The sequence below is a fragment of the Nothoprocta perdicaria genome, unplaced genomic scaffold, assembly GCF_003342845.1.
Source record: "Nothoprocta perdicaria isolate Ctin4 unplaced genomic scaffold, notPer1 scaffold_4, whole genome shotgun sequence".
Classification (NCBI taxonomy): Eukaryota; Metazoa; Chordata; class Aves; order Tinamiformes; family Tinamidae; genus Nothoprocta; species Nothoprocta perdicaria.
The window spans coordinates 979,631-1,051,719 of NW_020455643.1; the positions used below are offsets into that span (position 1 = coordinate 979,631).

The 72,089-nt window shown below is 43.6% G+C and overlaps 1 protein-coding gene across 1 annotated transcript; it reads right to left on the bottom strand.

Annotated features, from left to right (window-relative positions):
- Positions 1 to 13,005: 13,005 nt before the first annotated feature.
- PLCH1 (phospholipase C eta 1) lies at positions 13,006 to 60,281 on the bottom strand. Its single transcript, XM_026045338.1, has 23 exons — positions 59,883 to 60,281; positions 51,020 to 51,166; positions 50,462 to 50,705; positions 48,168 to 48,297; positions 45,887 to 46,057; positions 38,610 to 38,703; positions 36,163 to 36,366; positions 35,571 to 35,691; positions 34,499 to 34,670; positions 32,914 to 33,021; positions 30,714 to 30,875; positions 28,561 to 28,632; positions 26,387 to 26,481; positions 25,537 to 25,637; positions 24,456 to 24,635; positions 24,258 to 24,365; positions 23,174 to 23,298; positions 22,690 to 22,774; positions 21,812 to 21,958; positions 21,331 to 21,410; positions 19,271 to 19,330; positions 18,445 to 18,805; positions 13,006 to 15,698 (listed from the first exon to the last, which is right to left on the bottom strand). Exons 1-23 carry the CDS (start codon positions 59,923 to 59,925, stop codon positions 13,633 to 13,635), a joined length of 5,076 nt encoding a protein of 1,691 aa, XP_025901123.1. The 5' UTR covers positions 59,926 to 60,281; the 3' UTR covers positions 13,006 to 13,632.
- Between the last annotated feature and the right edge of the window lie 11,808 nt (positions 60,282 to 72,089).

A 72,089-nucleotide genomic window follows, 5' to 3' on the forward strand; every position in this document is an offset into this window, starting at 1 on the left:
CAGCTTGCCCCGTGCAGTGTATTTTTAGTCCATCTATTTTTATTTACCTTCCACAGCACACTCATTGCTGCCCGGAGCTCCTTCATTGCCCAGGGCCTAGGAGGGCCACAGTGTGTGGTTCATTGCACAAAAATCACATCAAAGCAGCCCAAAACCACACCTGAACTGAAGGGTAACTTTCTGAAGAGCACCCAGGAAACGTAAACCAGGGGCAGCTTCTTTCTCAGCTCACTTATCCTGACACTATGGGCACTCTGAAACACTGCCCCTCCAAATGCATTCACTCAAATCTAGCATGAGATAATATCAGCAAATTCCTGGTATTGTACTCATCCCTTATTTAAAAGGCTTAAGATATTATATGCTCTTCTCTCTGCATAATTCTGTTCAAGTTATATAACGTATGTGGATTTGCTTTGACCTGATTCCAGACAACAATATCTTATTCAGCCAGGGCTATACAATTGCAGCTTGGCGGAAAACAGGTCAGGATTTAATAATTTTCTAACATGCTGAAACTTGCAAGCTGGTATAAATATTTCAGTATTTTTGAAAACACTCCACTAGAAATGCTGCCATTCGCAGCTGCAGAGGGTGATGCAGTGCAGAAAGCATCGCTGTGTCTCGCCAGACAGGGCACAGTGCTGGGGGCTCCTGTCACTGTCACTCACACCACCACTGGAGACATCCTGGCCGGGGACCGACGGGTTTGGATAAGGCTTCATCATCTGCTCACACATCTATGCAGCTTCCTCAGATGGATGTTTGCCTTGATGAGCCAAGCACATAAAGAAGAGCAGCAAGTTGCTCTTCTGTCAGCGCAACTCTGACACTTGGGACTGTCTGTAGCTTTGGAACACGACAGTCCCCAAGATGACAGCGTGTGATAACGGCTGGTTGCTAATGCAGACGAGGAGCCGTCCCACCGCTCGGGCAGGAACAGGGCTCAGGCCACCGGGGGTCCTCACGGGTGGCACCAGGGTGTCCTCATGGGTGGCACCAGGGTCTCAAACGCCACGTGCTTCACCCATCTGGCAGCAGTGCTGCAGAGAACGCTCACGGCTCCTTACCCGGGGCAAGTCCAAGGACCTGGCACAGGGTGGGCAGTGTTGCATCTCCCCCGCTCTCCACTGCATAAACCATTGGAAAGTACATTTCCATCCTGAAGAAAGCAAGAACAAGGCTGCTTAGAGGAGGGGCTGTGCGGGATAGTGTGTTGCAAGGTGTTTCATGGGAAGGCAGCAGATGCAGCTCAGCTGGACACGGAGGAGGACAAGGGGAGAAGCGAGGGATCCCCACGACGCCTCGCGAGCAGCAGCAGCCACTCGCTGTCTGACGAACACTGCAGTGCCAGCACCTCCAGGCAGCACAGGGAAGTCGCGAGCAGCGCTGACAACGGCATTCCCAGCTGCAGGTGCCCTCAGAAAGCAGCTCTGCAGGGAGAAGGCGCAGGGCCAGCAGTGCCCCACAGCTCTGTTCAGGGTTGTCCATCACACCCCGAAGGCTGCAGAGGGGCCGCGGGGCCGGTCAGCCTGCCACTCCTTAACAGCGCTGCATGAGCTGCTCTGGCTTCCTAAGAAACCCCTTCTCTACAATAAAACACTTATATAGGAAGTGGGGCCTGAGCCTGTCAAATCACGTTTTACAGCCTTAGCACTCTTTACTAGCACTATTTATTCTATACACATCTGCATCATCCTCAATTCAATATTCTGTACAATACAGAGGAAAAAGCACATTTCTCCCCTCCCTATTTTAAGGCAACTCTTCCTATAGAGAATTACAGATATACATCACCTTTTATTGCCTGATAAGTGAAAACTCATTGCATCACGCATGAATGAATGGTGTTTCAGGGAATTATTAAGGTATATAAGACTATAATCTAAGAAAGATAAGGCGAGACTACACAGCCCATTGGGTGAAATTCTGAACTCAAGAGCCATGCATTCTCAGCACAGCCAGTGCCTCGTCCAGGTTTCACAGCCTTCATCCTTCTAAAGCTCCCACCTTCAAGCAGGGCTTAGCACATTGCAACCCCCTCACTGCTATGTGGCACATAAACCTAGGACTATACATGACCTAGGCTTTTCTTATCCAACAGTTCATTGATTCAAATGCATATGGCAAATGAGATTTTTTATTGCTTTTCCTATCTGTGCAGTTACTGTCACACACAGGTTTTCCAACCTCTCTTGTAAAAAGGGGGTCTACAAGCCCGTACCTCTTGGTTTGGCTGGTACAAACCTTCTGCACCCGCAGCAGCGGCGGTGGGAAGAGTTAGCCTGGGCTGCAAATGCACATGCATGCCTATTGATTCCACTGTATTTTAACTCCTCTGAAATTCAGTAGTCTGCATATGCTGCTTTGGTGGTGGTGGTGGGGTAGCCAAGGGAGTTAAAAGATTTGGAAAGGTACCAAAAAAAGGGCAGAAGTGGCTCAGCTATTTCCAACTGCACCTAGAGAGCTTCTGCTTGGCTTTATAAGGCTTCTGGTCTCCATAGTTGCAAAGAATTGGAAAATAACAATCAAGCTTTACCTTCAATGCTCCAATGCAAAAGAAAAAAGATTTAAAAAAAGACTTAGATAAGATTAAAAAAAAAAAGACAGCAGCCAACTGCTTTAAGAGATGATTTTTGCCTTCCTAGCAACGACGCTATCCCTGCTGAAGAACAGGTCCACCAAATGTTGACAACGAAACAAAGTCATCAGCACAAAGCAACTTAGGCCAGTGCTGGCGCATACAACAGCCACATGGACAAGCGAGCATCACACACAAAAAACCCCAAACCTCAAGGTCTTCACGTGTGGGCTGCCCAGGGGAGCCCACAGCTGGAGGGGAACTCCAGCTGTAAAACAGCTTTATGTATTATTTTTCAAAAATCAACCAAAGTAGGTCAATAATTGTATTTTCAGCTCACTAGCCTGTTTCAAGGCAAAAGGACTGTAAAGCATTTTAAAATTCAGCAGTTTTGTCTCAATAGCACACTATGGTTGAAGGAGAGAAACCAGGACATAGACAAGGGAGGAGAAACTCTAAACTGCTCCTGTGGACATGAAAGGACCCATCGCAGCTCATGCTGGCTAAGAGAAGGTCAGGCCTGCGCCGACGGCAAGCACAAACCCCAAGCTGCTGAAGGCACCAGGATGACGATGCGGGTGCTGACGCAGCCTGCTGGTCGCTATGGGGCTGTCACAGCTACAGTCTGCAAGTGAAGACACCGCTGCCTGACAGCTGACAGTACTTGAATTTCCTGTGCGAAAATTACAAAGCCAATCTAATGTCTAAGAGAACAATTCGATGTGTGTCTGTTTGGTAGCTATTTAATCATGATAACCAGGGTGGATTTCCCATCTGTTCTTCCATACTCTTCCAAGGTCACATTTTGAACATTCTCCCACCTCCCATTAAGTACACGAAATGGATGCTTTCCTCCTGTTTTTGCTAAGCACGACATTCCAAGACATTCAAAATCTCTTGAAATTTTCTTCCAACTCTTAGATGAAATAATAAAATATTCGGGTTATTTATTTGTCTCTTGTAGTTTCTCTAAAGTTTAAGTTTTCCAAACACTTGCTTCAGTAAAAACATATTCCAATCGCTGCAGTAGTGATTTCTGCAGTGATTTTCTGATCAGACTAGTTTATCTATTTCTGAAAGAAATATGTTTATATTTTGGCCTTTTTAAATGCTTTTTTTTTCCCATGGCTTTTCTCAGCAAACCCCTCCCTTCTGTCATTTCCTCCTCATGTCATTTTGTGACGAACCAAGCTGTTGCTAACATCTCATCTGTATCGTGACACACTGTGCTTGCATTGGGCCCAATAACCAGATTTTTCATGGCTACACACAATATAATAAAATGCCTTCTCCCAGGCAGACAATCAATCACCTTAAATCAAGTTCCAAATTTTTTATTAACAGATATTCTCCTTGTCTCTCATTGCCAGTCGCCTCTCCAAGATCTTTCAGCATGTGAGAGACAAGGGGATTTGTATGCGCGGGCTGCGCAATCCAGCACACGGATCTGACAGCAATGGCATATTCTTTCACAAAAAGTGACAGCATTCTAAGTGGAGATCTTGTTAAACTTGGCTACCAGTAACATAAGTGCTTATTTACTAATATTTCAGACTTACTGACAGCGCTTTACTTGCCAGCAGCCGAATATATTGGCAGCTGCTTTCTCCTAGACTAAAAGGAAAAGAAATGTTAGTATTTCAATTGTCCTGGGCTGGTATTTGGAAGCAAATCCATACGGAAGCAATTTAGAGCAAAATGACATGACCAGACAATCTCCGCAGTGAAGGGGAGAAGGAAAAAAAAAAAAAAAGGTTTAGTTTGCTTGCTGCTTCTTAGGAAGAAAATAAGAAAATAATACCAATTGGTTTAGAATCCTTTGTTTGTTTGTTTGTTTTGTTTTTAAACAGGAGTTGAGAATTCTATTTTAAAAAAAATAATAGTAGTAATGCCAAATGCAGAAATAAAAGGATTTCAGATGGCCTAGGATCTGACAATTGAAGGAATTCCTCCTGACTTGTGCTTGCTCTGTTTTTCAGAGAAATCAGGTCCAACTGAGTCTAAAAAGAGCTTTGGAGGCTTTATGAATATTCTCCCCTGGTGTTTTACTGGAATGGCATAACTAAACACAAATCCTTTTGGATCCCTCCATGGTTCTGGGTCTAGAATGAATGCTGCTATTCCTTTTTTGGTATTTTCTATGTAAAAATATCCCCACCTTCTCTCCACCTTCTAGATTTCAAGCCATCATCTACATGCATGCGCCTACTGAGCAGGTAATGCAGGTATAAGAATATCCACTCATCTGAATGTAATAGAGCTGTGGCTGCAAAACTGCTGATTTTCTTGTAATTCATTGAGACACTGTGGAAAAATATTGAAACAATGCACAGCCACAAAAGGATGAGGAGGGAAAGCCCCTTCCCTGGGCGGTGCCTGCGCAGCCTCCAGCCCTGCACACCCTCACGGGCCGCGTGGACGGGGACCGGAGCAGCCTGCCCTGGGTGCCCTGCTGGGGCAGCAGGCTCAGAATAGCTGCGCTCTGAAGACCCTTTCCGACCTCAGCCCTGTTGTGATTCTTTAATCCCGTCACTAGGGTACTGCAGCACGCAACTCTGCCCCCAGCTTCAATTCCAGCTTTAAAAGGATAATTCACATTGAGAGGAAGCCATAAAGGTTTTAATGGACTTACACATTAAGTAAGCCCGCTTAGTTCAGTGTAATGTGATAAAAATATCAAGCGTGTTTACTGTTATGGATATTTTTGTTGTCTTATGTACCAGCATATTGCACCCTTGTCCTTATTAAGGCTTGTAAACCAATCAGTAAACCAATACTGATCTTAAAGAGTATAAGCAAGAAGCAAACCTCCATCTGTTCACATCCTCAGAGGACAATACAGACGAGCTCTCTCAGGTCTTTCCACGTCACCCTCTCCGTGGAAAGGATACAACCCTAAAACATGGTGCCTTTATTTCCGAGACCTTATAACAGTCTCTGCAAGGGAATGCTATGAGCAGAGTTAGCAGGACCTGCCTGTCCCTCGCCCTGCTGCTGACGGCGCTCCCAGCCACGGGCTGGATGCAGAGCTCTCCGAGGCCCTTTCCTCTCCACACTGGCGAGTGCAGCAGGTTTCACTTGGGTGCTCTCCTCTCATGTACTGTATTTGCATCAATTCTAAGCAAGAAAAGCAGCAGGCTCTTTGCATTTGTGGGCTGTGCTGCATATTATAATACCAAGTGCTCTTGATTCTTTCCATAAAGCTGGATGAAGATGCACCTTGTCTTTGCAGATCCTCTAAACAAATTTTTAGTTAAAGGTTTTCTTTTTAATCTTAGAGCTGATTGATGGAGCAGTCCAATTAATGACAATAAGAGGTACATAAAAAAAACCAGGAAGTATTAACTAGAAATGGTGCTACATCCCAAAGGTCTGGCTCCCGTTTCATATCCTCTACAAAAATACTTACCTGCCACGAACCATGGAGTTGGGATTCATACAGCCTGTTGTTATCGCGGGGCAGCTACACAAGCACCAGCAATGCAGGTTAGTACATCTGCTGTGTTGATTTCCGTGGTAAAAGAGACAAATGTGCAGCACTCAGCTGCAGAGCTCCTGAGCAACTGATTGATCTATCCTATTTTTGCCTGGACCCCCAGAGATGAGAAGAATTCTGCTATTAAATGCAAAATATTGTTATTACACAGAAAGTGGCTGCTATCTGCAAGCTGCTTAATTACAACCCATTAGACAGGTAATGAACCTCTAGCAGCCTCAGTCGCTTTCCTGCTACCTATTTCTATTACATGCTGTTACACACTACAACCTGTTGCATGCTTCTCCCTTGCTTTATAGCAGCAATTACCTGCAAACTTCCTTCTCCCCAGTCCCTCCACCAGGCATTATTATCCAGCACAGTCTGCTTTGCTAAGAACCATCCCCAAACACGCTGCAGTTTAGCATCAAGCTTGCACATTTTTAAACTGCCAGGGTAAGCTGGGGTGATGCCTTTCCCATCATATTCCCACTCCTCTGTTAGTGATATCTGGAACTGAAATATATGAGTCACACCTGCATTTTTCTCCCAATTCTTTCACTTTAAATGAAATGAAAATCTATTTGATATGGCTGAGCAGTGACAGTAAGAATTTCAGTCTCACTTATACAGTTGCACCTTGAACAAAATTCAAAAAAAATGCAGATATACAGCTTTGCATTCAGAAGTCAAGCTTCTATTTATTCATCCTTGAAAGGATTCATCATCTCTGTTACGTGCATGAGAAACTGCTGCCTAAACCATGTCAGAGATGCAGACCATCTCCCTCAGCACTGGCACAAACCCCTCCGCACGAGGCCAGCAAGGAGATGTGGTAGCATCCGGACTTGAATTACTGGCAAAGGAAACACATCCTCTCACTTTTGAATAAAAAAAAAAGAAGTACATTCCAGCAAGGAAACAGAAGGGACAGTTTAACAGGTAGGGATATGAAGCTCCCTGCCCTTGCTCGTGCTGTCAAGCCGTGCAGTACTCCTGCTGTACAGTCTGCCCAGTGCTTGGTGACGAGACAGCAGCACGCAGGTCACTGCTGGGGATTTGCTTTTCAGAATAAGAACTAGGCAGAGCAGGAAACGAGGAAACTCTGGGTCTAAAACCCCTTTGTTTTAAAAGCACATGCTGGGTTTATGGGAGGGAAAAGAAAAAATAAAAATCCCCTACAATTCCTTACTTTCTGTCTCTTCTTACTCACGTCCCTGGAATACGTTTGCTCTTGTCCTCTATATCACCTTTTACCCCTACTTTTCACCTGATTTATATCCTCAAATAGCCATGCTGTTGGCTTCTCTTTAAGGTCTCAGAGCATATGCAAGTCCTCACTTGTTTAATGAACTCTTCTTTCCCATATACGAAGGACAGAAGCCTTCCGCGGAGGCTGGGGGAGATTTTTCCACTGGCTGGTCAGCATTTCTCAAGCTGTAACATTAAACTTTCAGGCAGCTATAAAGACATCAAATACAACAGCCAGCGAGTGCCTGCAACAGCCACGTACCTGTGCAGAGACGCAGGGATGCTGGTGACGTTCCTGAAAGCAAGCAGGCTGACAGTGGCACTCGGGGCGGCCGAGGTGGGAAGGCCCTGGGGCTGCGGGCAGAATTTGCCGGGCAGTTTGCCGAGAGCAGCTCCGAGCTCTGCCCTGGCACACGAGCCCCGCGCTCGGCAGCGCCCGCGGGCGCTCTACGCAACGCGTGCACGTTGCCCCAGTCAAGTCCGGAACATGTTTCTCCTGTAAAAATTTCCCCCATCTTCCCCCATCATAATAATAATAATGTTTTCTCCTATCTTCAACAGGAAGATAACCCTCTCAATTCTTTCTTCCACATATGTAAAAGTCAATGCTTTCATCCACACAGAAACATCACTGTTCTCTCAAACACAGCACTTTGCATTTACAGAGCAGAATTATCTAAATGCTGTGCAAAGCCCTGACAGAAATACTCCTTGGAAATGAATCCCTCCCCTCTCGAGCCGAAATGCCACTTTGCAATTTCAATACTCCATCAGAAAGGCATCTCTTTCTGCAGGCAGCACTGCTAAGAGGTCATTAGCTGACGAGAAGTGGTGGAGGGTACAAAGCAGGGTGTGCAGCCCCTTGGGGGGACCCACCCCAGCTTTTAGATTCTTACTGTTCGATGTTGCTGCAGCTTGGCTGCCTTTGCAGCACCTGAACATCTGGGTAAACCAGCCCAGGTTCTTCCCTTCAGCAGCTGTTACACTCCAGTGAACACATTGCAGCTTCAAAGAATCTTAACTAATAAAATGCTATTTTCAATTTTGACACGTGGTGGTAGCAAGCCAGGTGCCATTTCTCCAAAGACACGGCAACGTAATCACACACTTCTCATCAAGAAATATTTCTCTTATTTTTCACTGTCTGGAGTAAATGTATTTTAAAAGTAGTGCAAATAGCTACAAGTTTTGGAGCTCCACACTGTAAAGCAACACCCACAGTTAGGCAGCAACCTGTTGAGATAGTTTGCTGCAAAAAGTGTTTTTGAAACCAGTTCAAGGCTCTCGGATGAAAAGCGCAACAAGGAGGTTGTTTTCCAGGTTTAGTAAACAGAGCTGATTAATGCAAAGCCTCCCTTTATGCAAATGCTACGCACAACTCAGGCTGCGGCAGGAAGGGGGCAACTCCACAGGTCAACACAGCTACTATTTATTTAAATGAATTCAAAACAGAGCACACAGCCCTAACCCTTAAGGGGACTATGAGCACATTTTACATATTTAACACCATCTCTTCAAACCAAAAAAATAAAACAGGGTCTTAATTACCATCTTTCTTACTCACTACTACCTCTATCGGAAGATCAGATATTCCAGCAAAGTATATGAAGTCTGGAAGCATGTTTTAAATCAACCTTTATCTCCAGTTTTAGTTTTAAATGGACTGACTGTTGGTCAGGGCACTGACTCCCAGGCTACCATGCACCTGCAGAAGCTCTATCAGATAAAAAGAAAAAAAGGAGGAAAACGAGGAAACGGAGGAAATGGAGGAAACAGAGGAAAAGGTTTAGCAAATAACTGTATTCCTGAATCCTGCTGAGTCCTGCCCTGCAAAGGGAGCCACAGCAAAAACTCATGTTTCCCTACAATGAAAAAATAAATCCAAGCTCAACTAGCTGGATGCAGACATGCCCATTTTCATTTCTTATTTCTTTCAGGATTAATATAGAACTTAAAAAGATTCTGATAGAAATTCAATTTATTTCTGCTTCCAGTTCGTGTATGTCTGAGCAGATCTGTAATCAGAGTAATTGCTTTTCAGCACTGTCTCAGACATGCGGAATGAGGGTCCTGAGCAGTGCCGTCCTCATAGCAAATACCAAATGTAACAGATAACTGCAGTAAAATCTTACCTAAACAAATATAAATGAGGGCTGGTGCAAGAATAAAACAAACACAGCATGCTTCAGGGGGTATTCTGAGAGCTCTAAATGCTATTGACTCTTTCTTTGAAAGAAAGGTTTTGCTCTTTCACAATTTCATCTTATTTAAGATGGGAAATGAATGAAGAATGAATGAAATGAAGAAAATCTTCTGACATGAACATTTTAGGCTACAAAGTCTGTTTCTTACTAGGAGGATATATAATACCATCAGCATAAAGCTTACAGAGCAGTTTGGTGGAATGCCCGGCTGCTGCTGAGGGGCAGAAAGGGACCCTCAGGGGGTGCTTTCGAGGGCGCTGAGGTGCCTGCAGGAAGCCCACGCGCCGGCCAGCAGCCCTCCCTGCTGGGCCTGGGCTCAGGAGCAACGTCTAATCTCAACAAGTTTCTGCCAACACGCAGCCACGCGTGCAAGGTACCTACAGCTCCCTCTGCGCTGTGCTAGAGAAATCTTTGCCCTTGCCATTCGACTGACTGACTGGGACTCACGGAGGGACATATATAAAAGCTTGCCATTACCTACAAGAGTTCCCCAGCAGTTAATTATTCTATTCTGAATTAGCAAACAAACAAACAAAAAAGACACAGTCACACTGCCAAAAGATGAAGTTTCATTCACACTACTTGAGAACAGGTTAAAGGAGCATTAGCAAACGCAGAAACATTCCCATCAACCAGTTCCTTCCTTTCAGAGCTTAATAAGAGGAGGCTGAGGCAGATGCCCAAGTAGTTAATTTTTAACTTCCCAATAATTCAGAAAGTGGTACTGGAATGAAAGAATCAGAACACATGCCAAGAGCCAAGATTGAAAAGAGTAAATACAGTGATAACTTGGACCTGAGAGACCAATATGAAAACTAGGCAAAATAATCCGAACTATTTATTAAAGTGGGAATTCTCCATATAAAGAAATAATTTAAAAAAAATAGTTGAGAGATATGATGGATACCCAAATGAACTGACATTTCCAGTCAGGCAACAGATAAAATGACTTCCCACATTATATTTATAAATGCAATCTGGTGCGAATCACATTATCTCTATGCATTCCAATGAAATAACTGTTCCTGACAAACCAACTGGTTCTGGAGTGTACAGTTCTTGAAAGATGCTGAAAACTTGACGACCTTCCCAGAAAACCTCCAGGAAAGAAAAAAAAAAATTCAAAAGAGATGCCAGGGGCTTGATCCAAGTGAGATGTCAAAGAGAAGGCTACGACCTCATGTTTATGTGAGAGAAATGTGATAAGAGAGTGAACAAACAGCTAAAACATGATCCTGTGCTGGAAGCTAACGCCAGATGAACACTGAGTAGGATGCTTGTTTAAGCCCTGGGAATAATGGCACTAAACAAGTTTAAGATTGCAATAGATTCTGCAGCAATTAAAAAGAGTGTATTTTTTATTTTTCACTTTTTCATGTTTTGGCCTACGTGCAACAAAGAAAAAAAAGTCAGGAAGAGCAAACACATCACAACACCAATAGCCACCTGTTCATGTTTTCCAAGTTACCCACAAGAAATCAAAATTCCACAGAAGACAGTGAGTAGAATTTAACACAAATAAATTGCCTTAACACGGAGAAAAATTTGTATGTAGTGAGACAAGTTTCCCTCTAGCATCGTTCCTCTGTGGAGGCGCCATTTCACTGGGGATGCATTTAGCCTAGTGCTTATAAATGAGACACTGCCTGCAACAGAGAGCTACTGCACACCAAGAGCAGTTGCCACCACCAAAGGAATGTGCTCTTGTTTATATCCCTTCCGTTAGATGGGAGAAAATGAGGTTCAGCAAGTCACACAGATAGATTGAACACTGAAACATAACAAATAATAACTAAATTAAACACACAATAGCAATTCCTAAATAGATACAAAATTCATTAGAAGGAGGATTATTACCTGGTATGGAAGGCAGTAGAGCTCTTGTAAAATAGTGAGGTTCTCTCAAAGGACTTCACTGGATGGTGATGTCTGTCCAGCTCCCATTCATCTTTATCTTCTATTCAGCATACAGAAAATGCACTAACTTGTAATTCATCAAAAACAAAATGTCTTTCTGTTCCACTTCTATTCTTTCCCTGGATTCCTACTGATGGAAGCTTAAAATTAAATTTTATCAATAGATAAACTGTTGCTTATACAAATAGCCTGTCATTTAGGAAGAAACAGAAATGTTATCTGAGATCTTAAGCATCTTGGTTAACTACTAAGAGAAAGGTTCCTAATTCTTAAGGATTAGGAGACCTTAATCACAAATGTAACATTAAGCATGGAAATAGCTTCTGGATTTAGACATAAGTCTAACCTAGTATTAAAAGAGGAACTGGCTTACAGTGCTGTGCTTGGCCTGGCCCCGCGGCACCCAGCCGGGCACCTGCACACGGGGCCCTCCTGGGAGGCTCTTCACGTCCCTGCTCCGCAAGGGAAACACGGGCTCAGCTCCTCGGGGCCTCGGCTGCTCCCTTCCCGGCTCAAATCCTCTCTGTCTCTAGTGAATTGAAAAAGAGATGGTCAAATGGGTGTTCTGTGAAGATGCTGGCGAACTTGCTTTAATACAAAAGCTAAATTCAATACAGATGTATTAAAACTGCAAAATGGTATATTGGGTTTCTACAGTATTTTATGTTTATTATTTTTTAAATTTTTTACTTATGAATATATATATGAATTTAATTTTATACTTATGAATATAAAAACAGCAGGTATTATCTCTGTGGCTTAGATCCCTCTTTAATTCAAAACTGTGAAACAGAATGCTTGCTTCCTGCCTTTAAAGTACCCTACCACATCTTCAAAGAGAAAAGACCTACTCAGAGAGCTGGTAACACAGGCATCTGAATGCTCCGTTAATGCTCCCCAATTCTTCCCTTTCTAAAAGTTTATTACAAGCTCATGACAAGGGAGATGTCTGCAATCACCGAGTACTCCTAATTCAACTGTAATTGAACTGTAATAGCTCAGTAAATATGTAGCCAGGTGCTTAAAAATCTATTTTAATGGTATCTCCAAGAATAATAATACTCTGCATTACAAAAGAAAGAGGTAAAAGGTACATGTCTTTTACATATAAGAAAAAATTACTCACAGTGAAGGCAAAGCATATCTTAAAATCAAAATAAAGCTATGTTGCTCCCTAAAGGGAAGCCTTGGGTATTTTTGAGATTACTTAATCATTTCACTTTTAATATTCATAGCAAAAGATATGAGGGTGGACAGCCAAAGTAGTTACACTACCACGCCAGTTTTAAATATCCCACTGTCAACAATTTAGCAGTAAAATTACAAATATACAGAAAACAACTCTGCTACCATATTGAAGCTACAAGCACAACCAATAGCAAAAATACATAACAAAATGTGCAGCAATTTAGTGTTTTCCATTCATAAATGCAGAATTACTCCTACATTTCTTTTCATTCCACTCTGCCCCCAAAAGAGCATTCATCACGTTGACCAAGACAGACAACTATCATCATACTCTGTAAAGTGGATGGAAGACAAACCTACACATGACTTAGAAATTTAGTCTAACTCTACAAATCCCTTGCTGTAGAACCAGAGCTCACAGGTGGAACCAAGTAAACCTGACACTTAGCACAAGTCAGACTGGCAAGAGCTCCACGAACGAGGGCTCTGAGCCTGAGGAGGAGCCTGTGGGCAGAGCGAGTCCAACCCGCAGCCCAGCTCCAAGGAACTGCCAAGACCAGGAGGCTCCGCGCTCAGCAGAACGTCCCCCCTTGCTCACTACAGTCTGCAAGACCGAGGACAAAAGCGACCACTGAAAATGGTTCTCCAAACAGCAGGGCATTGAGAAAACAGGCGAATACAACTGCATTCACTGCACCGTTGTGCCCTGGAGCACGAAGTGCTTGCCCGTTGAAATGACATGCATTACAACTACAAAATGCTACAAAGGTTTTCCGCATGCAAACCAGCTCCAGATCAGCTCACTTTACAATTTCTAAGTAATACAGACATAAGAACGGAGCATCATTTCTATTTACATCAGCTTTGACAGGGAAGAGCACACTAAATCATGATCGAATCACTAGCATAAAATTGTATTTCTAAATAATTTAAATTCTCAAGACAGTATTTCTTGCTAAAAATCCTTCATTTCAGTGAAGTAGCGTGTAAACATTGAAGATGTACATTTATACAATCTACAGTCTCAGCAGGAAATATATTTCTGGCTTATCATCAGTGGTGGCTTCGAGCTGGAGGAGGGCGTGCTGCGCGTGCAGCTGCTCAGCACAGGCAGGGTGCAGCGCGGCGCACGCGCCCTCCGGCATCCCGCGGCCTTCCGCGTCGGCCCCGGCAAAGCCATTCAGGTACCTGGCTATGTAGGAGCCTGTGGAATGCCTGTTGAGTGTGTGGGATGGTGCCGAGGGCTTGCTCCGGAGAACGACCCCTGCAATGCTACCTGCATTAGTGCATTTCTGCTTGCTGGCTTCCTGCCTTTCCTTGGCACGACTGGCTATATTCCGCACTCGGCTCTGGCTCCTGGACGACAGCTTTCTGACCAGCGTCTTGGGGCACTCGTCGTCAATCTGCCTGGAGTACAGTGTTTGACAGCTCTCCTCCTGGTCCAGGGATACCAATTTCCTCAGCTGCTCTGTCAGAGCATCTGTAGAATGGGGTCTCATATTCTTCATAGCAGCAAGTTTCTTGTCTCTCATGCCAGACGTGATAAAGCTTCGACTTATGTACTGATACTTACTTTCGAAATTGCAGGAAATATCCTCTGAAGTCAAGTCACCCAGACTCTTGGATTTGCAAGGACTGGTCTGTTTGATGGCTGCAGGTGGGAAGGGCACAGCATTCTTTAGTCCAGGTGAGTGTACATTAAGCTGGGATGTACACGATCCATCTCTGTGTGTGCCTGAAGTCTGACGATAACCATGTAAAAAGCCAGTGTTTCCATACGTTGGGAAGGAGAACTGACACCCTGCAGTCCTGAAGTTATCTGAGCAAGCCAAGGCAGCAGCACAGAGCTCCTCGACGGTTGTGTTATAGCCAGAGCACCTCTCACCACCATGCCCCGGGTCCTGCTTTTGCCTTAGTTTCAAAGGAGAAGCCACCTGGCTCATGTCTTCTCTTTTGTACTCGCACGCAGTGACCAGCAGATCTTGAGAATCCCCGTCTACTTCTACCAGACTGCTGCTTTCTGAATTTTCACAAGTGGGAGGGTCAACGAGCGTATCCTCAAAGACGAGGCTGTCTGAAGCAAAAGAATTGGCAGATTCCAGGGCTTCCCAACTTGTGCCACACTTTGTTTTGGGATTTGCATTTAGCAGAGGCTTAGTACAAGCAGAACATGGCAAGTTATCTTCTACGCTGTCTAGGTGGTTTGTGCAAACTAATTCACTGTGGGTATTACATTCAGAAGCTGGTGTAAGAGATGCCTCATGGATAATCGTGTGCATGGGACACTCAGTAGTCTCAGGGCTGGAGAACACAGTGGTATCCGGAGTTGAGAAAAGAGGGGATCTCATGGAAGTCAAGTGGCTCTTACACGGAGTGTTCACATCCGGATGTGCGGACACCACACTCAAGGTCTGGCTGCTGCTTCCATGGAGACTTGAGACCACAGTGAGATCAGTTTGGTCACCTGTGACGTCAACCTGCCCAATCAGTGCTGAGACACAGCTATCCATCTCACTCGCGTTAACTAAAGAAACTTCATCTATAAGACGAGAAATGTCACTGTCCTGCAGGGCTGAAGTGGAGTGTAAAGCAGGAACATCAGAGGAGAGAGCAGAAGAAATACCTGTCAATGAAAAGGTTGCTACGGTGCTTTTCTGGACAACGTCAAATTTGTGATTTTCCATATCCTCTACTTTTCGAGAGAAGGACGTCTCCACCAGTGTTACTTTCTCCTCTTTAGATAAAAGGGAAGATGACACAAAATTATGTCCTGCACAATTTTTGCCCAGTGTTTTTCCTGTGAAAAGTTCAACACCACAGTCCTGTATTAGAGGGGCAATTCCACCAGAAAGGTGAGTTTCCTCGTGCCCTGTGAGGTGACTGGTTTCAGTTATCCCACCGGCAAAAACCACACGTTTTTCCTGCAGCAGTGGTACTGGAGAAGAGCCAGCTTTAGTTCCCATCTGGAGATTCTCCCTTTTCAAGACAGATGACAAATCTGAAGTAGCTGTATTTTTCTCAGAATAGGTAAAACCAGAGTCTTTTAAGCTTGCTTCCTTCTCGGTTGTAGCATCACTGTTGACTAAATTAGATAAGAAACATATTAGTTGCAATCAATATTTTGTGCTGTGTTTATTAACAAGCATTTTGTCCTTAGACAGACAAATGGAAAATGCAAAATTAGGTACAGTTGTGACAGAACTTAATTATGGGGTTGTGCAGGTTCAATACAAATTATTTGAGTGGTATGAATAAATGGGAAAATACAGCTGCAGGCACTTCACTGAAGCTTCCTTTGAATGCCTATTACATCAAGCAAATGATGTAATATTTATTGCAAATAATGTTAATGAGGTACCATATCACAGTGTGCATGTGGCATTACCTTCAGGTGTGTTCCTATTCAGATTTGTACTATAAAGAAGCATGGCAATAAAGACAGAACAAAACAGCTCTGTTAAAAAGCAGAATACTTTGACACAAGATGCATGCTTAAAAGAGCTCCGACAAAAAGCATCAAGTAGACGAACCCCCAACACACTGTTCATTGCATACAGCTATTCCGAACTGTTGCAGCTTCAACTTCTACCAGCATAGCATATTCATATGACAATAAAATTTTGAATTCCATGAAAAATACACATTAGAGACACTTTCTCCTTCAAATCGTATTAATATGTCTCATATGTCTATTAATATTAATCGTAATTTATATGTCTCATATTACTTCTCTTCATAAGCCAAACCCTAGCTCCATGACTCACTCATCACTTTGGTACCTTTTCAATTAAGGAAGGACCAAAGAGGTAAATATGACAGGACAGCCTGTTTCCAGCTTTCACTGGGATTCAGGTGCCCTAGAAAGGTAAAAGAGAAGCCCTGCTCACTCACAAGCAGTGCAAGAGAACCTGCCCAGTACAGTAAGTGTTAAGTTTAATGAACATGGCATGCAGGGCTAATCTCCAAATTATGGAAAAGTTCAAGCTTTCCAGTGCAACTGCAAGAGATTTTACACAGCCCTTACATGAGAATGGAACAGTAAAAATTTTTCTTTGTAGATTCCTTTCTATAGAGAACAGAAGGAAACAGAAGGCTCATTTCCCACATGGTGCAATTCTAATTAACACACTATATAAATTTAGCCATAGCGTTAGCAATAAAGGTCTTGGGTGGACACCAGCCCTCTTCCCTGTTCCCTGCACCCTGCCACGCAGAATATGTCTTCTCACTAATTCCTCCCTAGACCAGAAGTCTCCTCCTAGTCTCAAATATTTGGGCTTGAATTACTTCCTGAAAATATCCCTGCCCATTCCTACACGGCACAAGGCTGTGCCACATCTCATGCCCATGCAAGGGAAGCTCTTCCATAGAAAAGGGTCCAGGTTCTGTATCCTGCATTAAGCCATACCCTGGAAGCACTGAGAACTGGGGACGGCAGAGGCCTCTCAGGAACAACTTCTTCACTGCTGACTTCTTTGTGCCTAAGGTGGTTTTTGTGAAGGTTTTCCACTATGAGTGAATACTCGTGACCTCTGAAAAAGGGGAGGGAGTTTCCTATAATGAATTTCCCTCATTTTTCTATAGTATCTTTAGGAAGAAATCTGTCAGAAACAATCACATCTGTTGCTAAAAACGACTGAGCCGCCCCAGTTTCATTTGCACAGTTAACTCCCGTGACTAGGAATATCCTTGTTCCTGTCTACACTTTCATTCCAGGGTGATGGAAACACTTCATGTTTGATTTTGCTTGCTTTGTTTCTCCTGAGCAGCTTCCAAACAGTGCTGTGCAGATCAGGGGCTCCCCCAAAGGCAGGGGGGAAGCCGGCACCGCAGCTCACCGAGAGCTTCTCATGCCAGGACAGCCCCGGGGCTGTTCTGCTCTCAGGTGGCCGCTCTCCATCAGCAGAGACCACCTGCAGGAGAGCAGGCTCTGCCCGCCGAGCTCTCGCAGGCTCCCCAGGGTCCCAAGGCAGGGGGCAGCTCTTCTGGCCACCCTGCAGAGCCAGGGAACAGTCCGGGACAGACCTAGGAAAGCCGGTGCTGTCGGACTCCATGGGGGACAAAGCAGGTGGCCGGCCGCGGCCTCCCGTAGGCCTCCTCCTCCGCCCAACAACAAACCACAGGATCACAGAACACTTAAGGTTGGAAGGGACCTTTAGAGGCCATCTAGTCCAACCCCAAACAAGCAGGAAGAGTAAGGTCAAAGCAGGCAGCCACGCAAAACCAACCCCAGCCACCAGCAGCCGGACTCTAACGGGGTCTAATGAGGCACAGCCATCACATCCAAAGCTGCCTAGACCTTTGAAATACTCAGGAAATCAGGTATTAGGCAGGTCATGGCAACACAATGCAGCTTTGCTACAGTCAGGGGAATGGCTGCAAAGTATTGGATTTTCAAACTTTAGAAGAAAATGTTATTTTAAGTAGTAAATTGTTTTGCGTATAAACAATACAAGACTCATTTAGCTCTGCTTGGAGGCACACGCTCCGGCTTTGCTGCCCCCTTGGACGGGGCCAAGGCCGCGCTGCTGGCAGCGGCACCTCCCTGCTCCACGGACAGCAGCAAACCAGAGAGCAGGGAAGGCAGCTTAAAACAGCAAAAGCAGCTTGACAAATGTCCTGTTAAGAGCACTTCCTGAAATTATCATTATTATTATTCCCTAACTTTTTAGGCAAGCAGTTTGAGGTGACCTAGAAATGCATGCATGCTGATAAAACACTACACTCCAAAGCACGACATTTTACCTAGCAACTATTTGCACGTAAGGACAGCACAACCAGGCTTTATAATATAGTATTTCAATTTGTTATCCAAAAAGTAACTTTACCAGATGCATTTTCTTTTCCTCCGGCTTCTTGCACAGCTTCCCCTCCCGCGCACGGCAGTCCCACGAGAAGATACTTGTCCACGGGCATGGAGGCAGGCCGGGCCTGCAAGCTCCGCGCCGCGCGCCTTACAACTCCTTCTTTGTCCTTCAGGTCGGCTGGCTCGGACGCGCTGTCTTTGATTTCGATGCCTTCCACGACCCCCATTTTACTTTTCTTTCTGCCTTTGGCCGGAGCGCTGGCCGTGCGCCGGAGAATTCGATCGCCGATGGATCTCTTCCGCACATAGTGCCCGTTGCTTTCAGCGGAGCTGTGCTTAGGGGTCTTGTTAAACAACCCTCGCAGTCCTATCAGCTGCTTATTCTGAAAGGACAAGAAGAATTAGTTTCAAGCGAGCTCGGCGTATTATATAAAAGAATGCAATGAGAAGGGCTGCTTCCATTTATGAATGATGAAGACAAAATCAAAATGCAGCAAAGCAAAAAGTCACACCAAGCAACTCACATCTACTCTGACCAAGGAACTATCAGCACAGGGCTCCATGAATTCATGCATGTCTTTTCTCCTCATTAGGATGGCAGCCTGCCACCATTACACGGGAGCTCTTCTGGAAGTCTCCTAATCAGAGATGACAAGACTGCAGGAAGTGGACTGCAGTGACAGGCACACATTAACTTGGAATTTTATGCATGGGCTTCATCAAAGCAATATCCAAATGTTTCAGTCCGCATGAAAAATGATGGAGCTTGGTAGTTAGAGGCCATGCGATTAGGAACCATTTGAAACTCTGAGCCTAGCAAGTGCAAAGCGCATGCTAACGAAGTCTACCTTGGTGGCTCCTAGAAAGTGCAATATTGTGTAACTGGGGTTGAGGATTAAAGGGCTCCACTGAAAGGGAAAAAATGCAAAAATGTTTGGCTAATGTTTTCAAGACTCTTGATACAAGCAATAAGGTAACAGAACATCAGTTGTAAACATAACCCTGTAGAGCAAACCACTTAGAACTGTTTACTGGCCTTGTGTTAGCCTCCCTCAAAGAAACTTGACCCAAAATCTTCAGCTACAAGGATGCAAAAGTCCATTCAGTCTTTATTATAGCTTGGAAACACAGTCATATAGCTCACCATTAGATCAATGGACTAAATTATACAGAAGACATCAGCTCTCACTGTTTTTGTTTGTTTTTCATTTTCTGCTATCATGATCTTTAATACGAAGCTGCTCAGCTTCCCTGACTATATTTCCTCTTTGAAGAGCACGTGAGGAAAAAGCAACAGCCAAACAGGCCTCCCTAGATATTATCACCAAAATGGTATGTGATTTACATGTTCCCCGGCATATACTGCAAATATTTATATTGCAAATATATTCCATGCTGTTTACTACTTTTAACATGGATGTAGTAATGATGAAAACTATGCTGAATACTGAATGCTTCTCTCACTGCACAAACCCCACGTGGGTCAGGCCTGGTCAATGCTGCTCCCTCCAGCTCACAGCCACTGTCCTTCCTCCCTGGCCAGGGGCAAGGGCACACGAGGACACTGAGACACGGGTCCCTGCACCGACACCAACAGGAGACCCACGTCTCCTGGTTTGCACTGCCACGACGGCATCACTCAATTGCCTGATGCGATCGGTGAGGAAAGGGGCAGCAGAGCTGAGCGAGGATTTGGACTGCATTGACTCAGCCCTAGGCCTCCTCTGCGATCGTTTGCTCGTCTGCCCTGCTAAACTTCTCTTGGGCGCTTGTGGTGCTGCAATTCTATGTACAGAAACACTAGAGTGCTCCAGAGCAGACAAAAAGCTGGTGGCCAGGGCTGGTTTTGACAAGACTTTCCCTGTATCCACTCTCAGAATGGAGAAAGGAGAATTATATTTTTTATAATTAAAAAATATATAATTTATAATAAAAATTATAAACACTTTAAAAAAATCCCTACAAAGGTCCGTTTTATTTTAGCAGGCTGTTGAACTAGATTAACATCTCTGTGCTGGTTATCTCTATTGACTTCTTGTAAACTTCTGAAAGTAGTTAAAATGGAAATACAGGGGAAAAGGACACTGTGCTTTTGTTTTAAAACTTTCTATAAAAGTTTTAAAGTTATAGTCTTGCAGAAGAGCAGCAACGCTAAACATACTACAACCTGAAGATATCAAAGAAATCACCAGTTAAAAATAACTTGTCAAGCACCAGATCCCAGTGCTGTTACAGCTCTGAACAGGTACTTCTAAAGTAAAATTAATTAAAAATTAAGCCTATAGGGTTGCATTTTAACTAGATCTGAAATGAGTATTAGGTGGCAACAGTAAGCAGATTGAGAAATCTGCCTGCTAAGAGTAGTACAAGGGAGTGTTAGGCTTTGAAGCTGATCACCTGTCAAGAAAAAGAAAACACCCCCATGCTTTCCAGCCTCCGCTTACTGAGCACACACAGATGGGTCTGCACTGTGAGCAGAGTCTCAGAGACACAAATGTGCTACTGGACACACGTCCTGGCTCAGCACTCCTCAGCAAAATCACTATGAGCAAGGGAGAGCCATTTGCCCAACGCCCAGCAGTGTTACCTATTATATAGTTTACCTATTATATAGGTAACACTGTAACAGAGTAACAAGTTCAGAGGCATCAAGTTCAGGGCAATAGGGAATAAGACATTAGGTCTTTCCATGTTGCATGTTTTTGAATAAGTTGTTCTTTAATTTAATTTTAGTTCTACTTAGTACCAGAGAAAGTTAGACCCTGTTGACCCAGTCTTCAAAATACCACATACCTAGACTGCAAGAATCATTTAGAAACACTACAAAAGTCCTGGGAAGTTCTGTGGTGCATTTTAATCCATGCCTGCCAAAAAAAGATAAAAGATGTAGCTTCCTAGGTGTACCTACCTTCCCATAGATGTCATTAATGGTTATATGAACAAATATGGATGCTTCTGTCTGCCCATCTAAATACACATGACGATAACCTAGCAAAATACAGAAACAGCATTACAATTAATGAGCAGTATTCACTTTAGGGACAACTGGCAAGGACTGCCTATAAAAAAAGCATGATATACACAGCAATATCTGCTGTTTTTAATAAAAGCTACTATCTTCCATCTTTACAGGTTTTCCCAGCCCTCCAGTTCAAATTACCTGCAAGTTACAAATAAGATAAAAGGTGAAATTTCCAGAAACCCAGCTACCCAGAACTCCTTGAAATCAGAGGCAGTTCTCCACCCGAAGATCCCAGGTGAAATACCCGAGCTCACACACCAAGTCTCAGAGGGGCAAATATCCTGTTCTGATGGCTAGCCTGGCACTTTGAATTCAAAAGCATCTGACTTGAGCTGCATGTGAGTCAAGGTAAACAGACAGCACCAACCAGGCACAAGACTGCTGAAGGCCAAAGTTCTTTGTCCAACGAAGTCTCGCCCAATAGGGTCATGGTCCCAAACAAGAAATCGAACCAAAGCGATTTCAGGCATGTGGATGGTAAAGGTGAGTGTTTCCTCCCAAACAGGATTAAACCCTGGGCAACAAACAACAGAAATTGTGAGAAGCAGCCGTGGCACCGTTAGCCTCAGTTTTCACAATGCATGGCAAGAGAAACACAAACAAACCAAATAAACAAAAGAGCACTCATTGTCTACTGCTCATCTAGACCTAGCATCTTGCATAACCTCCATAACACATGTAATTAAAAATGAGAGTTTATTTGCTAGACAGCCTTTATAAACAAAACGCTTCTGGCTGGGGAGCTGGCAAAGACAGCAAGGCAGGCTGCTGTTTTGTAGCTTTATGGTAAAAATGAAACCAAAATGAAGAGGTTCTCATTTCCGCGATGGTACTGCAGCTGCCTATGAGAACTGATGCTCACTTCTCCTGCCAGACCAGGCTATTCACCTCGCTTCTTTTTCATCTTACTTCCATGAAGGCTGATACGACAGTCAAACCGCCTAGGACATAGTCTCTTTTCATTTCACTTGATATCATACAGGTATTTCGTATCAAGAAATACTTGGAACTTCTGCATTAAGGACAGCTATGAAGAATCCAGGAGAAAGATACTGTGGTGAGCAGTTCTCTTTTTTCACCTCTCACTTCTGTCTCCCTACCTCAGAAATTCTACCCAAAAAGCAGAAAGACAATTATTTGGTCTCATAAGCTAATAAGCTTTGCAGTTCAGAAAGTAATAAAATACACAGATTAATTTATAATGACTTCATATTTTACTCTAAGAAGAGGAGCTAGACTACTTACCGTTGTCGTCAACCACCCTTGTCTGATCTTTAGAGCAGTCAACAGGTAATCCAATAATTTCCACCTCAACAAAGGGGTCTATTATCTATTAAGAAAAAAAGTACTTTAAAAACAATCTAGTATTACAAATGAAGGTCAATTTTTAATGAAATACCTGTGCAGAAAACTCATTACATTCAAAAAACCTTTGCTTATCACATATTTTTCAAGCAGCACAGTTACAGGAAGTGGCTTCATAGACTGTAGGTTGGTATAATGGTTACTTATCAAAAAAGTAATTCTCCTCTTTCCTTCCCAACAAGAAACAAGAAAACCTCATGTGAAGTATACAGATTTCATCAGAACATGTAGTGCTTTATCACCAAATACTTGACAATATCTGAAGATTACAGGTGTATTCAAATGAGGAGAAATATCTAGCCATACACTGATACATCACTCAGGACTTCTCACGGAAGCACTGGTTGGTGTCACACCATTTTACCTCTCCTCTGTCTCCTAACATTGAGTCGGGAGGTTTAGGTAATTGCTGTCCACTGATGATTTTCAGAATAAGCTGCTTTTTAGGACTGGCAGGAAGTGGATCAGCAGAGTAGGGGTTGAAGGTACCTAAAAATTAACAAGGAATGAGAAAAAAAAGGGAAGAAAAAAGTACATAGAACAGATCTACAAAAGAAAGATTCATGTAGGCAGCCAAAATTCAGACATAAGGGAATAATTTAGACTACAGAGGACTTATCTTCCAAACTTGCTTGGACGCTACCCTATGTCACAAGCTCTAGGTGACCCTGTGTGTGCAGGGCAGTTGGACTAGATGGATCTCTGATGGTCCCTTCCAACCTATCCAACCCATCCTAGTTTCTTAGAACCATTTCTGAGCTGAGCAGCCTTTCTTATATGATTACAAGACACTAAGGATCCATACAACAGGTGAGTTTTACAAAACTGTCTCCTCTGGAAAGCTTTTTCTCTACATCTGAAGTAGCATCTTGAGAAGACATCAGTTCTAATTCAGAGGAGCACTCTGTTCGTATTTCGTGCACGACTTTACGAGTCATAACAAGAACAAGCAGCTGAGTGGAACAAGCTGCTTCCTTTAGTAGCAATGCCTGCCTGAAGTGTTCAAAATTGCCTCTGGAATTTCTCGAGTAACTTTCCAGCAACACTGCTGTAATGTGTTTTGTGGTCACATTAAAGATAACTTACAGATGTAGGGACACAATCAGACCCCAAATTCTCAAACAAATGGGAAGGATGTTCATTCTGAAACACTGAAAAATCAGACTCCTGCTCCAATGTTTTGAGGACTGACCAACTTCTTTCAAAGACAAGAGAATTGCACTGACTTGGCTTTAGAGTTGGACCAAGTCCTAGAAACTCAGTCCTCATTCTTGCTTCCAGCTGGCTATCCTTGTACCCAAACTAGGTTACTACAGTACTTATGGAAATGAAGAAAAGATTCTATATATGTTATTTTCTTTGTCTTGGCAACTAATCATGGAGACATTTTCACCTTGACACTTGCAGTAACAAATGTACTGTGGGACATTACCTTTGTTGGACATTACCTTTGCACATCTGCTGAGGCTTGAGGACATAACCACAGTTGCCGTTGACCCTAAATTTTGCTTCATTTATTTGCATCATGCGCCCTTCAGACTGGTAGTTCAGTGCCACTGTTGAGCAAGAAGATTGAGGGGTTTTTGATAAAGACACCAACAACTTCACAGACGGAAAGGGGAAAATGATACCCATGTAGCACCTACCTAACTGGCAGCCAACATTCCAGTATGGTATAGGATTGAAATTGCTGGAGTCAATCCGATAGGCAGATGGATACACCCTTGTAAGCTGTTTCTGGTTGTAAAGCATGAACTGTTCAGCTTTCTGCTGCACTGCTTGGTGGGCTCTTGTTTCACTGAATGACAGCACGTTCCCTGTTGTTCCTGTATATATTTTTGAATTAACAAAGTTAGAAAGCAATCCCAAGGGATGGAGACCTGAACTCAGACCTCAGCTATATGGGGATCAATCAAGGAGAATATTAATTGATTTGAAAAGAATTCGTTCAAATTTACACTGATGGATAATCTTGTCACATGCAAATCCTGTATGATGTATAAGTGAAGCTTTCCCTTCCAGCATCATCCTCTGTTCTCTCCTTGAGTTTCTAGGCTTACTAGGAAAACTGAGCAAGAGTTCATGCTATTTGCTACAACCATTTCTGAAACTCTACAGGATTGTCTTCTCCTGGCATTTATTGGACTCAGTTTCTCCACAGTACTTTCATCCTCTCTTATTTCTCCCTTTAGTTCCTGGCAGGTTTTAGTTCCGCTGCAGTTATAGAATTTCTTATAGCTTGTTCATGTATTTTTGGCAACCTTTCCATCAACCTTTCCAACTCTTTCAGTTTCCATTTTGCCGCTCTAATACATTGAGCAGAACTACTTCAAATATTCTGGTCTGGGACCACATCTATTTCAATTCAAACCTACTGGACTATCAATTTTATATAACAGTTACATTAAAAGATGATTACAAATCCCTCCAGACTGTTAAACCTGGAAAAATACCTCCTGAAAAAGACTAATTTTTAAAACTGCTCCTAAAACATCAATATCGTGAGAAATTCAGAGAAAGGGTACTTCTTGGGAAATAAAAGGTGGTGCTGTATTCTTTTTCTCCATAGCTAACCAAAGCGGGCAGGTAACTAGTCATGCTATTTTTGAAGCAACTTTGAAAAAAAGGGCAATAAAAACATCCAAGCATAACCACGTTTCCTGTCAGAATAGGTAACGAAATAGAAAAGACACAAATGCAGATGTAACTCTCCACGAGCAGCCTTACCATCATCCACTATATCCTGGGCTGCCACAGAGTTGGTGTACACCACCAGGTCAGACAGAGCTCGACACAGCTTCACAGTTTTTCTCCGACGAGCCAGTCTGCTGTGTAACATTTAAGATATAAAACAAAGACAAAATGTTTCAATACTTGAAGCATAATTCATCCTCTTTTCTATTCTTTTCACCATTAAGGAAATATACAGCTACACAACTCAGGCTGAAAAGCAAGACTAATAAACAGGGAACCTCATTGAGTAAAATTGTCTACAGAGAATTCTGAGCAAACTGAGATGACTGTTCCCCTTGTAGCTCAATCTACACATCCACAGGCAGAAAATTTTTCATTAAAAGCATAACGAAATGGTAAAAACATAATGAAATAGCAGCATCATAGCTCTCCGAGACAAAAACAAAGCAGACAGCTTTGAGCTGCATTTGAAAAAGGAACATTTTAGCATTCTTGCTGCTACTTTTTTCATTCCCTGCAGCATTCTCAGATGTAGTAAAGCTGGTCGGGCTGCGGCGCACTCTTATTTAGCCTAAACAGTTTCTCTGTGCACTATTTAGAGCATATTAAATATAACCTGGCATCATTCCATTAAAAGAACATTACTAGTACATTTCTTTTGAGCTGAGGTGGAATTTTCATCTACAATCCATAAGACCTCCAGAACCAAAATACTGGGGTACTGCAATAACAGCAGAATACACCTCAATGGTGGCAGCATAAACAACCCCTTTTTCGAACAGGCTTCCTTGAAGCATCGACAAACCAGCAGGATGCAACAACAGGACAACAACAGGAGCAACATTTTAATGGAGCTGTTAAAGCATCACATTCCACTCTGCACCTGTGAAGCTGTCCTGTTTCCTTTCCAGAAGCATTTTGCTGACTTTCTTCATCGTCAGATGTACTTTGGGATTTGGATCTTGCCTTCACAGCTTTCTGTTAGGAAAGAAGCAAACAGAGCTTTGTCAGTTTATGGGGCAGTGTCCTAAATGCACCACGTTACTGGAAGGTGTCAGTGGTGGGGTGGGTGCTGCAGCAGCCCACAGCACAGGGCTGCCTTCCCAAGCTCAAAACCGTCTCTGGACAAAATTCTCCAGCATCTTTCATTTTTTTTTTCCGTTGTGTTCTGAGCCACGCACAAGAGCAATCCAATTATTCTAATTTATTACAGCATACAGTAAAGCTATTAGCTACATTAAAAAGATTAAAATTTTAAGAACACCTCCTTTTCCATAAGCAGCTATTCTTTGATACAGCTCATATTTCAACATTACTGTTTTGTAACACTGTAACTGTAGTTCAAAGAGTTTCTTTAATTCCCTTCTCATCAAGAGGTAGCATAATTGAGAATTCCTTTTTCTGCTCATATGGCTAGATAATAATTGAGCACAAATTTCATATCTCCTGCTGTGATACGCCAGCGATGCACATAATTTATTTTATAATTTAGTTTATAGTCTAATTTGCTGTGTTCAGTGCTGAAATAGAGTTGACCATTCTGGAAATCACTTGTATTGTTCAATGCTGGGAATCTGAAGGTCTGGATTGTAGATGTTTTGTTCAGTGAACCCGCAGGAATTGGGAAAAAGGGAAAAAGGAAGAAAGAGGAAACAGGAAAAAAAAAAGGAAAAAATGAAACGTTCTGCCTTTTTTTCATCAGAAAGATGAAAGGACTAGGTTTTCTCACTGCCTATATCCAATTAGAATAATCCGTTGAAACAATTACATTATTGACACGCTTTCTAGCTTATCATTCACCTTTTTGCTTCCTGCAAGTCAGGGGTCGTGAACATTTGCATTTGGCTAAAGCTCCTACAGGAAATATAATCACTTTAAACTGCTGTAAGTTTATAACATAAGCATAACAATGGCTCTTGGCACTGTTTGCTTAGGGAAATTTTAGTGGCTCCTAGCTGGCTTCAGAGTAGATAAGCTGGCAGGCAGGTTGAATTCTATAATGTAAATATAGAATTATAATAATATAGAATCATAATTGCCATTTTGCCTTAAATTGCCATTCAGATGTTCAGTTACGTAGTGTGCTTGGCTGCATCTTCCATCACAGATGGCTCCGATTCCCCTCCCCTTCTGAGGGGGGCTGCAGCCCTGTCTCTTAGACCTTCTCCATGATTAGCCTCTCGGCTGATTTATTTACTTGCTCTCTGCTGATCCCCTCTGGAAGGAAGGAAGTTTTCAGCTGTGGCAGCTCACGTGGGGGCTGCACAATCCCTAGACCCAACCCATATGGTAGGTGGGAATAAGGGAGGCAGATGACAGGAACCTATTTGTCAGGATATGGGAATGAGGAGAAACACGGGCGTGCTGTCCCTTTGGATGGCTGTTATTCAGCTGGCACAGCTACAATGCGAAACCCTATACCCATTATAATTATACCAGCTCTTGCTTGGTTCAGTAGAGCCACCACAGTGAAGAGGCAGTGAAGTGCACAAGCTGCTTGGCAGCGAGGCAAGGGCACAAATAGCACAGGCAAAACCATGAGGAGATCAGAACAGAAAGCGCTTTTACGTTTGTTGTTGCACCTAGCTCCATTCCTCAATTACAGCAACTCACAAAAACAAGTAGAAAGACGTGAAGAGTGCATGCTGCTGCTCAGAGCACAAACCGGGCAAAACCGGGCCCGAGACGCTGGAGCTGCATGGACAGAAGGCTTTGGAAAACAACGTTATGTGAAGGCACGTCTCTGTGTGAGTGTTGCAGGTTTAATCAGGAAGCCAGCAACTGCACATGATCAGTGAACATGACCCTTCTGGCCAGACAAGGGTGGCGAGTCTCTGCAACTGTCCTTAAAGGGTCTCCTTGCTGTTCCCAGTGTGACTGATACACCCTTCTTGTAAGCAGCAATAAATGCAGTGAATGGAATCAAACGACACATACCTGCAGTCTCTCCTCACTGCCCACCTGCATCACCACGCCACACTCACAAAACAAAACATGCTCTGTGTTTAGGATGTCCTGAGACACAACACAGAGGTTTTAGTCTCCAATTTTACTTACCTTGTGTTTACCAAAGTTGCCCATTAATGATCGGCCATGAGACTTTTTTCCACCTTCTTTTGCATCCAGGTTCTGTGCAGAGAAAGAGTGCATTAAATAGCATAACTGTGAGGTATCCACCTTAGGAAGTTTATTTTTCTGCTGTCGTCTTTAAAATACCTATTTTGAACTGAATATGCATTCTGCTATGACAACCGGACCCATGTCGTGTGATTCTTAATTATACTGGAAAATAAAGGTAACAGTGAATTGAAGTCTAAACACAACATACTGCCCTTTGAGCACAAATTTAAATCCAAAATCCATTACAGGACTTTTCTAATTGCTTTCCACACTTGATAGCATAGCAATCCTTCAACAGGAAGAAAAAACGTAAAAACATTAAAATTCAGCACAATAACCAGCCGTGTAGAAAACCCTACCAGACATTAATAAAGTTACCCCCAAATGTGTGACCGTGCCCATACAGGCAACCACAAAACAGAGAGAGGGAAAAATCTCAAGCAGACACACGCAGAGCTCAGCGAGGCAGCCTGACGCTGGAGCCCCACGCTCGCAGCCATGCCCTGGCACATCAGCTGCATGGTGCCTGGCCCCATCTAGCCTTTCCTGCCAGAAAAGCACATCCCTTCATCCTCCCCAGAGCAGGATAAAGACCCAATGGTGCTGAAAAGTCCCCCAGCATCTCGCAGCACATGTCAGTGAACTCGTTATTCAGCAGAAGGCAGCCTCGGAGCTCACATCTGGTTACCATAGGGAGGATGCTGGGTGCTTTACTTGGGTCCAGGAAAGTCCGTAATTCCTGTGTCTCCTATTCAAACATTTATTCCTAGCTCAAGCTGGAAGCCTTTGTAGAGGAGCTGCAGAAGGAAAGCTGGGCAGATAAAGTACTTGTCTCTCTCAGATGAGAGGGAATATCTGATAGTGACCACAACAACCACAACAAATATTAAGCTTAATACTAGACAATTTCATGTGAGGCTTTTGTGATCTCTTCAAAAGTTAATTTTTAATCAGTTTCCATTTCCTAGAAGTTCCGAAAGCGTCTGAGCTGCCAGGGAAGGGGGGTGCCTGTGGCAACCAGGGGCTGCTTTATTCCTTGCCTGAGCCGAGGCTTTCCCGCGGGAGAGTAGCCTGCGCTCCGGGTCGGGGCGGCTGCAGCCCCTCGCAGGGCTCCCCACACAGGGCTGCACCCAGCTAACCCCTCTGCAAAGCCACACGCACCCCCATGGGGCAGGGTGGAGGGCTCTGTCCTTGCTTTCTGCCATCCTCCTACCGCCACGACCCAGCTTTGAGCAGAGTCTCAAGGGCACCACCCAGACAAGCAGAATATATTTGCTGTAGAAAAGCCTGGACAAATGTGACAGGTCCAGGCTCGGAGCAGGAGACAGCAAAGATCTGCATGTAACCGAAAGAGTGGGAGGGCGTGCAGGAAACAAAACTACATGGAGCTGGCCTCGAAGGAGACTCTACCTGTTACAGAGTGAGCCCCTCCTTGCAGGGCAAGGTACCCTCTGTTTATCATAACTGGTCCTCACATTCGGTGCAGATGGAAATAGGATAACCACGGATTCAGAGCACAAGCTATTTATGCACTCAAAAGTCCAAAACATTTTACATTTCACTGTTTTGCAATAATAGTGTGATGCCAAAAGGGAAAAAGAAACACACACAATTGTGAATATAAAACAGTCTGGGCACAAAAAATACTCAGAATCTCGCTTAGAGCAGTAAAAGCACAGTCCTGCATTTGAGTAATTTCTGTAGCATTGCTGACAACAGGAAAGGCGGCTGCCTGCTTTCGGGCACCACGGGCAGCCTTGATGGCAGCAAGGCAGTACAAAAGGGACCCTTCCCCAACAGCACAGACACCAAGCGATTTGCTTGAGAATCACTTGCAATATCTCCATTTATTGAATTGAAAACCTTTAAGGTTTACAAGGAAATTAACTTTGCACCTCCATACTCTCCACCTCTAACTGCTCAAATCCTCTCAGGAGGCATTTCTTAAACAATCTCCAGCTCACATTTTAAAGAAAACGTAAACAACTTGGAAAGCTCTTCATAAATCATTAACTTTCTCCTTTGATCAATCTACAATGCACACTGCATTGGCTAATATCAAGAGAGCAACAGGAAAGAAACCCACATACCTGTTTCAGGTTAACATTTAAACCTTCATGTGTTGCCTTGAGAAGTGCTCTCACAGTGAAACTGTCAGGGTCTTCTTTGTCCCTGATTTGGGATTCTTTTATCAGAGATTCAAGTTTCGTTCTTATAAAAGATTCCACCTGGTGCTCAATTGCACCATTACTCTGAAAGGCATTAAGAAATTTCATTAGAAATTCAGTATCATTTTCTGGATAGCCTGAGGAAATATTATACGTGCTTGAGGCCAAATAGTGCTCACAACATCCTTCTGTCTGTGCAAGAAAGAGCTTCTTGCATAATCCTGCCTGATTCTGCATCTTTTGGTGGCTTTTACTGCCTTTTTTCCTTTAGTCCTCCTGACAAGGAATTTATAGTGCCTTGCCAAAGCACCGCCCACAATTTAGATCACTCAAGAATCTGTCCCTAGCATTAGCTCCCCATTTTGAAAGTCCTTGACCTCTTTCAGGGCATAACATGAATTGTCAGCTAGTGCACTTGCACAGGTCCTCAAAAGTATCAAACAACGGAAATATTACTAGATTTCTTCTCCAGCAAGAAAGAAAGAGGTTAATCATGGTTATTAACAGTAGTACAGACTAGGCAAACATAAAACAGGCCCATTAAGGCACTTAAAAATGGGCTCTATATATAAGAATGTGTGCACCTTCCTTTCTTCCAAGGAAGGTGAGACCTCTCCTGCCTTAGGATAAAGCTCAATCCCAGCGTTCTCCTTTTCTAGCCCCAAAAGTCCTACTGCATTTTGCATCAGATTTTGCCTGGGCTCCTCCTGCCTGGGAAGCAGCAGCTCACCACAAGTGCCCAAGACACGTTAACGGCACAGGCTGCTGCGTTATGCGCTGGAATTACGCCGCTTTCAGCACTCGTTGAGCAATATCCTATTTTAACAGAACTGAAGTTATGGTCGCTCGACACAAACTCTCTTCCCAGACTTAACCCCGAAGATATACGCACATGTACTTAAAATCGTTTGGATTTCTAAAGATTTAAGGGATCAGAGTATTCAAGCTTCCCCTGAAGTCAGTTAAAATCAAATATTTTCAGTGCAGTAAGAAATATTAGAAGTAGTATTTTGAGTCATTGATTAGCCTGATTTTATCCTAGGATTCATCCACTTGATGCAAGGCTATAGCATGAAGCTATACATCTAACATGAAGCATTAACATGAAGTGCTTTTTTTTTTAATGTAAGGGAAAAAAATGAAATTGATTCTTTGATGTAAAATACATGAATCTTGCAAAGATTGTGCTGACACTAGCATTTTTAGCAGTCAGGGTAGGGGGAAAGCTGGCATGAACATCTGCTGCCTCTGAATCAGTTCAGACAGCAACTTCTGCTACCTGAAAAGCAAATCCCAAGCTATTCTGAACATATTAAATTGGCAGTAGCAGGCACAAATAATGCATGCAAATTAAAAGCTCAATATGCAAACCATGAACAGCAAAGGAGAACTTTGTTTATGTGCTTCTGTCTGACTAAAAGGCAAAGTCACTGAACTACAATCAAAACTGGAGATGAATAGCATTACATTAATTTCAATTTTATCTATTCTTACCGCCCTAGATCAGAATTCTGAACACAAAAGGCAGGCGTGACTGCCTCCTGACTGGGGAAAAGTACCTGCTAGATAACATGCATTGGCATTGTGCACTGGTTTCAGCTGACAGCAAAGGAAGTGTTAATAAAACTAACTGCAGAAAAATAAACAAGAGGTAAGAATAAAAAGGAACAGAAACAGCTTGTGATGACAGATAAAAAAAAAAGTAACAGAGGAATTTAAAAAAAATAAAAAAGATAAAAAAAGAGATTTTCATCATTCCTATGTCTCCTTTCATAACTTTTGCCTAGAATTTGTACAGTTAACCAACCTGTCCTTATCTTCAGCACTACATGTTTGTATCTGAAAGAGCCTAGCATGCTTACAGTGACGGCACCAACATGTCCTAGTGCCAGCACTGTATTTAATTCTGTTGTTATATCTTATGTGTTCTTTAATGACAAAGTAAAGATGGAAGTTCCCAGAACAATTTCATCCGTATCTAAATGTTGAGTGATATTATTTCCATATCCTAAGAACCTGCCTGAAGAATTTAGTCTGCTAAAAGCTCTCAGTGGGATTATGGGATATGGATATAAGAAATGCTGAGTTGTTACAGTCCTGGGAAGTCTGTATATGTCCATACATAGCAGAGCTTTAGCTTGCAGTCATCTTCTATTTCATCAGCGCTGTCCTCATCTGAAACTTCTCCTTCCTCAGCATCTTCTCCAAGACTGTATGGCAGCTTTTTGCCCTAAAAATGAGAAAAGGGCAAGAATGAGGAAAATAAACACACACATGGTTAGTGTTATCTGGGGCAATGCCTAAAGCAGCACGTTCCCCAAATGCTCCTTATTTCAATTGTAACCAGAGTCTAGGATCCACTTTTAGAGCCTCAAAACAAACTGGCTCAAGGAACCAGATTATCACAAAAAAGGTTTTGTTGTGGGAAGGGAAAATGCAGACACAAATAACTCGCTGCATGTAGCCATCAACATGCAGATAACATGCTGATAAATAAATAAAACCTATTTTGATACTGCGTGCTCGTGTAAAAGTATAGCCACCCAGAAGTAGCTGCTAATTCATTACTATGATGGTCTTATTTAGCTCCATTAGAAAGGAAGTACTTTAATTCCACAACTAGTTCCCAGCAACACAACAGTGCCCAGCAGGGGTTACTGAACTTCTGGAAAAACAACACAGGCAAGATAGATCAGCAGTTATTGAAATACATCCAGAGTAAATTCAAACCTAAATTACGAATCGTTACAGACAGGTTGATACGGAGAGTAGAGGAAGCAACAGTATCTTTAGGGCTCTATGTGAAGTGATTGTCCTCATGCATCAAAGTAAATTAGGAAGAGACGATCTATTAAGCTATAATTGTATTAATCGTCCTCTCAAAGCCCCGTCTAGCATTTCCTTCTTATTATATCCATCGTGGTCTTTGAAAGTCCTTTCAGAAACAATGCTATCTGCTTATATTTACAAGGCTCAACTTATTCATGGTGCATGTGACATTCTAGAGGCCTTCTCCCTAGCGGCTCCTCAGCCACCTCTGAGGTGCCCTTCCCTCTCTCCTAAGCACAGGACGAATCATTAAAATCACCACCTCATTTCATGGAATGCTGCTGATAGCGAGGTGGGAATGAAATGCAAGAAAACGCAGGAATCGGTTTTGATGTAATTTTATATTATTCCAAAATATTTAGGACAAGTAAAGACTGTAGGACAACATGTAAATACTACAGAGATACAAATCACAGAGAAAAAAAAATATCTGCTAGTAACATAAATGATACCAATTTCAAAAAAGCTTTATCAATAACGGTTCAGGCAACTGTCACATTTCACCCTATTCATAAAGATGCATTTTATATCACTTCCCCTCCCTCATAATCAAATGCTAGCATTTAAAAACTAGCATCTAACTGCCTTTGAGACTCTCAAATAAGACGCTTAATAAGCGGGAAGAATTTCCTTATGTTGGAGTTGTTATTGCCTGTCTGTTAAAATATTTATGGAAGTATCTTGGGATACCTGTCAAGTAAATCTGCTTCCAAAGCCCCCGAAGTGAAAAGCTTGGAATTTTAACTCACTCTCTGCATCTGTTCTGATCCTCACGCTACTGCCAGAGAGGTTCTCCAGGGCCAAAGGGAGAGGAACCAGGATAAACACCACATGCCGACTTTTAGCGCGTTTTGAGCATGATGCCCGTAGCAAGTTACCTTCACCAGGATTTTGCCTTTCAAATTCTGAGGGCTAGGAAGCTGTTTGGAGTCTCCGGTGATGACAGACGACAAGTCCAGTTTGTCACCAAATATCTCCTTTAAGTACTGAGCAATCTTCTTCTGCTGTTGAATACTGCAGTGATTTTCGATGGACAGTATCACTGGAAACCTAAGACAAACCCCCCAAATAATATTGTAACAGTGCTTTGCAAGGGAAGCTCGCAAATAACACAACATAAATTTAAATAAATTTAAGGACATAAGAATAGTGAGTCATGCCAACAACCTCTGCCAAAGGATATCAGGAGAAATATTTGGCAGGACCTTCCAGAATACTCTCCCAGGCTCCAGGAATTTGCAGATGAAGTTTTCTGAGTCAGAAGACTCACAATACACCAAATAAACCAGCTCCTGTTCCTAATTGAGGACACCTAATTTTCCAGCTTGGGTACTCCCCCACACCTGTTGACTCTTTTATTTGATTTGATTCTTTTAAGTAAACATCTACTTCCCCTACATCCTTTCTAGACTACTCAGTATTTTATACATCCATTCATGATTTTTGAGACTACTTAAGTACTCCGTGATTTTCATAATAATATTGGTTATAAAGTAGTAAGGTGAAGTAGAAAGAATTATACTCGATATTCTGTATTTCCTATGCTACATATGAGACAGCTTTTCTCTTTTACTGCTGAAATAAAGAATTATCCCTAGGTAGAGAATGCAGGAAATTGTTTTATAGATATAAAATATGAAATGAGATTATATCAAACAGAAATCTTCTCGAGTTTACAATGCACTGAAAGCCTTTAACTTAGGTTGAACTTTCTAACTTGATTGATGGGAAAGGTAATGAGCTTGCACAGTTGAGTAATAAATATTTCATGGGCAATAAATGGGAAAATAATCACCCTTACACTTTTTAGGTGCATTTAAAGGAATGCACAGACTTTCTAATGTTGTATTTCCACATGAGATTTACGACACAGGTCAGAGACAGGTCTAGCTTCAAAATGACCAACCTTTGTAAAAGGACATTGGGAGAGATACTTGGCTCTTCACTTACTCATTTTTGAGGAAGGCGTATTTATTGATTGTTTCTGCCACATCACGGAAGAATATTTTAGAAGTCAGGGTATAGCCATGGTGCACTACCGGCTCCCCATCTGGACCATCCCAGCAATCCACTGTTAAGAGAACAAGCCCTGCACATTAAGACATGTCCACGATCTCATGCATTTCTGCTCACCTTGTTTGCACGGAGAACCCAGGTACATTATTGCACCACGCAGGTGCCAGCAAGTTTTATTCACTCCATTATGACTTTGCACTGAGTTTAACAACATACATAACGTTTTCTTTTTTATATTAAATAAATGATTTTCAACCTAAAACTGCTTTTTTCCCCCTTACATTAAACAGTAATGTAAAATCACAAAGGTGCAGTAGAACACAAAGTCTACAGCTGTCTACTGTTTGCCTCAGGGTTTGCCTGAGACGGTCATTCTCAATATAAAATTTCCTGGTTAGATTAGTCAAAAACAGAATTTACCCCTAAAGTTGTTAACAAAAGTACAACAGTATTAGAACACAAATTTAGTGGCAAACCTAAATCTTCAATAATTTCCCTCACAATCCCCAAGCTGCACACACGTTACCTTCAATGCACCGACAACCGTCCTGCAGCACGCGCGCGTACATCTCCGCTCTGGACTGCGAGAGCAGCTGGTCGCCCGTCAGGTAGGTGTTGTGCGACGAGGCAATGAAATAGTTACAGAGGGGCTGATCCATGTCCTGGTGCACCTCGCAGTGCAGCGGATTGAACACATCACAAGCAGGACTGCGCATAAAGTTGGTGAAACCTTGGAACGAAGAGGAACAGCTTTTCCATGTGTGTGGTCTATCGCATCAAATGAGCAATCTGCACTCTTGGCACATGCTCACCCTTGTCGCTGTTAACTCAAGGCTCAAAAGCTGATGAATTGCATAATCACATTAATCTTGAATTGCATTTGCCTTCCTATATCTCATATTCTCAGCACATTAACTGCTGTCTGGGGTTTGCCCATTTCATGTGCAAGTTGCTCTGAAGAGGATGTATAGACACCATCTACAGCTCCCATCAACAGAGATAATCCTCACTGAAGCCTATGGGAGTCCTCATGACTTTGAGGAGAGCATATTCCCAATATTCAACCTCTGCCTTTGGGCAATTTTGAGAGTTTTGAGTTAAAAAAGAGAATGCAATCTAGGAAAGCACACTTATGCTTGCTGAAAAAATAACAAGCATTTGCAAAACATGGCACCAAGCTAAGAGGCTCATAAGAAATCAATTAACTAAGAATAGCAAATATAGAAACTAGAATTCAAATATAAACATTAGATCTAAATAATAAATAGGAGCTACATGAGAAGGTCGAAAAAAAAAACCTTAGAGCTGCATGCTGGCTACATAATCTCTTTTCAAAACAAGTGTTTCCTTCAGACCCTCAAGAAGCAATGACAAAAACGCCAGTGTAACTCTCTGAACCCTGGAGAATCCCTCTATGTCAAATCCACCATGAATTGGTGGATTTGGTACAGCTAGAGCTAGAGCTGCCTCTCATGGTTCACACAAAACCAGGCCAACACCAACAGAGAAGGGTCTGCTGGCTCTGCTACAATCCTGTGGTTGAAATATCCTCTCTTGTAATTATTCTAGGAGATAAAAAGGGAATGCAAAAATACAAGGTGCGGGTAAAAGCCATGTTACTACTGTTGAGAAAACCCTTTGTCTGTTCCTTCTTTCTCTCCCTTGCAGACTGGTAATCCCTGCGCCCTTCTGACTGGCCAGGACTTTCTGCTGCTCCTGATCCCCCACGGCTCCCAGGTTAATGATAAATCATCTTCAGAAGGCAGCAACAGCATCACAACAACACAACCAAAGGGCACACACACCTACTGAAGGCAGTGGGAGATCTGATAACTTATGTGGATGACAGGACAGAACCAAGAGCCAAACTTGTATCTGGATTTGAAAGCAGAAGACTTTGTCCTGAATTTACTTCAGACATTCTAACACTTTGTCCCAGTGCTACTCCTGCACTGTAAATGAGCATTACAAAATCACAGGAGGGTGGAAGGCACCTCTGGAGACCACCTGGTCCAGACCCTCTGCCCAAGCAGGTCACCTAGTGCAGGCTGCACAGGATCATGTCTAGGCTGGGTTCAAATATCTCCGGGGCTGGAGGTTGCCCAGCCTCTCTGCGCAGGCACCGCCCAGGGAAGGGGCTTTTCCTCGTGCTCCGGTGGGTCTTGCCACATTCCAGGTTGTGCCCGTGGCCCATCACTGAGCAGAGCCTGGCCCCGGCCCCCCTGCACTCTGAGGAGCCCCTCACCCTCTCCTGCAGCCCCTGCTCTGAGCGACGCTCCAGCCCTCGCAGCCTGCGCTGCACTCGCTGCGGTGGCTCCACGCCACTTTCCAAACACTCTTCTTAAATGTCACAGTTTGTCTGCTCTGCTTTATTTCAGCTTAAAGGAATTGCCCAGAGTCACAGAGGAAGCTTCCTGCAGAACTGGAAGGCTGCATTCAGGCTACGCGGGGTGGAGAAAGACCCCCCCTCCACCCAGAAGTCATGCAGCAAATTATTCTGCTTCATGACAGCCCTCTGAGCAAATTAATAATTCAGAGTGGAATTTGATAATAATGGGACTGTCAATATACCAACTGCAACTGCTTTGGCAAACAAGGTGAACAAGTCACTAAAACACAAAGAAAACGAAAATCCTTACTTTATTCTTTATTTCACATAAACATAAAAGAGGGGATTGTATAGGAGGGGGTTCCACATCTACAAAGATAGAGAGTAGAATGCAAAAAAATGAGCAGAATGCAAAAAAACGCAGCCGGGGTGGGTAGCACAGCGCTGCTCGGGCGATTCACCCTGCCTGCTCTCCCATCCCTCCCATAACGCACGAAGAGGCACCTACCACTGCTGACTGCGGGTCTCCCAGGTAAGATCCTATCAAAACCACCAATTATTATAATCTAGACCCAGCGTTAAATTTTTCTATTCCCCTACAATAGATCAAGACATGAAAATAACTTGAAACTCAAGAAGTTTACCTTCAATACCCAAAACATTCTGCTCCTTGTTTTCTTCTGAGACTTCAAACTTCTGTATGATGTCAAGGCAATATTCTGGTGTCACATTGTTCATCTGCACAAAAATGACAAAGTTGGTGAATTTATTTTTATGTGACCCCCTACCCAAAATCTACTTCAGGCCTCTTAAGTCCAGTTGCAAGTCTTATGAGCAGTGACTCATGAACATGACTGAGAGCAACAGTTATGCTACCATAGACGGACCATTCCTTGATTTGATTTTGTCAGTGTTTCACAACCTGTTACCTGTTTTGAGAAGAAAAAATAGGATTGAGACAGTGATCACTTTGGAAAATTATGTCAGTTGAACTTAAGAGTTGTTAAGCACAATAATTCCTTATCAAGTCTATTGCTCAGCACAATTATGAAGTGATATTCTTTGATATAGTTTACTTTCAAAAAACAAAAAAGTGGTTGATTTTATTTTCATTTATTTTCCACTTCTGATCTCATTGCTTCCATGAGGGATACCTGTAACAAATGGGCTATGAGATAAATAACCAGATTCTAAAAATCAAAGCCATCAGTCCTTCCGAAATGAGGATTTTATCAGCAGCTTCAATTGCCCCACAACTGAAGTCCTAGCTGACTTTAATTGGGCCAGAATGTCACATAGATACTTATATTTCCTCTAAGATTACAGAAAAGCAGCAACTTTTTACCCATCTTTTTTCCTCTCCTTTCCACCTCTTTCCCTCCCCCTCACTAAATCATAGTGAACCCAAATAAAAACATAAGACTGCTCATATTTTTTCCTCCATTAATATCAGAGCATGGCAATGCTGACGCTTAACAACTTTGGCAGCTTATCCGTAGCCGCCGCATCTCTCCTGCCAGTTCTCAGTAACCTTGGCCGACGGCAGCGCGAACCCCCTGCCTCGAGCTGACACTTGCAGCAGGCTGGAAGCAAGAGATCGTGCAGCTCCCTTTCCTGAAAGCGTTAACACGTTAACCCTGCTAATGGGACTGCGTGAGGTTAGTCCTGCTGCAGGTGATGCAATATCGAGTGCTTGGGAGCAGTGGGAGAGTCTCTAGCCCAATGGATTTGTTCTTTCCATCAACATTTCCAGCAGCAGCATTCAACTATACAGAAATCTGCTAAAAAAATGACCAAGAGGGTCGAATCTGTCTTTAGGGCCCAATTCAGTCACATGCTGAGGACTCCTAAAGGACCCTGGGGTCAACTCAACTGTAAACTTGTAAAAGTCACTTTCTCACACAGCAGGTTTATTCAATGCAGAGTTGGATTATATACTACGGGCTCTCAGGCATGCTAAAAGAAATTCTCTCTGGCACAGCAGTCAGAAGCTTTATTCATCTTTATTTGTCTTAATAAAGACATATTATCCTATCCTTTTTAATACTGTCAGGTCCACGTGCTTTACCTTGTCTTCCATCTCCATCTGTGTTTCATTATCCTCACCATTTCAGAATGGCTTCACACCTCAGATAGTATCACACTACCTTAGGAGTTCTTTTTTGTTTTAACATTTTGAATTAGTTCTAAATTACACCATTATAAAACATACACGATTATAACTGTCATTTCCAGTGTTCTTGACTTGACAAATACTCAACATTATCTTGAGGCTGCTGTTAACACAGCTTGCTTTAACACTGCATCTTATTCCAGTCTACACTTAAGCTTACCTTTACCAAACTGCAAAGCAGGCTAGTTAATGGGTAATTCTGACAATCTGCCCAACCAAGCTCCAACCCTGCAAGCTTGAATTCCAACCTTGGAATTCAACATTAGCCCCACTGAATGTATTCTTACCGGGAACTCTGCAGCTCGTTGCCAGCGCACGCCTGTAACGAGCAACGAGCAAACGAGCTGTATGGGAGCAGAACCAGCTTCCTTCGGTCCGAAGGGGCTGCCCGTGAGCGCGGCAGGAGCGGTGCCCGGGACACAGCCCAAGCTCTGGCCTTACCCTCGGCAGGGCGGGCGGCAGCAACAACCGGAGCAGCCTCCTGTTGCTCCCAGCGGCCGGAGCCGCCTCGGCCCGGCCCAGACCGCGGTGCCAGCAGCGCCCCGGCCCCAACCCAAACCCAGCCAAGGCAACATGGTTTGGGTGGCCAAAGGCAGGAAGGCTGCGCCCACAGGCTGAGAACTGCCGGCTTCAGCCTGCTGAAGGGGAACAGGGGCTTCAAGGAGCCCACACAGACCCTTACAGACCAGAATGTCTAACAAGCATCTGAATTCCGGACAATTGCGACAATTCTACAACAGAGCTATGCTAGAGTCTGTCTTTCCATTCACATCCTTCTTCCCTACTCCTTGCCCCCTGCATTTCTTGCACAGGAGAAGAACGGCTTGGCTTTTCTCCTCGGAAGATTTTATTTATATCAGCCAGCTAAGCTGACATGATGAGATGCCAACGAGAATTACACAGGACAACAGAACAAGAACAATTCAGTAAACAACTGATTATCCCAGCTCAAGTATATGTTGCTGTTTGATTACAAACACTATTTGTAACAGCCTCTCCTACAGCACAAGGAGGCTAAAATTAACTTTTTCATTATTCCACATGGCTCCTGGGCATCTGACAACAGGGTACTTGTGCGCTTTGGGCATTAAATCATCTAATCTTGTCCAAAGCTGCATCTGTTGAGGAAAGTCCACTGACCTGCACTTCCTAACTCTGTCTTGGGAGATATGATGACTTTGGCTTCTAATTTGCTTTTATTAAAGTCTTCTGTTAAAAGTTATATATATAATAATTCATATACATATATATGTATACATACATAGAGAAAGAGATGTTCAGTAGTGACTGAATATTTAGATGCATGAATTATTGGCAATAGTCAATACTGATTCTTTCCAAAAAAGTTGGATATACAGCTATTTTTAAAATAGTACTTCTGATTGTATGTTCTTTCAAAGGAATATAAGTCTTTGAATGTCCAGTGAGACCTTTGGATAAGTGAATGAATTAATTTACTTTCCAAAAATAACATCCTTCAAAACTCTGCAAGAAGCAACATTATCCCCCATTCTGACAGGGAAGAAAAATCACTTTTGGTTTCACGAACCTCCTTGCAAGTAGGGCAGATACTCAGTTTTTGCAACAGAATTACCATGAGAATGGGCAGACCGTGGCAATGCCAGATAATGGGAGAGCCTTCTTCTCCAGCAAGCCCAGAGCAGAGAATGGGAAGGGAAACGAGAAGAGAGTGAAGTAGGAAAGCTTGCCTCAAAGGGAAGAGCAAATAGGAAAAGAAGTGCAATTCTAAGAGTGAGCATTTCTGGACAGGACTGCAACCCACTGAAGTGTTTCAGCAGTGGAACACGGAAAGTTCTGCCTGAACACGAGCCCAAGCTTCTGCGTGAAAGCGACTCAGCACTGGAACAAACTGCTCAGAGAGGTTCTGGAGCGCCTGTCTTGGGAGATGCTCAAAAGCTGCCTGGACCCAATTGCAGGCAAACTGAGCCCAGGGCGGCCCTGCTGGGGCAGGGGCTTAGACTGGACCTCTCCAGAGGTCCCTTCCACCTCAGCCGCTCTGTGAACAGGGCTCTAATGGCTCAGGCTGTATTTGCTCACAATGCCATCACAAAAGTCAACACAGAAAGAGCCAGGGCGAGCAAGGACAATTCTTCCAGTTTCAATGTAAGCTCAGTGCTTACAGCATCATAACATCAAAATATCGGGACATACCAAGGCTAGTTATGGTCCTTCCTGCAAGTGTATGAGGAGGAACAGGAACCAGTTTGCTTTCTAATTAAGAGTTTATACTGCTGCAACCAGCGTTCCTGCAGAAAGCAGCAAGGATTGACCAGGCGTCACGACCGCGTTTCATGCTCCTGGTGCAAGATTAACACAATCCAGTCTTCCCTTCTTTTCAAGGTACATGCACCAGCATCAATATTCTCATTTCTTACTCTTTTCAGGATATTAGTTCCTGCTCTCTTTCAGTATATGCTCCCTTTCAATTCACATCCTCCAGTGTCACTGTAAAGGCATCATCTAGGATTACACAAAGTAAGATTATCACATACAAAAAGATGCCATTTACTTCCCTAACATACATTGACTCACTACATTTCTTTAAAGCCAAATCCTGGAGAGCAGGTATAGTAGCTTCAAAAATATCCCCTTTCCAAACATGTATTTAATGCTTATTTCCTAATAAAAACATGACAAAAGCAGTATTTACTGCAACACCAGTTATTCCTGTGGCACCATATAATTAGTGTAGGACAAAGAAAAAGGATAAATTTATTCTCTCAAGCAGACTTACAACTCAAAATCCACTAACCCATATTGAGTAGCTAATGCAAAGCTTTACAAGATAAAATGCACATGTTCCCAGGGTGTAATTGTAAAATTACTTCCTCCTCGGTCCCGTTAGAACGCCCGAGGGCAACCAGCTCCAACGCTGGGATGAGGGAGCAGTCGTGTGTTCATTCCCTGCCAGGCAGAGAAGCTGCCAGGACGCAGCCCTGCCGGCGAGCTCCTCCTGTTCCCGGGGGGGCTTCAACTCCCCTGCTCACTACAGAGGGCACCAGAACCAAGCCACCAGGGTGAAGGAGCCGTTCTCCAAAGCACACACATCGCGTGTACTTGGAACACGCAGTTTGAGGATGCAGATGCAGCCTACCCAGGGTAGGGGCCCCTCCTGCCACCCCAAGGCTCCGCTGTGCACAGCACTGGCCCCCAGCCACGCAATCCATCAGTTTGGTGCCACTAGAACAGCACGGTGTGACATTTCCATACGGAGCCCGTCGCTCGGCCGCGTGATGGGGAATGCTGAGAGGTGCAGAGCACTTTCCCGGGGCGGGCAGCACCCAGACTGGGGTGGCAGGCAGGTCTCAGCAGGCTCTCCTTTCCTTCACGACAGATGAGAAGTGTCTCACAAGGTAACTGAGATGGAGAAAAACAGCTGGTGCCAAACGGGCACTCAGAGAAACCTCTCTCCATATGTTCTCTCACAGAAAGCCCAAACTGACCATTCCAGGTGCGTAACCCAATAGAAACCTGGCAACTACACAAAACTTGACACGAGTGTCAGAGCTTGTCATTTCACAGCACATCGGCTTCCCAATCCGGACACCGGTGCTGGTTCTTCAGGAAGCAGCACTGCTGAAGGGAGGACTCGCTGGCACACAGACCTCACCAGGGATGCTGGCCAGAGCGACCACTGGAGCATCAGCAGCCACGCCAGGAAACCAACCTGTTTTCTGCTCCGTTATGCCGAAGCCATATAATTGCTATTTCAGTGGTGATGAAGCGAGCTTAACTGCACTTAGGTGAAAACAATCTGTTTCATGGGGAGGACAACTGGAAAACCTCCTGAAGAGGTAAGCTCATAATGTTAAAAACAGCCTCCTCAAAAAACAAAAGAAACAAACAAAACACAAAAGCAAAACCCCACCTAAATCCTCTACCCTCGGGCTGCAGAACATCCAAAAGCCTTGCCAAAAGAGTAGCAGATGGAGTTGTATGGACTGTCCACAAATATCAAGCAGACAGCTGACAGCAAAAATTAAATGACGTTTGGTTGAAGACATTTTAGAGTTGCATTGTGATTTGAATAATTATCATCTTTTGAAAGTAGCCTAACACTGCCTGAAGACATTGTTATCACTCATGTCTGTGTTGTGAAATGTGAAAGGGCAAGTCTGCTCCAGCACTGTTAATACCGGGAAATGAGATAAGACAACAGGAGAGAGGAGGCAAAGCAAGTGTAAGGTGCTTCTTAGCCTGCTGCCAAGAGACCTATGTATAGGAATCATATTTTTATATATCCACTTGAACAGAGTTGAGCAGACTGCTTAGAGCCTAGAGCTGTGTCTGTTTTCAGGACAGGGCTAGGTGCAGAGGCAGAAGGGATGCAGTAAGCCAGGCTGGCCAGTCAACTTATTTCTGCTTCATCAGTAGTTTCCCAGTGTCCTGGTATAGCCAAGCAAGATGCGTGCCTCCCTCTCAGCCTCTCTCTAATGTGTTTCTCCTTTTGCTGCAGCTCCCCGAGAGCCCTCCTCACATAACATTGCTCCTCAGCTGTGTCTGGCACTCGGGCCTCTCCACGAACATCCTCCCCAGGGGGCTGCCTTCGCTTCCTCAGCAGCGTCAGGCTTGCTGCTGCTGTCAAGAGCGCTCCACAGAGGGGCACTTACAGAGAGGGCACCAATTAAAAAGGCAACAAAACAAAAATCAGGGAGCTCAAATTTAGGGCAAGAGCAGAATGGAAAAAACAAGTGTTCGGTGCTTTAAAATTGCAGCTAGCAGAGGTCCCACATTTGCTTGCAGGAAAACTTGTGTGTTGAGGCTATCGCAGTGTTAATGGTGACAAAAAGCCCATATTTTGAGGAATGAGGAGGGAAGAACTGGGGAGTCAGACACGTCAGAGAATTCTACCACAACTGCCAGAAATGGGAAAATTCAGTAAAAAACACAGCTTGTTATTACCACTTGCCAGGGACGTTCATCAGGGGAAATCTCTGACCTCTACTTGCTTCTGAGGTCGCACACTGAAAGGCAACCTTTAACTGCGAAATTTTCTTTGCCTAATAAACTCTGTATTTTTTCTATATATATTTTCATATCACCAAAACCTGTGTATTTGTCAACACTAAAGCTATTGCTTTTATAAGAACTGCTGCTTTTACTACTGCTGCTCCTACTTGGGAGCTCATGAGATACATAACAGTGTCACAGAATCCTATTTTGCTTACCTGAATCAATATGCAACGAGAAAACTTCATCTTAACACAAGTTACTGAACTAAACCAGTCAGGCAAACTACTTGCAGATGGTCACAAATAAATTAGTTTAATGTATTCTTTGTATTTTGGCACACGTTTCCAGCTTTAAAACTTATCACATATTATGCTAATTCATGTGGGAATATACCTGCCAAGATTTTTAATCATGAAAAAAATCTATGCTAGATACATTAGCCTCTATCCCACACATGTACCTCACGTCCTTGAAAAACAAACTGTTAAAGATAACTGTGCTAATAGACAAAAGATAAAAAAGACAAGTATAAATGTTATCCAAATGCTATTATAATAAACTAATAATACTGCCCTGTGCTGCTTTTCCACTACCACAAAGAGTCCCAGAAGTTCACATTTTCTAGAAGTGTTTAAAAACATATTTTTTTCCCAGTTCCAGCATGTATTCTCTTGCCTTCCCTCAGAACAATACTTTGTTCACAAAATTCTTTTCCTCTGCTTGCATTTATTTTATACACACATACATATATTTGACTGTGCAACATTCCCCTACCTTTTGTTCCACCTTCAGAAACTGAGCAAGTTCTTCAACCGTGAGATGATCCTTCTTGTCACTGTAGCTCAAGAGCAGTAAATAGAGATCTCGTCGTAAGGACATCATCTTGTAAAATACCGAAAACTCTTCAAAATTGAGGGTTCCCTGATTCTCATCTGTGTCAGCTTCCTAAGAGGTAAGGACACTGAAGTAAGTGTGACAGATCCTTATGAAATCAGGAAATTTCAGGCAAAACAGGACTTATGTACAAGCAAATACATTTCAGGAATTCTAGCCCATGAACCTGTTCAGTCTCAGAAATCCTAGCAGGCATGGCAAGCAACCACAATAGTGTAATGACATCTATTGGAATTTTTTTGGTGAAAGGAATTATTGCACTAAAACAAGATCCCCATGAAGATCTCAACTCCATCTTCATAAAGGAAATAAACTCAAAGAGGCTCATCCTGGGCATTATTATAATCTCTCCCTCACTCTTGAATGTCTTACACTTATCCTGGATTACACCATAGCAAAGAACATAACTAGTCTTAAATTTATGTTAGATCAAACTGCAACACTCTCAGCCACTGACAGCGCTTTGGAGGGCAGGCAGGTCTGCAGCAGCAGGTAGGTTCCCACCAAAATACACCCCCAATAACCACAGTCCTGCCTGCAGGCTTTGTTTGCCATCAGAGGTAGGGAAGGAAGAAAACAGTACGTAAGGTATGTTAACCCAGGCTCTTTGCTGTGAAATCTGCCCAAACGACTGCTTTGGATTTGTGAAACAAAGAATATATCTGGAGAACTGCTGTCAAAGGTGTAGGTCTCTGCATAACCAATCTTCTGGAAAACGGCAAGTCCTGCTAAGCCTGACATTTTAAGTTGATGATGGAAAAGTGTGATATCAAAGTTTAGTACTAGAGATATGCTGTTTGCTTCCATGAACAACATCGTTCATTCAACAGCTGTATAAAATTATTTTTCTCTGTAGTTAAAAACAAAATAAAACCATAAGAACCACCATTCCCAAGTTCTACCCATCAAAAATGGTGCATCCTTCTATTCATACCAGGGCACCCCGTGGGCAGAGCTTTTAAACAGTGACTTGGCTTTGAACCTGTTGGCTTCCCTCTTTGCTCACTCACTAACTGCAAACCCCTCTCCAGCAGCACTCAGCCCTCACCCACCTTTCACTTCCTGAGAGTAGAGGAGATCAGCAAATAGGAAACAATGAATGGATGTGTCCTGCTTCCCTGCCCAAGGGGCGGGTTTTACCCCCCATTCACATATCCCAAGTCACTCGAGCAGGACCACAAGAGCAGAATGAGTGTGCACACCCAAGTACCCAACACCAGCCTATTTTTACCAAATCCAAATGAAAGGTGTCTCCAGTTATAAAGAGGCTGATGCCTGCTGTTGAATTCCTTCCTCCGTCCCCAGGTATTTCTTTAAAAGAGCGGGAGCTGAAAGGTTTTGTTTGTTTTCTTAGTGTGTCAGTGCATGGCTTCACAACTCTCTGCTGCTCCTGCAGCCGTCAACAGCATCAGCAACACCTGAGCATCTCTGGGAGCTGCATTTCATTACACCTTGTTAGTGCTACTGTCACCTGAGCTATAAGCTCACATCACTGCAAGTAAGCTGAGAGGAAAGTAATTCCCTGCTATCTGCTATCAAACAGGACCTTAACTGATCATTTTAAATCTACCGTATACTCCAAATGAAAGTTATAATGCACCTCTGCATCACAAGCCGCCACCCTTCTCAGATCATCAGGGAGTAATCTGCACTCCATTGGGGATGCTGCAGATGCTGATTTTGTGCCAGACAGGCAAACAATTCTGATTATACGCAACTTTCCACCACTGTCCCCTGCTTGGCTTCGCCCGGCCCCCGCTTTTTTATTAAAGAAAACAAAAAACAACAATAAAAGCACACAGATTTTAGCCAGTGCCAGTTTTGGACAGTTAACAATGCTTCTGCGTGTGCCCTTAGCTTAGCACTTAACTATAAGAGGAAGTTACAAAGGCAATTCTTTTTATCAAATCTATTAAATATTTTTCCATAGAATAAATATAAAAAAAAATGATAAACAGCAACTTCATTGTACATTACTATGCCACAGCACAGGATGATACACAAAAATGAAAACAATGATGTATTTGAAAAAGTAATACTAATACTGAATAGAAAAAAACAACTTGTGGGGCATTGAAAAGGACAGGATTTGAAGTCCCAGTTCACACATGCTCTTTCTGGCGCTGCCTTCCCATAACCTTGTGTGCAAGAGGCCACTGACCTGGAACATCTGCCGGACCTTCCGCCGGGGCAAGTTAACATTCAGCTTGTGCATCAGCTGGTGGATCTCTTCAATATTGAGCAGGCCGTCTCCGTTCTTGTCAGCCTCCTCAAAGGTCTGTTTCACCCAGCTGTGAAGAGGTTAAGGGAAAGTGCAACGGAGAGGTTTGTGCAGGGAGGCAGAGCCCGGGGCACGTACAGCAGACTGCAGATGATGCCAGGCTCTGCTGGCTCCTTAGCAGAGCACCTCAGCATCTGCCCTGAGCATTGCTTGGGACAGTCTTCACAAACTTACCCTTCGCAAGGCAGGGCCTCCTGGCAAAATGGTTTCTCCACACGGAAGCTGAACTGAATCATTTTCACTTCTGTACCTATTCTGTAGAGTCACAGGGTGCAACTAAACCCACCGGCTTCAGCAGAGCTACATCCGAGCCCTGCTGGACTTGTGACTTTCAGCACCTAGGCTTAACAGGCACCTGTGTAAGGGATGTCATTAATCTAGTGCAAGAGGAAGGAACGAGGGAGATTCAGTGAAACCACACACATTACTACTAACCCTGCAGTTTCCATAAGAAACTCATTAAAAAACACTGTCTTTCTATGTTTCCTCCTTCAGGACTATCCTACAGCTCTTTCATTCATATTTAAGCCTTCAATTTCTCAAGAATTTTTCTCCTCATCAGCACTTTCTCTCACATCTCTCACCTTTTACTTCCACAGGGCAGCAACAAGCCCATAAAATTCTTAAGTTGTACAGAGAAAATATACAGGGATCAAATATTTGCTGTTTCTTCCCATACAACAGTGATCATCAAATAAAACTAGCAATTGTTAAGTTAGAAGAATTAAAATAAATAAATAAAATAAAAAGGAGGCGCTTCTTCACCTGGCACTCCATTCATGCCCACAACAACCTACCACAGGACGTGCTGCAAGTGAATATGGGATCAAGGTGACACTGAACAAATGCATGGGAAAGAGCCATTAAACATTTAAATGAAACATCTGTCTTTAAAATTGGTGCCAATTTCTGACAATTATTTACACTCAGGTTCACAGCACTATCCCCCTGGTTCTCCTTTCTGACTTTAGTGTACATTTCCAGGGGTTTTTAAATAAGCTAATTTTTAAATAGTACTGGGCTTGCTCTGATACTGTATCCTGCATCTCTCCTTCCTCCTCATCTCCTAACCTTTAGCTTGATCTTTAACCTAATCTTCTCTTTGCACATATATCCCGCTGCAGCTTTCGCTAACTTCCGCCGTACAGGTCATTCATTTGCAGCCTTCCTGGTGCCACATTCCGTTACACAGAGAGGACTCAATGCGACACTTCGCCAGAGGGGAACATGCAGCAGATATGTACAACTCCAAGGAATCATGGACAAACACAGAAAGTAGCACATGTTTTCACAGAGAATGCAATATATCCCTCAAATGAATACAGGTTAGTCTTGTGCCAGAAGTAAACACTGAAAATAGAAATGAAAAATACCTAACACACGTACGTTCTCCATGAGAAGTACCTGTGAGCAGCCACTGCAGCTTTCCCTGGGGCAGGAGACGGGTTACACTTATAATTAAGATAATCTCTCCTTGCTCAGCAGGGAGAGTTTTCAAGACAACAGCACCATTTGAAAGAAAGCACGTCGAAAAGACATCCAGGAGCTCTCCTGGTCACAAGAGGTTCATTTTCATATCTAGACTACAGCAAAGAGTCTTAAAGACTCGTGCTCTATACAGTGAGTGGAGGCTGAGCACACACAGATACCTGACACAAACCAAGAGAAATTGAGATGGCCAAGAATCACTGCTCATTTTACTGAGAACAGTCACAACATTTAGGGTTTCACCTGCACACAGACTAACAAGATGGAGTTTCCAGCCAGTAACAGCTCAAATAGTGTCTTCTAGTGGACTTTCCAGCTCACATAACCAGAATAACTGCATGATTAGACAAATAGGAGGCAAGAAAAATCCTTCTGTCTACAGTCTAAGAGGCTGTAGTCTTTCACAGGTTGTTAATAGTGTGGCAAGGAGACAAGCAGTCAGGCTGCCAGTGCTCACACACAGAAAGCTTCCCTTTTGGGAAAAGCACGGGAAGGATCAGCTACATAGGAATGACTCAACTACGGCACAGTAAGTGCCCACACCAAACCCCTAAGACAACACCATTGCAAACACCAGCAAAATTTTCAGTCACTGAACAGCGGTTTAAAGGACACCCTATACAAAAGTCCCTAAAAATGAGCAGGAAACTATGATGAGAGCTGGAGCTCAAGCGTGTAAAGGATACTGATCATGAGTTCTCTGCCGCTTAGCTAGGGAGTCCTCATCACTTATTCCAGCCATCAAGTACTTCAGCCCTGTGATCCAGGTGCGAGCCTCTTCGGGGTTGGACGTAATCAGATCCAGTGACTCCATGTGGTTGCCATGATAAATAGTAAAGCAACAGCTGGGGTCAAAGCTCCCCTCCGTGTGGCGGTGGAAGATCTCAGACTGGCGGCCCTCGGCAACTTTGTAAATTGAATCGATGACGACTGCGAGGGAAAAGGGAAATCAAGGTCTGACACGTGCCCAGCTTCTTAACTGCTTCTGAGCAATTCCACATTGCTCATGGTAAGAGATAAATATTTTTAATATTAGGGACCTCTGAGTTTGGCCATGTTGTGTGCGCAGCAAACCTGCCCTCCAAGGCAGCACTGAAAAGCTGAAGTATTTATTACATTACATTTAAATAAGCATTGAAAAGATTTAATCTATGAAAAAAAAAAAAAAAAAGTTCAATTTTCCCTCTAATTCACCTCCTAATACTGAAGTGCCCAAGGAATTCAAGGAAATATCAAAATTTTACTTTTTGCCTTTTCGCTTTTTCTGGAGGGTCTCCATCGGATGCAGGTCCTGTGCTCATCCAGGTAAAAGAGACGAACTAGCCCTTTGGTCCCACTCTTCAGCTTCACCATCTGAGTCCCAGACTGCATAACACTCATGCATCTTTCAACTGCAAAGCAGAAATGAATAAATTCAATCAATTCTGCTAATAAAAAATAAATTACCACTTTTAAACACCTACCTTCCATACAAGAATTTTGACTTGTGCCTTAAATGATACAGCATTACTGTGCAAGAGGTTTTGCAAGTAAAGTTGATTTTCAACTATTCAGTAAAATCCAATTAAAAAAAAAAAAAAAAAGCCAAAGATCTGATTTCAGAAATAAGAAAAGTAAATCCTTTTACTGTATTTGGATAACACTTGGCTCTATATGACACTCCTATTTACTGCAAGTGTAACATTCAGCTTCATTAAGCAGTTGGTAGCTTAATTTCTATCACCATGAATCCTAAAATCAAGTAGAACTTGTCAAATTCAAAGACTGCCAGAGATTTCCCCTTACTTTAAAATTTCTAAAGTTTCATAGATACAAGTTCCATAGATACAAAAGCTATGATTTAAAACAATACTTCAGGCTAATATTTTACAATGGTTTCTTCACAGCAGATCAGAGATTTTCCCCCTTCTTCTTCAGAAAAAGGAGTCACACGGAAGGGCTCTCATGTGTGACTCTACATTAAGCTTTTCTGCATTTTTTCCAGTTCTAAGAAAATACCATCAGAATGCAACCATTTAAACAACAGCCTGTGTAAGAAAGCTCATTGCATCATCCCTACGCACTGCTAATGACAGAGAAGGAACCCCCTTTGGACACCAGCCCATGGGGACAGGGGTGCCACACCACCCAAAGGCCACTGGCTTTCACTTCTAGGGATCATTTATTAAACACTCGATCCTTTCCTTTCCACTGTTTATAAAATACAAGGACACAAAGAAACAAACTTTTTCTAGTCTATTTCTAATATGCTAATTTCAACCTCTAGCCAGACACTCACAAGAGACACACACGGCACATTAGCATCTGAATGGGGCAGAGCTATTGAGCAGAAGCAATTCAGAACAAAGCTCAGAAGAGCACGCAATTCAAGAATATTTGCTCATCGCAAAGAGATTAACCTGGGATATCAGCACTGGTTCTAGCAAAACACTTAGTACTCTAGATAAACTAGTAATACTGAGAAAATGAACAGCTCTTCAGTGTAGATTTATATTGGCATTTGAGAAAACAAGGCACCATTTCTATTACTGGATAATCTTTCAATGCAAGGACTAACTGTACGATTTTTCCAATGTCTGAAAATTGGCTCTAGTTTATAAATTACTGTAGTTTATGATACACTAAGAGAACAAGAAGAAAGCAAATTAAGAGTTATTTAAACTGGAAATTCAAAGAAAAAAATGTTCACATTTGTAAATTTAACCTCAAAACAGAAAAATTGGAAATTAGAAAAAAAAAGTTTTCAGAGTTACAGAAACTTATTTCAACAGCATGAAAACATCTTAACAGACATACTGTAGTTCACGGTATCTTTATGTTACCAAAATTCAAGTCTGTTCCTGTTCCTTTTTCCCCCCTTCCAGAATAATCATAAAAGCAAGACAGATCTGAACTGAAAGAGCTCTCATCTTTAGTTGAAGCTCTGGTAATTGTCCTTTGTAATAAGCACATCTGCTTTCTGGAAGAAACCGCAGATTTACCAGGTGTTACCCCGGATACAAACCCATTTGTGCCAGCTGGACCTGCTCCGGAGCAGCCACGCTGCCCAGCACATGGTGCATCTCCGCTGCCAGCAGGGAAGCCATCCGCACCATTCCCAGATGTTCCTTGGAATCTTGCACATTGGGCAGATGCTTTCTGTTGTACTCAACAAGCGCTGCTTCCCACTGCTGAATAAATCCAGCTGCTGCTGCTGCTGGAAGGGCGGGCTGGGACGCTGACCGCTGGCCACAGGCGCAGCCCGGCGTCGGGAACGGCGCTAATCCGCCGCGGAGCAGCCAACCGCTGCGCGCCCCGCACTGCTCTCGTGCAGCCCCGCGTGCATGCAGGGCTCCAAGAGCCAGGCAAGAGCTGAGCCCTCTGCCCTCCACGCCTCTTGCAAAAACTGACTGTTTCGTTTACAGGTTCAGCAGCTATTTCCATGGTTTTCAGCAGCCTACACTTCATCTGGCTTGGTTCAACAAGAGTGCCAGTCGTGGCATGTGCCTCTGGCTGCTCTGGTGTTTTACTGCAAGGGCCTTCAAGACGTGCAGAATTTTTCACTTGATACTAGAGGAAAAATATTACTGGAATTTGAATTCCTCCCTGGTAATTTGTATTTTAAGATAAGCAACCATGTCCCTTACAACAGCAACAAATGAGACCTCCCTTCCTCCTCGCACAGGAGACACTCATCTGTTTCACGTGCTGTGATACACAGCTACCAGGATACACACACTGCCTGCCACAGCTAGCACTGGAACCCTACAGCAAACCATGGCAGCAGCAGCTCGGGGATGTTTCACCACTGCTCTTCCTTTTTTTAATTATTCAGGATAATAGCTATTACTTAACCAGTAGTGGCGAAACTCCACTGCCAAGAGCCAGCAGCAACATTTTGACGAAATACACATGCTAGATGAAAGGGAGGTTATTCCACTGAAGGTGCTTAAAAAGATGAAATCTCACTTTTAATTAATATTTTAAAATGCAACTAAAAGATCTGTTCCAACGTCATGCTTTTATGGACTTAATATTACAACTGACAGAACAAAAGATAAGAAATAAAGAGCATTACTAAACAATGAGAAGTATAATTATGAAAGAGGATATAAACTATACTCCTAAATTACATACAGTAAGCTGAATTAAGCCAACATTAAGCTTTAGGAGATAACTTCTGTGTGATATGGGTTTCAGTTAAGATAGTTAACATCATCTCTTCTCCCACGCATATTATTTTTGTATTACCTGATTGCATGGGTGAATTGGGTACTTTGGTTTGGCTGTATATTTTTCCAGATACATTTAATGAATGTGGAAACAACAAGACATTTAATTCTCTTTTTACCTTCTTATAGAGGGAGAAACAATCCATTATATTTAATAATAATTAAGACGTTCAAAAAGGTTTTTGATTCTGATGCAACCACAAGACTGTTCTCTAGATTTTTCTGGGCTCTCACCATCCCATTCTGCAGCCATTTCTTCATCATGAACGCACCGTAACTTCGCTGTTACCCTAAGGCCACTGAACGCCACGTGCTCCCCCCAGCTCCCCCCCAATCTGCGGGCACAGATTCCCTAAATCCCACAGAATGGCATTAACGGCTAAAACACCAGGCAGCCCGCCACTAATGGCAAACTGTTGATTGCTGTTTGGTTATGTAATAACTAGATGACCCCAGGATAAGGGAAACCTCGGTGTGAGAGCTGAGAGAGTCCACTTGCCCGAGTAGGGGCTGGTTTTAATAACTACATTTCATATATCATGCCAGATCTGTATTTGCTCTGCAGAAATTCTTCCAGCCTTTAATACAATTTAACACCTAAAGCTTCTTGCAATGGATTTACTCATAATCTCAGTAAAAGTCTGTGAATGAGATGGACAGGCCCTCGCACTTTCACCAATCTCAGTAAGTCTTCAAGAAAGCCGGACTCGCTGGAAGGGCTGTGGGTGTTGGTGCTGCCAGCGCTAGGACAGCCCACCCAAGCACAGTGCGGTTCACTTAGGTCCCCAGGAGACAGAAAAGTCACAAAAGAAGCAGAGGGACCAGCTAAACACAAGTCTGTGACTACTCGGGACAACTGGTGTGAACTGTCCACAGACCGTGAAAATTAGCAAATTAAATCTGAAAAATAACTCTTATTCGAGAATTCACTAAACACCATGCCAACCAAAAAAAGGGCAAAGCTTGAGAGACTAGTCTTGGCTTTCAAAACTGGAAAGAAAACACAGACCTATCAGCCTAATGTTAACTCTTATCAAGTCTAAGAGCTACCTGGTGTGGAAGATGAGAGAAGAGGTTACTTGACAGTGGTAACTTACTGTCCCCACAGAAGCTGTGTTTCAATATATTAGAATAGCTATTTCATAGTAATTGGTCTTCCAGCCTACCATAACTGAGATTACTGACTTCATGCAACTAGAAGTACACACACACACATACACACACACATATTTTTATATATATATATATATATATATAAATATATATAAAAACACACAAGGGGAAAGTTTGTGCCTTATACTTCCTCTAACATGGACTTTTGACAGGACTTACAGTTCACATCATCACTCTTAGAGTGGTAGCACCCAGAGTCCTTTCCAGTTTTGGCACCTTGCAAAGAGACCGGAAGAATCAGAACAAGACTGGCACCATAATAAGATTCCAGAGGAGTTTTAAAGATCCTTATTCATAAATCTTGCCCCCACAGTGGGATTACCTCCCAGACAGGATTATGCAATACAGAGAATGGCTCGGTAGGATAGCGCCTCATTTACAGGGCCCGTGATCCCTTTTGAGACCTGGACTTCAGGGTAGCAATTGCAGTGCAAAAGCACAGCCTCCACACTCGATGAATAATACATGTTTTCCATTGCTGCTCAAGGATACTCAGCTCAGACGACCTCATTTTTATCTCTAAGAAATTAGCCCAGGTTTTCATGTGCGCAGCTCTTTGGAGAACAACTGGTGAGCAGCTACTTCAGCAGGCTCAGCCGCTATGGAAGCCTGCACTGCAGGAGCGGCCTGAGGTCCTGAGCGGGGTCTCAAAACCCAGGTTTAAGTCCCCTCCAGAAAGAAGCTCCTTCACCTACGTCACTGCCCAGAGCTAGGAGGCTCATCGTCCAACAGCCTCCTGGGGAAGGTTATTGCTCCTCCAAGACTCTCTCCTTCCCTCAGGGCGGAACCACAGCTGCTGCTTTTGAGATCACTGGTGCCGCTGCAGCCCAGGATAAGGCTGACGACTGGCAGTTTCCACTAAAACCACAGGACTAATCCTTTAGCCACAGTGAAAGCCATAATCATGTAACCACACAGCTGCCAACTGCCAAAACACATTGTCACACCCTTACAGGAAACATACATTTGTTAAGCAAACAGTGCTTAGCTTCCCATATCCTAATCCTCCTTCCTGCCCAAGGATTCCTTTGCAGGGAGGACACAAGTTTACAGTGCCTTACAGCAAGGGAAGCAGCAGCAAACAGCAAGAAACGGAGACTAGTTTATACTACAGCTATCGCCAAGGATGAATGAATAGCTCTTAACGCTGGTGTGGCAGCCCCAGTGGAGTTGGTACAAGCAAAGGACAGAGAGGGTTTTGGCTTTCTCATGGCATCCTCATACTGCCACAGGGACTGGCAAGGAGCGCACGACACTGCTCCATGGGTCTCTGGCCATGTCTTCTAGAGAAGCTCCCTTTCCTCCTTACCTGGGCACACTTCTACTCAAGCAGCAGAACAACCAGCAATCTCCTCCACTCCAGGAAGATCTGCTTGGTCACCTGAGCACACTCCTCAGCAGTCCTAAGTCAGGAGCTCCTGTTTGGAAGCCTCACACACTAAGAGACTTTCCTGGAGGTTTGTCAGCAGATGGAAATGCTGGGCGCTCTCCACAAGCCTCTTCCTCCTCCAGAATCCCATGCCTCTCCTCTAAAGACAAATGCATGAAGGAGCATCTTAAGTGTGAGAACCAACCATGTCTTGTTTCAAGCCTGCCTCCCTGAAGTAAAGCATTAAATGTCATGTCAGTTCCTCAGTTTTCTATGCACACACCATCCTGTATTTCACTGAAACACAACTCCACCAGCAACATACCTTGCTGGGTCCTACCTGACTTCTTGAGTATACTACACGAATCTTAATCATCAACGAAAATGAAAACAAGAACAGAAAAACCCCACCAGAATACACTGCAGAGTTTGCCCTCGTGCCTATACAGGACACGTGTAGATGAAGAAAATGATCCAGCTCCAATATAAACCGTGGGATTCCGCTGTGTGCCAATTCATCAGAACAACAGCAATGTATCAGGACAATCCTGGCACCTTTACAGCATTGAACACTGGTGAGAAGAATAAGCCAGAGGGCACGAGAGCAGCTGGAGCTGCTTGATAAACCGAGGGAAACAGCAGAGGAAAAGGGACCTACTTCTCAGGGCCTGCACAGCACTTGTCGCGCTGGGCTATGGCAGCTGCGAGGGGCACCGAGTCCACGGTCGGCTGCCACGTAAATCCACACCTGGGGCTTGCTTAGAGTTGGAGGGGAAAGCAGTTGAGCACAAGGCAGAGTTAATTAACCTTTAAAAGAAATCCATGAAGTCTATCATTCAATCAATTACTTACAGGAACCTGTGTATTCACACACCACAGGAACAGCCAGTTGGGTGACGTTTATTCTGCTGTTCACAGACTGCCCCAGTGCAATTCGCTGACAGTCATTTGTTGACAATGAACTGACAATCTCAAACACCAAAATAAATGCATAAATGCAAACAAAATACTATTTCTGCATGTGTATTTAAGTTTTCACATTAGTTAATATTTCAGTGATATGTAACAAAGTCCCTAAAATGTACCAGCTTATTTCCCAAACCTTACATTAACTATTGAGTCTATAGCTGTTTTTTTTCACCACTTGGAGTAAAAAATGTCTCACAAATCTAAGTTCTGTCAACAAATCAGTACAATCAGTACAAACATATGCCTTCATGGACTGGATTGTCCTCTAAGACGTAAACTTCTTACATAACTACTTCAAAATGTAATGTAGAAAATAACACACATTCTCCCCTTGCAAGGTCAGCTTTTTTTCCAGCATTCATCTTCCCTGCATGTTCCTCAACTTCTGAGGTTCAGCCTAGCATATATCCTTTACTATGTTATGGACTACATTTAATACTTGTTTTATAGGTGTCTGAATAGATTTAAAGACTCCAGAGGCCCCAAAAAACCACTAATTACAGTCTTAGCAAAGACTCCTGAGATGCTCCCTGTAAATAAAATATAATGTAATTACCTGCTTTTTCTCTACTTAAGTGTACTGGCTGCAACTGTAGAGCCCTGCTAAGAAGGCAGGATAAAATAACAAGCAGCATCATTTGTCTTCCAAAGACCTGGGCCAATTTACAAAGATAAGGCCCATCCAGCTGCTCCACCTTTGTACACCCTTGTATCCTTAAACCCGAGCACGCTCCCCATGTGCCAGGGTGAGCGGCAGCCTGAGGGCTGCGAGAGCTGCTGGCTGCTCCCGCGGGGCACCGACGTGAGCCCGGCACCTGCTCGCAAAGTATGGACTAGGAGAGCTCCTTTTCCTAACTACAAGCGCCTTCAGCCCTCATGGTGACAAAGCTAAACAAAGTCCCAACGCTCCCTCCTACTTGCCCTGTTGCTATTTTATTCGGCTAAGGAAATGCAACTAAGCAGCTACCTGAAACAGAACTTCACCTGCAACTGAATACTTTGGTATGAAATGTGTTTATCTATACATGCACATACATTTACAAGAGTTATAGAAGAATAAACCAATAAAACACGATGCTTTTCTGTCAAGACTATTGGAAAAAATACCCCTTCTAAAAAGCTTGCTCATGTAAATTATTAAATGGGGACATATCTGTTACCTTCCCTTTCTCAGAAAACAGATGGGGTAACAACTGGTCTCCTCTAGCCAGCCACATGCATCAAAACTTAATGTAGAGCTGAGCTCCACAGAAAGCCCAGAAACGCAAACAGGGGGGTTGCAACTGCAGCATACTAACTCCTCAACCTAAAACCCTTTCGGAGAGGATATGAAAGTAATTCCTACTGTTGTTTACTTAGGGAACATCCCTGAAAAATCCAGACTGCTGTTATTAAAAAAAAAAAAAAAAAAAAAAAAAGTCTGTCAAAAATATACATGTATGAAATAAAATCATCCATGCTAAATACAAAGAACGAGTATATCAACCCCCATTCATTCCCTTAATTTTTTAATCATGCCTCTTAGAAGGAGCAGAAGGATACTTCAAGGGATGAGCCATATGATTTTTGGTGGCTTTATTTTAGATCAGGTTATTTTACTTTTCTTTCTGAAAATTATAGGAATAATAATACTGTTAGAAAGTGTCTCCCGAACTATTCAATTCAGATATTTTGCAAAGAGCTGGCTTGTCTGTGTCTTCTAAGCTTTTCTTTAGAAATACATAGCCTAGCACCATTATTGATGACATGCATAATACAAAATAATTTAACACATGATTTCCCCCTTCTCTCTATAGCATTTACTCTATGCTCATTTGCAGGCTTAAACTAATAATTACTTTGTTCAATTAAAGTCAATGATGAGTGGAAAATCAGAGACTGTAAGTCAGAAAATACTGAAGTTATTCAAGCTGTCTTCCTTTTGTATCCTTCTATTTGGTAAGACTCCTTCTCATTCAGTGTGGTTTGATCAGAACTTTACACATTATTTGCATATATGTTACATTATTTAAGCGCTACTGGAAAAACAGAAACCCTTTTCCATGGAAAAATGTATGCAGGGCAAATTGACCTGAAAATGAAGAGATCAGAAGTATTTCTAAAAGCAAAGATACTTGTAAAACAACACACATACAGTTTGCCTATTACACAGTATCAATATGTGATATACAAATCCACCTGTTTTCATGGAGAAATGTACTTGGTACCAAATACCAAGTTTTTCTTTTCAGTAGTATAGAAGCATACACATTTTTTTTTCCATATTAATAATGCCACGAGAAGCAACTTACCAATCATGAAATAAGGTATATCTGATTTTTATATAAGCATTCAAGAAACGTGTGCATTATTCCTACAATAATTCTAAACCCAAACATTCCTTACCTTTTTCTGGACTTAAATTTTTATATACTTCAAGGTCTGCCATTAAATTTGTGACTATTATGCATTATTGGCAAGAACAATGGAAATTCTCAGCGCAGAGAAGTCTCAGTTTAATCTTCATGTCTCCAGAGATAAAACATTTCGAAAGCAATCCTTAGAGGTACAGGAGAACATTGCCAGCAGTATTCTTTGCGAGGAATGATGAGATCTCTGTGATCCATAAAAAGCGGAGAGAAAAATACAAATCCAGAGATAATGCTAGACAACTTTCTTCAGAACTGAAACGCACAGCGCGAGAGAAACCCTGGAAGCATCTGTTCAGTGCTGCTGCTGTTGTGGGAATGCAGGAGCAGCGACTGCTCCGGGTATGAGACACGCATGCAGAGCGAAGCGATCAAAGCACTCGGGGCAGCAAGAGCTAACGCCTGGGAAGAACCCACGCTCGGGAGCACAGGGAAACCCTCCTCACACCTCGGGCAGCCCCTCAGGACCCCATTACCATATTCCAGTCAGAGAAGGGGTGAGCGACGCGGGCTGAATGCAGAAGAGACAAAGGAAACAGCCTCGCTCCAGAGCCACCGCCAGCATCTGCAGCCACAGGGCTCTGCGGAGTGGAAGGAGAGCGTCTGGGAACTGCACCCGCTTCTTCCGCTAACACGAGACTTGGGGAACACGTTCAGAGTTGAACTTGCTTCTCACACACTCAAAGTACTCCATCGCTGAAAGGCTGTGGTGCTTCTGTGACTCGGAGCTCACCGGTCACCTCACCTCCTCCGGTCCCTTTCTCATTCTAACTTCAATGGAAACAGCAAGTTTTCATGCTCTGCAGAATGAGGCCAATTAGAGTGCAAAGGATGCAAAGGGTTTAGTCTGTATGCCACCAAACACTAGATTTTTTAAGAGCAAGCAGTGTCCTGTGATACTGAGCACTAAGTAGCTATAAAATTTACTACGCTGCTGGCTAAATTCTGTGCTTATTTAAGCCAAGTCCATGCCCCTGCAGTTGGTCAGCACGGCAGGAGGGGCGCAAGTACCCAGTTATATAAATTGCACTAGTTAGGATGGAGCCCCAGGGGACTCGGTGCTGGCCAGCACTGCAGGAACCAAGTGGGCTCCATCCATAACGCTCCACGTCTCTCATCTACTGCATTTTCCAGTTGTTTCACTGCTCCACTGGCTTTTACACAGTGGCCTGAACATGAGTGCCCCGGAGGATCCCCAGCTGCAATCCCATCTCTGCAACACAGTCACAGCATCCCAATCAAGGGTGGAATTTGTCCAGTGCATGCAAGGAGGCAAAGCTATATGATAGACAGTGTAGCTAGGGGGAGGGAAGCAGTTTTACAGGCTCACACAACTTAGAAGGGAGACAAACTCCAAGTGAAGTTGACGCACTTTTTTGTCATTTTGAGAGATCGCTACTTATCAGCTACTGCTAACACAAACAGAAAGGCTTTCTACAGTCAACATGTCATGCTACACTGCAGCACGCTAGAAGTGCTGACAATATCCAACAACTGCAAAACTAAGTTACAAAACAAGCAAAACCACTGCAAGATCATTCTTAGGTAAATTCAACTTTTGGGCTAGCAACACTTTCAGCTGAGGATGCCAGCGTTCCTTAGCACTGATGTTCTACCATGGTGTCAAGGAATTCAGAAAAAGCTTTTGCTTCTTCCAGCTACTGCAAGCTTTCTATCCATATTTTCAATTAAAAAAATTCACTGCCCTGCCTCAAGCATCCCCACCAGCACTGTGTGCATGTGTGTACACACACACACACACACACACACAGAGCTAGTAATTTTGCAAAAAATGTCAAGGGGGACCTGATTTGCCCTCCTCAGGAAATTCAGAAACCAGAATTTATCAATAAGTACAGCCTTATCAGGCACATCCTTAGTTATTTTCAATGACAGTGAAAGATGTTAAGAAAAAGCAGAATAGAGGGGGAAAAAAAATCAGTATAATATTGCAAAAGTATGAAGAAAAGGTGGAAGAGTTACCTATTAAATATGAACAAGCAAATAAGAAAACTGTCCTAAGTCTCTTTTTTGTCTATATAATAAACAGCAACAGCAAATAACAGTCTCAAGCGGGCAGCTTACAGCAAATGCAAATAACTTGTGAAGCCAATTCCCACATATGGTCAAAAGCATAAATAAAAAGGAATAATAAATAAATAAAAGCATACACCCTGATCAGATGGAAAGTTAATTCAGTGATCTGGATGCAACTTCTGGTTGGAGAAGCACTTAAGTTACTGACTGGCAGATGCTGGGAGAGAGTTATTGCTATGTTCCCACCTTTCCCCCCCTGCATACTTTCAGCCCCAAACCTCTGCTAACAAAGCAGATAAAGCAGATGGATGCTTGGTCTGAAAACACAGCCCTTCCCACATTGTTATTGCCAGTAAACAAACCAAATGGAATCCACTTCTATAGCATGAAAACCCTGGGGAAAATAAAATAACATAAAATCTTTCAAGCCTAGAAGGATTATGTACTTTGTATTTTGGCACTGTTTGAAGCAGGAAGAAAAAGAAAGTAGGTTCATCAAGTCCTGAAGGCTATTCTGAACATTGCAATTGCTTAGCTGCTCTAGAGAAACTGCTAAAATAGCTTAAACCCAGCTCTAGCTTCAATTTGTTATTCTCTGTGTGCACACAGTACTGTATCTTGCTGTTACTGAGGAAAACTGACATTTTTGCTTCTAGGCAGATAAGACTCCCTAGAGTACAAGACACAGCAGCAACCTCCACTTCTGTAACCAGAAATTTCAGACATAAGTAGATAAGAATGTTAATATTCTGCAAATGCAACTATTAGCAGCTTTTCCTAATAAAATTAGGGAATGATGAGAGATCCTTAGGCAATTTGGGTGGATATAGCACACACAAATGTTCAGTCATTACTTACAGCCTGTTAAACCCCTACGGGAACACACACGGTGTGTATCAATACTTGTTCTTGCTTAACCACATACACATCTCGAAGCATCATTAGGATGTGGTAGAAAGCAGCCCGAGCTGAGCGAGTTCAGCAGCCTTTTGCTGAATGGAACAGGAATATTCTGCTATTCACGGTAGAAAATCTGACTTGGGATTGCTTAGGTTGTCTTCCACCCTTACGTCCACATGGTTCCAAAGCTGCAGATACAATTAGGAGTAATACACTAAGAAAGAGTACAGGCAGGATGCTTTAACAGTGTCCCAAGGCAAGTTAGCTTTCTTGTGCCTATTTATATACCCATATAACTCCATATGGGCAGATTATATCAATTTATTCTTGTGCCTGCCTTTCCTATCAGTTGCAAGAAGCCTTCTGCTGTCTCACAAGGGCATTTATAGAGAGCAGTCACATCCCCCTTAGGACTCATCTCTTCTTTCACAGTACTCCAGCCTCCTCACCAGCTCTGTAGTCCTCTTCTCTGCACACTTCCAAGTTCCCCTTCCTTTAATTATAGAATCATAGAATCCTTAGGGTTGTAAGAGACCTATAAAGATATCTAGTCCAGCCTCCCTGTACTCGCAGGGTCACCTAGAGCACGTGGCACAGGGTGGCATTCAAGCAAGTTTTGAAGATCTCCAGAGAAGAAGACTCCACAACCTCTCTGGGCAGCCTGTTCCAGAGCTCTGTCACCCTCACTGTCAAGAAATTTCTCCTCACGTTCCTGTGGAACTTTTGGTGCTTCAGTTTGTAACCATGTCCCCTAGTCCTATCAGTGGCCACACTGAAAAGAGGCTGCCCCATCCTCCTCCCTCCCTTGAAGTATTTATAGACACTGATCAGATCCCTTCTCAGTCTTCTCTTCCTCAGACTGAAGAGGTCCAGCTCTCAGTCTTTCCTCACAGGACAAATGTTCCAGACTCCTGATTATCCTCGTAGCCCTGCGCTGGACTCTCTCCAGCAGCTCCACATCCCTCTTGTCCTGGGGAGCCCAGAACTGGACACAGTCTCCAGATGTGGCCTTACCAGGGCTGTGTAGAGGGGTACGATCATCTCCCTCCACCTGCTGGAGATGCTCTTCTTAATGCACCCCAGGATCCGGTTGGCCTTCTTGGCCATCAGGGCACACTCCTGCCTCATGGTCACCGTGTCATCCACCACGACGCCCAGGTCCCTCTCTGCAGGGCTGCTCTCCAGCAGGTCCACCCCTAATCTCTACTGGTGTCCGGGGTTATTCCTCCCCAAGTGCAGGACCCTGCACTTGCTGAACTTCATGAGGTTCCTCTCTGCCCAACTCTCCAGTCTGTTCAGGTTCCTCTGGATGGCAGTGCAGCCCTCAGGGCTATCAGCTGCTCCTCCCAGGTTGATATCATCATCAAACTTGCTGAGGGGACAAGTCTGTCCCTTCATCCAGGTCGTTGATGAATGAATTGAACAGGACTGGACTGAGTCCTGACTGCTGGGGGACACCATGAACTACAGGCCTCCAACTGGACTCGGTGCCACTGATCACCACCCTCTGAGCTCTCCCATCTCCTTTGCCAGCCAGCCAGTTCTCAATCCAATAAACCTGTTCAGCCAATAATAGAGCTGAACAGAACTGCACCAGGTTAGGTCCTACCTAACAGTACACACACATTCCCCATGCTACAGGGCTCTCAGGTTGGCATTGTCACCAAGTACTGCATCACACGAGCAAAGTGCTATCTTCCCATCAGCACAGCTGGTGTGCTTCATCCTCCAGCTTCTCATTGCTTCAGCTAATGGCCTGCTCCCACACTGGAGCAGAAGTCTTCACTGCCACCTTCCAAAGGAGGCTCTTTGACATTCATATACATACAGGCACTCTGTGCTCTGACAGTTCAGATCCGCAGTGCTGGCATGAGACATGGATGTTTCTTCCAAGTTTCTAACAAACAGGTTGTCTGAAATCCTCCAAATAGTCACAGAGTTGAAGCATCCTCATTTATAGGTCCACACAGGCATCCTATGTTGAAGCACTACAACTGAAAGTAAATTAACACCAAATATTCAAGCTTTATAGCATATGTCACGCTGTATAGCATATGTCTCTGGACCCCTGAATTCCCTGGGGTCTTCAGGACTGGGAGAGAGATGAGCCTGTTTTTTAAACAATGAGATGCAAAGAGATATTTTTACCTGGCCAGCTTGCATCTGAGGTGCAGCAGTTACAGATTACAGGTTTAGTTACAGGTAATAAACATGGTATTATAATGGAAAAGCCCCAGACATGCCTAATTGAATTAGTCCATTGCTCTGAATGAAAGAGTACAATTCAGAGAATATGAGCAAGAGTGAATTGGCACGACAGCCTCCCAACAGCAGTCAAGTCCCTGTTGACACTGAAGTCTAAAAGGAAAGAGGGACAGAGGCCAAAAGATAAAACCGGAACCTGAAAAAGAATTAATTACAATTATGGAAATGCAGCTAGACAAAAGGTTGGTATTTCTGAAAGAAATCCAAAGGAAAACATAATTGGCATAAGTAACCAATCCTAGTATAAGTATGGAAACCAACTTTCAGAATTGCGAAGACACAATCAGCTATTTGTTAAACATGTCATGTCTTTCTTTTTAAGTGATAACAGAATATTAGCATTCATAAATAGAGAAAAACAAGCTAATCAGCAGCTCTGTGTGCTTGCTCCCTGAGCAGCCAAGCTCTCAATGCCAGCACATGAAACTATTATAGCAATAATTTAAAAACTCACCAAAACATTGCTTACGCACGAACTGATTTTAGAGCTGCACACATGCAATTGAACGTGGAAATGTCAGCAAACCTCACGGGGCAGTACCCTCCCTGCTAACAAGGCCTTTCCCAAGTAGGGTTCACTTTAGATTTTCTTTCCTGGTGGCACAGTTGGGATTACTCCACTAGAAACCAAGCCAGGAGGTCTAACAAAAAGTATCTATCAGAAGCACTGGGGCGTCAGTCAGGCCTCAGCTTTACCTTCCGTATTCCCCTTTCAAGGGCTACTGAAATTGCAAGCTTTCAGGCAGCAGGGATCACTGCCTTCACTAAGTTTTTGCAGCAGTAAATGTGTCCTTGCTATTCAATATGGTGTATGTGGTACTATCGCCTAGAGCGTACTCTTTAGAAAAGATCACATAAACCCTAACTGAAATCAACTGATGGACACTTTAATATGAACATAAACAAACCTAGAATGTTAAATAATGGCAAGACATACATAAAAGTTTTAGGTGAGCAGAAAGCAGCTACATTTGCTGCCTCTACAACCCAGTTATTTTCTTACAGCTCCTCACAACGGCACCACGGTTCCAATTCATTGAACAAGGCAAAGGCAGGCTCGCACTTCAAAGCTACCCCTTCCTAGCTCTGCTGTGGTTATTTTGGGAAACGCCTCCATAAAGGCTGAGAGAGCCCAACACCAAGGCTGAAGGAACACGACAGCAGAGCTGCCAGAGGCAGGCGAGAGAGCTATTAGTATTCTCCCAGTGTCCCAACCGGAATCAGCAGTGCCTATGGAAAAAAGAGGGAAAACAACAACAGACACACAACACAGGAACAAACAGATCATCTCTGAGCAGGGGGTTGTTAGGAAAATGCACAGGTTGATTAATGGTCTATCCTCTCACTAACTGCAGGCTTCATCAGTGATGAGAATTAAACACGGGTCATGGACACGCTTCGGTTTACAACGGCTCTGCAAATTGTAAACTTCTACTTAAAAAAGGCAAACAACAGACAAAAGAAGCCCACAAATGAACTTTCGATTTTAAGAAAGATGAGTACTTCAGTATTTCGATCTTAGATTTATAGGAATTCTCTCCTGTTGTTACTAGTAACACAGCTCTGTCCAGAGATGACAGTTTCTGATCACTGACTTCACAAAGAGAAGGAGGAATACAAGGCCTGAGCCTTAAAGAAAATATATTAGAAAAAAAGAAAGAATACATACATATATATACATGTGTGTGTGTGTGCGCGCGTGTGTGTATATATATATGTGTGTGTGTGTGTGTGTGTATGTATAAAGAATACATGTGTATGTTTGAAAATAAAATAAAATAAAATAAAATAAAATAAAATAAAATAAAATAAAATAAAATAAAATAAAATAAAATAAAATAAAATAAAACCCACTGCTCTGGGAGCAAGGCATTTAACCCTGCACATTATCCCGTGTGGGGGCTCCCCAAGCCCCCTGGATCTTGTCAGCCCTGGGCAGCACCGAGGGGCCCAAGGCGCCCCGGGGAAGCAAGCAGGTGAGGAACATCCCATGGGGCAAGCTCAGGAGCACCGAGAGCCAACCTGGGAGCCGGGCCGACCTCCTACCCGGGCGCCTCGGCTGCTGCCCCGCTCCCTCACGCTGCTGCCCCGGTTCCCTCAGGCTGCTGCCCCGGTTCCCTCAGGCTGCTGCCCCGCTCCCTCAGGCTGCTGCCCCGGTTCCCTCAGGCTGTTGCCCCGCTCCCTCACGCTGCTGCCCCGCTCCCTCACGCTGCTGCCCCGGTTCCCTCAGGCTGCTGCCCCGGCTCCCTCAGGCTGCTGCCCCGCTCCCTCACGCTGCTGCCCCGGTTCCCTCACGCTGCTGCCCCGGTGCCCTCAGGCTGCTGCCCCGGCTCCCCGAGGCTGCTGCCCCGCTCCCTCAGGCGGCGGCGGCCGCTCCCCTTCCCTTCCCGCCCTTGGCGCGGCGCCGCAGCGCCCCCTGGCGCCCCGCTCACCGTGGAAGGCGCCGTTGTCCACGAGGAAGTGGCGGCGGTAGCGCAGGCGGCGGCTGCGGGCGCTCATGGTGGCGGGCGGCGCGCGCGGCGTCCGGGCGCCCTGCAAAACAAGCGCGGAGTGAGGGGCTGCGCCGCGCTCCCTGCGGCCACCGAGCCCGGACCCTCCTTGCCAGGAGCTGCCCAGGAACCAGGGCTGCAGGGACGGGCGCCTCATGGCGCCGCCAGGAGCCCGCTCAGGCCCCCGGCCCGCTCTGGGCTCTCTGCGCCATCGCGGCAGCGACGCAGGCCCGGCCAGCACCAGCAATCCCAACAGTCGTTGTCCAGTGCTAAACAGCACCGGTTAACTCATTAATAGGGCGCGGGTTGCATCCCACACAAGGCTGGGCTTGTTTGAGCCGTGTCACTGTATACCCATTCCCAGAATTGCAGCCTTTTGTTCTGCACGCTGGGCCTTCCCATCCCAGCAAGGCGTATGATGTGCAGGCATGGCCAAGGCTAAGCAAACCAGCCCTTTGTACTTCAATATTAGCTACTGGAAACGCAAAAAAAACCCACCCACAACGAAACACCAACTCCTTGCGCTACTGCTCCGACACAAACCCCTATCTCCTCCCTTTGCTGCTTTATGAAGTCCAGATTCATTTTAACATTGAAGATCCCCTTCCTATGGCGAGCCTCCCAGGGCATCTCCCTCCCACCTTCGCTCAGCTCATGATCCACGTGGCTTTTTGCCCACTCCTCCCTCTTGCTTGCTCGCTGTCCCCATTGAAGGAAGCCACCGGTGAGCTGCAAGGACGCTGCCCAGCTCCATTCAAACCTTAGACCTGCTGCCAGGAGAGAAAAACACGGCATAGTTTAAACACCAGGACCACAGGTTTGATGAAGAAAGCAGATACTTGGCTTGAGTGATTTCCAAACAAAGAAAAACACCCCGCACATCTTCCTGAAGGATATTAAGTCTCTGTAGGCAGGCATTGCAATGTAACACCATGAGGTAAAGTACCTTCCACTCTGCTGAAAGACAGATTTTTGGTGAAGAAAAAAAGGACAGATTTTTAGTTTTTATGGGGAAAAAGACTGCAATTGATATAAGTAGCTCCTCTGAAAGAAAACCTTCACCCGGGCCCTTTCCCGCCCGGTTGGAACAATTCCCCTTTGTTCTTGGCACAAAGGGGTCTCCCACATGGCTCCGCTCTCAGAACAAAGGTTCTCCCTGGCACATGGAGGCAGAATCCCAACGCGCTCCATGGGCTGATACCAGTGTTCTGCGGGAAAGCCTCCCCAGGAAGCACCAGCAGTTATTGGGATGATCCTGAAGTTATTTACTTTGGAGCTTTGAGACAGCCCTGTCAGGACCAGGTTCTCCTGAATCACACAAAAAACAAGCGTTGGGACCAAAAAATGCCACCTCACCAGGTCAGTGCAGAGATGCTGCTCCAGCACGGCACCAGTCCATCTGCCTTAGATTCATAGGCAAAGTGTCAGCATCCAAGTTGGGTAACAGCATTTATTATTTGGCCTGTAGAAATATGGGAGCTCCAAAAAGCTGCTTCTCTTTCAGCTGATTGATTTCCATTAAATGTCTGCTGGGTTATGCCAGCATTTTGAATAATGTGCTGCATAGGAGAAGCCTTCCAAAGAGGACAGCTATCATTAGTGCTACACTGCACTTCAACACTGGTACTGGAAGTGAACTCATTTTGCTGAAAGATGAAAGATTCGATAGGATCTCATCTGTACAAAAAGTTACCGTTATACATATGCATACACACATGCATGCATGTATCTAGATACATATGTGAATTAGAAATGTGTGTGTTTGGTGGCAACACAGTAGGCGAATGCTTCATAGGGAGAATTTTGCCATATGTATGCTTTATGAAGTTACTTGATCTCAAAAGTTGTAGATGTATATACACGTATTTGTATATACAAACACACTCAAATTGAACAGAAGATGGATGTGCTCCGCCTAGGCTGCAATAGATGCTTTTTATTGCAATAGGCATCTATTACATAATATTACCTATTACAAACACCAAGAACATAACACCTAACTCTTCCCTAGTGCCACTCAAAGAAACACTTTATAGCGAGTGGTGGCGAGAAGCAGGAATTCACCCTGGGGAAGCAGGACGTGTGGTTATCCCAGCGCTGCAGGGAGAGCACAGCCGGGAGCAGAACATTTCCTCAACGCAGGCTGACATGGTGAGCACAAACTACTTCACAAAGTAGTGGCATAATCCAAATATTTAGCTGCAATATTTAACCTGGACACTGTTGAGGTCCCTAATGTGAAGAGGGTATTTAGCACGTGTCCATCTAGCACTAGAGGGAAACTCCGTTTCCTGTACCTTGCTCTCTGGAGAACGCTTAGGCAGATTAATTGGCAGTTAAGTGAGCAACAGGCAGGGTGGAGGAACTGCTAATCTCACCTTTTCCAGGCTGCCCTCTCCCCTCCTTGTTTCTGAAGCACTTCTATAGATAACACTGTGAGGTCCATCAGATAGCACCAACGGCTCCTACACCAGGGCAGATACTGGAGCTCACCATTACCTCCCATCTGCCCAAACCACAGCTCCAGTTGATGCTCGTTGTCCCAGCATTGTCCCAGCACCTACTGGGCACATTGTGAAAATAAAATGGGTGAGGGGATGGGGGGGGGACACCACTTTGCTTTTTAGGACAAAAAGCTAGATGGTTAAAAATGTAAGAACTTGTGCCTGACTTCAGAAACTCCATATGACTGGCAATTCTGTCTTCCCCAGAAAATGAAGATTAGGAAATGTAAAATATTCAGAGGAAACCAGATTATTGGAAGCTTGCAACTATTTCAGGTATCTGTTACTGACAAATTTTACAATGAAAATAGCTCATATACATTACTAGAAGCCTCAAGCAGCATAAATGAAAACAGAATGTATAATGGAAAGAAAGAAAAGGAAGGAAAGGAAGGAAAGGAAGGAAAGGAAGGAAAGGAAGGAAGGAAGGAAGGAAGCAAGCAAGGAAGGAAGGAAGGAAGGAAGGAAGGAAGGAAGGAAGAGGTTAGAGATGCAAAGAGCAAAGCAGAGTCAAGCAAAAGATGCTCTGACTGTGCGAATGGAAATAATACTGCACTAACTCCAGATGTGGCCAGGGAATACCCTTAGCCGGGAGCATTATGGGCACGGGAGGTGGAAAAGACCATCTGCCTGGCACTAAGCAGCAGGAATATTGTGTCCAGAAACACTGATCTTTACTCTGACAGCTGTGATCGTGATGGGGTCACCCAGAATCTCTGCTAGCACCATCACGTGCACCCAGTTCATTTCTAATTACTGCCGGCAGGCTGGGGGCAGGGGCACCAAACCACACTAGAAATACACTTTACTGCTTTGAAACTCTCCAATGAGACTGCATTCAAAAACTAAGCAATTGTGCTGCACAACAGACTGACATGTATTACATATATTATTAGAGCACCAGTCCAACAACTCGGCCTTTTGCCACAATCATGCTATGAAATGGCAGATATTGAAGAGAGTCATTTGCGCTTCTGCCTGTGCCACAACAGGCGGCCAGGAAAGGTCCCGCTGCCACCAAGCCCCCTTCCCGCAGTGCACACAGCGTTGTAGGGCTCCCCTGCGCTCGTTCGTCAGCAGCCACGGACACAAACGTCTTCCCAAACCTCAAAGTGAAGCATTCACAGATAAAAACGTCTCCTGCTTTCTGTTCATCGTTCTACCAATTACAGAAACTGTTAAAAAAGTTTTAAAAAATCCTCCGGTGGAACAAGCTTCAAGCTTTCGCACAGCAACCTACTGCTACTGCTGCATTATAGAGATTTATATATATATATATATATAAAAATATATATAAAATATTTATATAAGACTACATATATTATTTAGAAAAAGCAATTATCAAATGAAAAGTTAGCCAGAGTCAGACCAAGAAAAAATAAAAAATCCTAACGTGACATTTTTTCATCAGACCACCCCCTCCCAGTGCAAGCTTGGGCTTCTTTCTCATTTCTTTAAGCCAGGAACAGTCACCACAATACTGCTAAGCTTTTAATCTGGTCTCATTTCATACAGATTTAGACTCAAATGCCATGCAAATCTAGACTTTAAAGGTTCCTCACATCCTCTGTACAACCTCCATTTAATCAGCATTAAATATCCAACTTCTGTAAACATTGCTATAGCTACACCTATAGAACAAGCACAGAACAGGCAAGGTGCCCATTAGCCCCGTCAGATAAGAGATTCATAGTGCTGATATGAAAAGACTATTTTGCCCACAAATTGGCATTGCTCTTTCTACCACTATACGTATACTTCCTAGGATTTAAATTATCTTGTAGTACAAACACAAAAGTGAAGGAGATACCAACAAGGCTGCACACATTTTTCAACAGCAAATATTTATCTATAAATATCACCAGCAGAAATAAATACTGCCAGTATTTGGTGATAGAAGGTAATAATATGCAGTATCTGATCCTTCTCTTATTCCTCCAGGAATTGGTTGGGATGAAATGAAAATCTTTTGTTTTGGTTGCTTTTCTG

Excerpts from the sequence above, each read along its gene's own strand:
- PLCH1 (XM_026045338.1), bottom strand. The coding sequence starts at position 59,925 with ATGGCAGACCTTGAAGTATATAAAAATTTAAGTCCAGAAAAAG. Across the intron at positions 36,367-38,609 it reads GAATGTTTTGGGTATTGAAG|GTTTCACCAACTTTATGCGC; the intron begins GTAAACTTCTTG and ends CTTCGTTCCAAG. Across the intron at positions 25,638-26,386 it reads GAAACAGGACAGCTTCACAG|CAGACTGGCTCGTCGGAGAA; the intron begins GTGCAGAGTGGA and ends AATGTTACACAG.